Source organism: Neltuma alba, unplaced genomic scaffold, assembly GCF_004799145.2.
Source record: "Neltuma alba isolate B1F8T4 unplaced genomic scaffold, ASM479914v2 tig00011808_pilon, whole genome shotgun sequence".
NCBI classification, from domain to species: domain Eukaryota; kingdom Viridiplantae; phylum Streptophyta; class Magnoliopsida; order Fabales; family Fabaceae; genus Neltuma; species Neltuma alba.
Genome location: NW_021636426.1, coordinates 1 through 51,656, shown reverse-complemented (window position 1 = coordinate 51,656; position 51,656 = coordinate 1). Strand labels below are relative to the sequence as shown.

At 33.0% G+C, this 51,656-nt stretch overlaps 4 protein-coding genes and 1 pseudogene across 5 annotated transcripts; all 5 read right to left on the bottom strand.

Moving 5' to 3' along the window:
- Positions 1-518: 518 nt before the first annotated feature.
- LOC114718086 (cytochrome P450 81E8) lies at positions 519-2,702 on the bottom strand. Its single transcript, XM_028903327.1, has 2 exons — positions 1,809-2,702; positions 519-1,234 (listed from the first exon to the last, which is right to left on the bottom strand). Exons 1-2 carry the CDS (start codon positions 2,700-2,702, stop codon positions 626-628), a joined length of 1,503 nt encoding a protein of 500 aa, XP_028759160.1. The 3' UTR covers positions 519-625.
- Positions 2,703-5,140: 2,438 nt separating this feature from the next.
- Positions 5,141-26,790, bottom strand: LOC114718084 (exocyst complex component EXO70A1-like; annotated as a pseudogene).
- On the bottom strand, positions 12,154-14,328 carry LOC114718088 (cytochrome P450 81E8). Its single transcript, XM_028903329.1, has 2 exons — positions 13,435-14,328; positions 12,154-12,866 (listed from the first exon to the last, which is right to left on the bottom strand). Exons 1-2 carry the CDS (start codon positions 14,326-14,328, stop codon positions 12,258-12,260), a joined length of 1,503 nt encoding a protein of 500 aa, XP_028759162.1. The 3' UTR covers positions 12,154-12,257.
- Positions 26,791-27,518: 728 nt separating the features above from the next.
- Positions 27,519-29,587, bottom strand: LOC114718087 (cytochrome P450 81E8-like). The gene is made up of 2 exons (XM_028903328.1): positions 28,694-29,587; positions 27,519-28,127 (listed from the first exon to the last, which is right to left on the bottom strand). Exons 1-2 carry the CDS (start codon positions 29,585-29,587, stop codon positions 27,519-27,521), a joined length of 1,503 nt encoding a protein of 500 aa, XP_028759161.1.
- A 2,669-nt stretch (positions 29,588-32,256) lies between these two features.
- Positions 32,257-46,190, bottom strand: LOC114718085 (exocyst complex component EXO70A1). 2 transcript variants are annotated; one of them, XM_028903326.1, is made up of 14 exons: positions 46,110-46,190; positions 45,780-45,989; positions 45,425-45,520; positions 42,425-42,630; positions 40,842-41,099; positions 39,588-39,726; positions 38,692-38,904; positions 37,524-37,729; positions 35,043-35,240; positions 34,855-34,954; positions 33,280-33,374; positions 33,039-33,185; positions 32,609-32,742; positions 32,257-32,520 (listed from the first exon to the last, which is right to left on the bottom strand). In XM_028903326.1, the coding sequence occupies exons 2-13, from the start codon at positions 45,939-45,941 to the stop codon at positions 32,625-32,627; spliced, it is 1,938 nt and encodes a 645-aa protein (XP_028759159.1). In that variant the 5' UTR covers positions 45,942-45,989; positions 46,110-46,190; the 3' UTR covers positions 32,257-32,520; positions 32,609-32,624. The 2 variants fall into 2 exon arrangements, with proteins under 2 accessions (XP_028759159.1, XP_028759158.1); XM_028903325.1 differs by having other exon boundaries at positions 45,780-46,148.
- Positions 46,191-51,656: the final 5,466 nt, after the last annotated feature.

Here is a 51,656-nt window from a genome sequence, read left to right as displayed (position 1 = left end):
AAATTCAGCAACAGTTTAGTTACTATGCGAGAAAAAACCAGAAAAGAAAAAATAAAGTTATAAAGAGGATGACATTTTGTGTTTTGCCAATGATGGCATGAAGGTATCAAAATAAAAACACGACAGTACATTATAACAAGTACCAGCAAGGAAGATATCAGTTCATGACCGAAAAAAATGGACATCTCTGAATGTAAAATAATCTTTGCGATGTGTGCTTATCAAAGAATGGGATTTTTTTTTGGGCGGGGGGGGGGGGGAATCTACGTGCGATCTCACACTTGCTTAGCCAAACTCCTTGTGTAAATTTCTAAAGTCATAATTACAAGTCACATCAATAAATTTTTCATATAAATGTATAATTTTATCCTTCATTTATTATTAAGTAGTAGATTTTATTTTCATAGGGTATATATAATGTCTATTAAATAAGAATAAATTTCAGTTAAAAATTATTAAATTTTATGACATAGTTAATGAAGTTTAAGATTTTTTTTTTTATTCATGGTAAAAGTGACTAATAAATAAAACCAGAAGAACAATTAATAAGAAAACAAGGTACTATAATTTCAATGACAAGCCATAATGCAAAATTAATTAGGACTACAAACATCCACATATGCTTTCAAAAATAACCCTTGTTAATGATCCGTTGTTGTGCTTTACACATTGCTTGTAAAGGAATAACTTTTGACAAAGTCAATCCTGCTCCTTCTGTCATGTCAATTTCTTCCTCACTTGCTCGTTTCCATTCAAAGCATTGAATCAATAAACCCAAAGCCAAGCTTACTGTGCGTTGTGCCAAACCTGAACCTGGACATGCTCGTCTTCCCAATCCAAATTGCATTAACTTATTAGCTTCGCCTTCTTTCTGAAACCTTTCAGGCTTGAAACTCAACGGATCACTCCATAATATGGGATCTCTATGGATGGCCCAAGCATTAATCAACACAATAGTATCACGTGGTATGTTATAATCTCCTATAGTGCACTCGTCTGAAGACAGATGAGGTAACAATAATGGGGCTGCCGGATGCAATCGAAATGTTTCCGATACAATGTTTTGAAGATATGGTAGCTTCATAATGTCTTGTTCATCTATCAAGTGTTCTTCTCCTATTTGCATGCCTATTTCATGCCTTGCTTTTCTTAATACCTCTGGATGGTTCAATAAACTAGACATTGCCCACTCTAAAGTTACAGCCGATGTGTCAGTTCCCGCAAGAAGCATTTCCTGTATGTGAAGTCAAACCAAATCAAAAGTGAAAAACATGTCATTTAAAAGTCTTTATTAGGCAAAGATGCTTCTAATGCATCACTCTCTAATGTCCCTTGTTATGTCCTAAGTTTCCGAATATTTTTCTCTTTTGTCCATTGGTCATTCAATTCTATGTAAAATAAGTAACATTTTGATCTTAGAGGTATCAAATCGTGTAAATTTAAATTTTTTAAGAGAAAATAAATCAAAATTGTACCGTCTTAGACTATTCTTCTTTAAAAAAGCTTAAAAATTTAAACTACTATACCATTTCATACTTGTAATCTATCAAAATCAAAATGTTACTCATTTTACATAGAATCTATTATCAATAAACAAATGAACAAAAGAGAAAAGAATTTCAAAGGATGGGGCATTTCAAAGAGCATCAAAGTGTGGGACATTCCTTGGCCTTTAATTAAATCAATTTGCAAAAATCCGGATCCGGTAAAAAAGAAAAAAAATGAAAAAAAATGAAAATGATTAATAGAAACAACACAATGAAACCAACAACAAAAAAAGAAAATCCAAAACAATAGCGCCTGCTTACCAAAATAAGACCTTTGATAATTTGATCCGTATAATATTCTGGCTGTGATTTCTGCAAATTCAAGAGATGATTTATCATAGTATTTCCACTCGTATTCCTACTTCGATGCTCATCAACAAGTCCTTGCAAAAACCCATCAAATCTAACACTGATACTCTTCAACTTCTTCTCCAAATTATCCAAATCAAACCATCTCAGTATTGGCACGAACTCTCCCGGATTATTTGCCCCTCCTAGCTTCATCAATTCCTTTATCATCTCTCTGAACTTCCTTGCTTCTTCCACATCCCCAACTTCACTATCTTCTCCCCAATATCTCTTCCCACTAATCATTCTCATCATAGTGTTAAATGTCAGCTCACAAAATCTGGATCTTAGTTCTACCTTCGTAAAACCCTGACGAGAATCATAAGCCAGTTTTTGAACGAGCCGTTTCATCTCATCTCTTCTCATGTCCAGGAAATAATTGAGACGGTGGGTTGAGAGGACGTCGAGGAGCATGATTCGGCGGAGGTTGCGCCAGTGGTCGCCGTACGGGGCGGAGACGATGGTGGTGTAGTTGTAGCCGACGTGTTTTCCGGTGAGAAACGGAGGGCGGTTGGCGAGAACGACATCGTTTTTGGTGAAGCATTCTTGAACTAGGGATGGCGAAGAATTGACCACGACCAAACGAGAGCCGAACCAGAGAGAAAAGATTTGACCATAGTTTTGGGAAATACGATGAAAGTGATGGTGGAGTGGTTTCTCGAGCTGGTGGAGATTTCCGAGTATGGGAATAGAAGGAGGGCCAGGTGGGAGATCTGTGAATCTTCGTTTTCTGAGAAAGAGGTTGAAGATGAGGAAGAAGAAAGAAAGGAAAAAGAGAGAATAATTGAGGATGGAATTAGTGGACATGGTTTTGCTTGTTTGATTGCTTGATACTCTGACGATTCACGTGCGTGTATTTAAAGGGATAAGTGGGACCAAATGAATATTTATTAGGAAAAATAGCAAATAAAAACTCTCAACATATGAAATTGCAATTTGGGATTTTTAATTTGAAAAATGATAAATAAAGACCCAATCTCATATTGTAAATATGAAATCTTGATGAAATGTCTGAAATACTTCTCAGTTAAATGACAAGTTAACTATGGAAAATAACAAGTTCACTTAGCTAATGACAACTTTAGTAGAGCAAATCACAACTTCGCTGAGGATATGTCAAATGACAAGTTGATTATGAGAAATAACAAATTCACTTTAGCAAATGATAATTTCAGCAGACCAAATCACAATTTGACTGAGGGGCATTTCAAACATTTCAACAAGATTTCATACTTGTAATATGGGACCGGGTCTTTATATACTATTTTTCAAATTGAGGGTCTCAAATCCCAATTTCACATATTGAGAGTCTTTACTTGTAATTTTTCCTACTTCATAAGTAGATTAACATCTTAATTCTTATAAAATATTAACTAAATTTAACCAATTTTCTTATTTCTCATAAATTAGTTAAAAGTGGCGTATATATAAGGTTAAAAAGAATATACCGCATGTCACAAAAATACCAAAATATTGAACAAAATAATATGGCACGTAAAGAGCCATTGGTAGGCACCGTAAAATCACTGTACATTCCGGAATTTTTTTTGGGGTAGTTTTTTAAAAAAAATTTTGAACTTTATTGTTTTGGGCATTTAGAAAAGTGACGACGAAAAGGCTCTTCACACTTAATTCGACAGGCTGGAAAAGGAAGACGCATAAACGTCCACGCACGTCATTGAATGCGTCAATGGCTGAGTAAATCAAAGATAGTACAAGTGATATTCTCAATATAAAAATGAGTATGATATTTTATCTCTCATATTCATTTATTTTTTTAAAATACTTCTTATAATAGTTATACACATTAAAAATTTTATCTAATAGTAATTCTAGTTAACACACATACATAGTTATTATAAATAACTAATTTAATCAATTTTTTTAATCTATTCAAATTAATCAATTAGTTTTTATATAAATATCAGATATAATAATATCCAACTAACCATCCGTATTGCTCTGTTCCAGGCTGAGTAAATGCTAATACAGAGACATTGTCTACTACTACATCCCTTATTATAAGATCCTTTTAACTAAATTGTGAAATTTGAGAAAACAGTTAAAATTAGTTAAAAACAATTAATATGTAGCAAATACAATTTTTTTTCCAAATGTACTTGTATATATAAATGAGTAAATATGATAAAGTAATAGTGAGATAAATAAAGAAAGAGAATGTATTAAATTAGAGGTAAAATAAGTAATAATACATTAAATGCTCAGACAAATCCAAACAGGATCTTATAAAAAGAGACAAACCTATTCAAAAAATTAGATCTTATAATAAATAAAGGAGGGAGTATATCTCATCCTGGGGATTGAGGAATTGTATGGATAGGCTTTCTGTGATCCAATGGTATTATTGAGAGGCAGCTACAAATGGCCTATCTCGTTGTCATTAGTTCACAATCTAATGGATAATTCCTCCTGCACATAATATAAAATGTCATTTAATTCTTTTTTAAAATGTGTTCTCTTTTTGCCATCTATTAAATGTGTATTCAATTGATAGAAATTATACATATTTTATTCTTGACAAAAATGTGATTTTGGGTAATTCCTCCTCTACATAATATAAAACGTCATTTAACTCTTTTAAAATGTGTTTTCTTTCTGCCATCCATTAAATGTGTATTCAATTGATAGAAATTATATGTATTTTATTCTTGACAAAAATGTGATTGAAAAATTCTCTTATCTCCGCCTTGCATTCAAAACTCTATCTTTTTTGTAACAAGGGATATAAATGGAAAATTATCTTTAATTATCTTGCCAATCTCTTTATGTTTTGGAGGGAAGGAAGTATCCCTCAACAAAGGTTTAATTGAGGGAGCGCAACTGAGGGGATCAAATCCCAAGACCGTTCACAAAAACTTAGATGAAAAGGGGGGAAAGCTTGATAACAGATTGAACAAGATCGCCACAGCCCTTCAAAGCATGGTTTCTAGTTCAATAGTCACTTTTTGATTTTTTTTTTTTTTTTGGGTGTTTAGATGAGATTACATAAAATCATGGTCAAAGCCCGAGACGAGCTAGAACATTCATGAATTCTGACTTATACTTTTATGGATATATTTTGCATTATGTGCAAACAACTCTTTAATTGGGAAAAAAAAAAAAAGGAGTTTTGCATTGTCTGTGGACTCTTGGGACAATTATTATCGATTAGGACCAGAAGAATTTCTCCAGTGTTTATCTCAAACACCGATTGCTCTTGCAGTGAATCCATGGCTACACACGCATTTTCAGAAAGAAAAGAAAAATTTCATAGCTTAAACAACCATAGGCTTACTTTATAACGAAATAACTATACACGCAATCTTAAAAAGCAGCAAGGGACATTCTTACTCTTTAAAAGGATCAATGGGACATAGAGATACAAATGGTACCTCCTTTTTATTTGCTTCCCTCTGCCATGCAAGTGAGAAGATACATTCAGCCATTGAATATCACTGTTCTTTCATATGAATGATGAAGCACCAAAAAAAACAAGCCTACCTTATCAATTCTTCATTTACCGCTTCATTTCATTTATGCTTTTTCCTTCAAAAAATTCACCCAGCATTCTTTCTAGATCTTCCGGTGTGTATCTGATGATTCTCTGAGCATTCTTTACATTCTCTACAAGAGGCCTGTTACACGCCAGGTTTCACATATACATGAAAGAAAGCATTGGTTCATCAGGCGAAAAAGAAACCACAAAGATCAAATGCAAACAAAATCAACCATTGAGTACTTAAAATCAATAAACAAGTAGCCATAGAGAACTGGTAAAGATTGCTTAGACAAAGTTAGAGAATTAAACACTGGATAATGGAATGCTTTTGATAGGATAATCAAAATGCTTTCCATGTATTAGCGTTTACTATAGAGGCCGTTAGGTGCAAGATGTCTTGTGTATGTAGTGGTTAAGAATCAGAGAACGCACCCAAAACGTTTTACAAATGATCTATAAGCAGGCAACAAGACTTCAGCAACAGCAAGCCTATGTGATTTCTCGCAACTCTGTGTCGGGAACTGTCCACTGAGATTGTTTCTGATGTATTTCCTCGAACATCATATTGAAAGTCTTAAATCTGTGATAGAATGCCAATGAAATTGAGAAAAGACAGATGATGGAAACTTCACTTGGAAGAAAGTTGCCAAAGATGCAATGGATAGAAAATCCACCTGTCTTTAACAATTGCTCTTGAAGCACCACTGCTACTAGTTCCTCCATCACCACCTGATGAGGTAAGGCCTTGGATAGAGAGGCATTGAAGTACCAGCAAATGAAAGAATCAAAATTCAGCAACAGTTTAGTTCCTTTGCCAAAAAAACCAGAAAATAAAAGATAAAGTTATAAAGAGGATGACATTTTGTGTTTTGCCAATGACGGCATGAAGGGATCAAAGTAAAAACACGACAGTACATTATAACAAGTACCAGCAAGGAAGAGATCAGTTCATGACCCAAAAAAATGGACATCTCTGAATGTAAAATAATCTTTGCGATGTGTGCTTATCAAAGAATGGGATTTTGGACCCGCGGGCGGGGGGGGGGGGGACAAGAATCTACGTGCGATCTCACACTTGCTTAGCCAAACTCCTTGTGTACATTTCTAATCGTAAATTACATCATGTATGAGGACAGTACAACTACCACAAATCCAGCCCAATTGACTAGTCTATATTTGTGTGCGCATGACATGAACATGATATCAACTTATCAACAGTCAAGCAGCTTTTTATGATAACTAATTGACAGTTTAATTCCCTTCCAAAATTAAACGATGCCAGTTTATTCAGATTCAAACAAGAACTTCTCTCTTTAGAACAGATTCAGTTTAAACTAACTCTTCACACAATGAACACGTGAAATTCACCTTTAGAATGTGTTTCGATAGATGGATCTGGATTTTATAGTTAAAATTCTTTGTTTGAATAGTATAAAAAATTTCAAATTCTAATTCTGGAAAATCCATTGTTAGTGTTGCATTTGAAATCGTTATGTTAGAGTGAGTATTTAAAATAACTAGAAATGTTACCGATATAATATTTGTGTAGATGTCTATATATCTCCCATGTCACCTCAAATTTCTCAAAGGAATGTAACTCCCACAATTCTTGTAATTTATTACCCCCGCTTACATTGATGAAATTTATATCTTCTTTATGTTCCACTACTTCACATTTGACATGATGAAGCTTTTGAATTGCATAAATAAAATTTACTTGGATTTGGATCAAATCCAAATTCACGAATTGTTGTCTACCCAAATAATGGATTGGGCTCAAATCCAAACCCAAATACTCCCTAATCCAAACACAACATTACTGAGCCATTGCAGCAAAATTTCAAACAATTTATCCCCAGCATGCCAAATTCAGGAGCACCTTAAACGCAAGAACAACAGTTGTTTATTAACCTTCTCACAAATCTTGACAACCTGATATGTCATCCTTTCCAGTAATAGAATCTATGCTGAAAGATGAAGGGAAACTCATCTGTTGCTCTCATAGACATGAAACCAAAAAATGGGCTGTCATTTTTAACAATCCCAGAAGCAGCTCCCTACCTTTGGTGATACTATCATTGTCGATGTAAACAAGGACCAAATTAATACCAAAATAAACTCCAAGACGTTATGGCCAACTAAATCAAGAGAACAATACCTCTGCCCATGCATTTCTTTTGTAATGATTTTGCATGCTGCTGCACAATCCTCCCATGCTGCTGTACCCAATCATCCCCTAACAAACCCTTAGCTTCAGACCTAATAAATATTGGAAAAAAATAAGAATTAAAATCAACCAGAAATTAAAGGGAGAGAAAAATTAAATGCAAATAACTCTACAGATAATACAAGTAAGCGGTTTACCTACATACAAATCCGACAATATAATGAATATTATTCATGAGAAATAGATTAGTCAAAGCAAGATCTTTATACTGCTTTGATTTTCTCTCTAAATTGATTTGCAGAGCTTGCATTATTCGCATTGTTACCGAGGCCAGCTCTAAAGTTTCATCTCTCTCAGCAAATTCTTGGAAAAGCTGCTTCAATGCGGACCAGTAGCTATGAAGATCAAGTAGAAGCTGGTCAGATCAAATTTATGAAGACCTAAGACGCAAAGATATATGAAGTAGCAATATACTTAAGCCCTGTAGTCACCAAATAGGATAAAAAGTAGCAATTTCCACCAATAATGCATGGATTTAGGATGGCACAGCCCTCAGATCCTAACATGCCAAAAAAAATTTATTATCCATCCATAATGCTTGCTATCTAAACCAGACAAAGGATTCCACCAGATTTCAGTCTTGCTCACTTGACAGTCGGCTTCCTCTTAGGTATTCCATCGTGTCAACTGTACTGAACTGACTTAAATTTGAATGTGATGGGAACCTCTTCTAAACAAGCTGATAACAAGACTAACAACAGGAGTAGACAACAAGAGAGTGGCAACAACTTGTGATTGAAAGTACTGTTACAAGGAAAATGATGATTTATCCCAATGGTGAAGACTGCTACTACAATGACAATCCTTAATCTTGCTGCTTCTTTTGGCTGGAAATCTGACAACTTAACATGAGTAATGTATTCTGACATGGGGAGTTGGGGAGAATGTTTACCTGATGTAATCTTAAGGGTTTATTGCCTCTCTACGCCAAAACAATTTTAAAGAGGCCTCCAAACGTGCACCAGTTTTTTTTTGGGTTGTCCACCCAGTTCACCAGAGCTTTGCTCTGACTACATCTGGATCCGACTCGCGTCACGCACCTGGCTGTGGTGGGTAAGTCTCCCAACGAGAATTTCAAACATGCACCAGTTGAATAAGGCTCTCTATTGCCTTTAACAAGCCCTTTGGGCTTGGTCTGATAAACTTCACATGACTCTGTTGCTAGGGGATATTGTAAATTCAAAATGTGATAATTTCTTAATCATGTTAAGTAATAAATATGAAATCTTTTTCACTCTTGTTTGCATAGATGATAGAATTGTCAATGGAAGTGATTTTTCAAGTTTAGCTAGAATTGTTCATGAGAGGAACAAGTTGTTCATTAACCTTATGTTTAGTACGAGGGAAACAGAGAGAATGGAAAATTTTAATGAATTTGATTTTGAAAATTGGAAAAATGGGGTTGTAAAGTTTTAATATGAAGATGTAAGATAAATGAGTGAAAAAAATTAATTAGAAAATTTTGATCCCGCTTCTTTCATCTTTTTAAAATTGAATTAATTAAAATTTTCCCTCATCTCCCCTCTCTCCATTTCCCTCATACCAAACAGACAATAAAAGAATTGGAGGAATCACACTATCTCCTTGACATAGAAACTGTTGAGCATCATGGGCTGCATTTATGCAAGCAAAGGTACATTGAGAACCTTTTAGAGAAGTCAGAATGACTAATGCCACTTCTTCCACACCTATGGCTGCGAACCAGTTGAGGAAAATAGTGGGGCCCCTAATAACTGGTTGATAATAGACCAGATATCAATTTTGTGCCTCAGGGCTTGTTACATGTGGGAGCTTTAAAATTGCCAAATTTATCCTAATAGCTGGTTTCGTCAAACAAACTACAACTAATTTAATGAGTCACAATTTGACTTGCATGCGTAGCTTAATCTTTAGGACTAGTACTGTATGACAACTGGCAGCATCAAGTGGATGTTCCTTTGGGAAAAAGAAGGTAATCCTAACTAAATCTTCAATGCATGATATTAAGTAGTTGTCTGACCCTTCGTCAACTAGAATAAATAAATAACAAACAAATGACAATGGATATTAATATTTCCTCGTAACATGAGGAGGTCACTTTGTACTTAATATTTGTTCCATTATATAACATAAATTGTCAATAACATTATTTGCAAAAAGAAAAGAAAAGAATAAAATATATATATTTGTAGGATCTCACGATTCCCCATTTGGTTTGATGGATAGAATCTCAATTTGGAAAAGTCCAGATTTATCATGGCTCAAGACAGGAATGAAAGGTGCGAAATGTAGGGCATGATGTTAGGAACTAAGATCATGCTTGTCATATCAACAGAAGTAATTACAGGGACCATTTGATGCACAATTGAGCTCCTCAGAGCTTCCCCTGTTAGAAAACAAACAAAGCAATGATTTAAAATGCAGTAGGGGTTGCCATTTTCTTGGTCATTTAAACTTACAGCGGGAAAAAATTTTAAGACGACAAATTCAGATTCCTCAAATGTATATTTCAGTCCAGACAAAGAATGTTACTCCATTTCCAAGAAATGACCAGAAATATCATCTCAGAAGAATTTGCCTTCTAGTGTATCTATGTCCCACTCCACCGCAGCAAGCTCCAACATATAAGCACAAGTGAAATGCCCCATTATGGATATTGAAAGGAACAAAAAAATCATAATTACTGCCATGATCCAATTAAACTGAAGATATCTGAAAAGAAAAATGAATGGAAAAATTTGAAACAGAAAAAAAAACATAAAAATTTATTCTAATTAAGAAAAAAGAAAATATACTAATCAAATTAACAGGTTTATATACTACTACAATATAAACAAGGACTATGAGCTTTGTCATCTATGCAAACGCCCAAGAATAGTTGATACCATAGGATAATCTAGCAACAGAAATGCAATTAGACAAAAATAGATGAACTTACTGGAATAAAAGTTTAACATACTTAATCACGTAGCCGGTCAAAGGATGGACAGTTCCATCTGTCACAGCAGTTTTTGTAGCATCTTTCTCAACTGCTTCTTCAAAATTTTCAAAGGTCTCTTGGGCAGTTTGTGCAAGCTGTTTTGTCAAACCCAACGCAGCTTCTCTGATTTCAGTGCAAGCTTTGCCTTCAAAGAGTATCTCAATCTGCAAAACGTCAAAAGATTTGATAATAGACTTTGACACTATTGCAATATGCTTCTTGCCGGCGTGATAACACGTATAGCACATAACTCTGCCAAGCTAGCAACATCGCTGTTACCATGGCAATTCTAGTTGTCAGATGTTACAATGAAAACTGAAGTTTTCTAAGGAGAAACAGAGATTCACATGCACTGCCTGTCTTTGAAGGAAGAATACTCATATAGGATCGAAGATATTGAAGATCAATCCATCCAATTCAGTATGATGGCTAAATGGCTTTCAACCACATCTATCAGGATCAAAAAGCTTTAAACACCTTCACCCATGATTTCTTTAGTCAGATTTAAAACAGAGTTAACAATAAGACTATTTTATAAAAGCAAAAGAACACATTTAGTTATTTAAATGTTACTCCATTAAATTTATAAAGTGTCTCTTCAGTCCTCTAATCCATTAAATGTGATTTCTTCTTTATGTGGATCCACTGATATTTAATGAGAAGTTCAAGTTACTTTTTGTTATAATAATGTGTTTGATATTCAAGATGCATGTTAACAATGGTTTATAGGAAGGGCGTGAAACTCTATAACTATGTTAAATTAAGTTCATCCTTTCTAATATGGCTTTGCATGTGATGATTGTTTATAAATGATAACTTGTTTTCTCTCCAACCATCAGAGCCTCAAGATGGGTCTGTGCTTTCTTATCGTGATTTTAGCTCTTCTGTGTGATGATTGTTCTTAATTAACCAGGATAGGATGCCAATGATGGCATATTCCTTCTCTATCATGGTTAAGATTATCGTTAGTAGATGCGTTCTTACAGTAGATATGGGTTACGTTCGCGTGAACATCAATTTGCAAATGTCCCAACTATGTGCCGTATCTTCTAATAAGCTAGAATCACAATCTTCTTCTTGTCCTATTTATAAGGTAGTATGATGTTACTTTTATACTACTTATAAAACACATCAGTAAATTTTTCACACGAGGTTTAAGATTTTTTTTTATTCCTAACAAAAATGTTGAAAGTGACTAATAAATAAAACCAGAAGAATAATTAATAACAAAACAAGATAATAAATTTCAATGACAAACCATGATTAACAGAAAAGATAACACCTATTTATTATGAATAATTAACTTAACAAACTTCTTAATTTAATCAAATTAGTTAACTAACTCTTATATTAAAGATCAGAAGTAGTAATATTTACAAGTCACATCAATAAATTTTTCATATAAATGTATAATTTTATCCTTAATTTATTATTAAGTAATAGATTTTATTTTCATAGGGTATATATAATGTCTATTAAATAAGAATAAATTTCAGTTAAAAAATTATTAAATTTTATGACATAGTTAATAAAGTTTAAGATTTTTTTCTTTATTCAAGGTAAAAGTGACTAATAAATAAAACCAGAAGAACAATTAATAAGAAAACAAGGTACTATAATTTCAATGACAAGCCATAATGCAAAATTAATTAGGACTACAAACATCCACATATGCTTTCAAAAATAACCCTTGTTAATGATCCGTTGTTGTGCTTTACACATTGCTTGTAAAGGAATAACTTTTGACAAAGTCAATCCTGCTCCTTCTGTCATGTCAATTTCTTCCTCACTTGCTCGTTTCCATTCAAAGCATTGAATCAATAAACCCAAAGCCAAGCTTACTGTGCGTTGTGCCAAACCTGAACCTGGACATGCTCGTCTTCCCAATCCAAATTGCATTAACTTATTAGCTTCGCCTTCTTTCTGAAACCTTTCAGGCTTGAAACTCAACGGATCACTCCATAATTTGGGATCTCTATGGATGGCCCAAGCATTAATCAACACAATAGTATCACGCGGTATGTTATAATCTCCTATAGTGCACTCGTCTGAAGACAGATGAGGTAACAATAATGGGGCTGTTGGATGCAATCGAAATGTTTCCGATACAATGTTTTGAAGATATGGTAGCTTCATAATGTCTTGTTCATCTATCAAGTGTTCTTCTCCTATTTGCATGCCTATTTCATGCCTTGCTTTTCTTAATACCTCTGGATGGTTCAATAAACTAGACATTGCCCACTCTAAAGTTACAGCCGATGTGTCAGTTCCCGCAAGAAGCATTACCTGTATGTGAAGTCAAACCAAATCAAAAGTGAAAAACATGTCATTTAAAAGTCTTTATTGGGCAAAGATGCTTCTAATGCATCACTCTCTAATGTCCCTTGTTATGTCCTAAGTTTCCGAATATTTTTCTCTTGTCCATTGGTCATTCAATTCTATGTAAAATAAGTAATATTTTGATCTTAGAGGTATCAAATGGTGTAAATTTAAATTTTTTAAGAGAAAATAAATCAAAATTGTACCGTCTTAGACTATTTTTCTTTAAAAAAGCTTAAAAATTTAAACTACTATACCATTTCATACTTGTAATCTATCAAAATCAAAATGTTACTCATTTTACATAGAATCTATTATCAATAAACAAATGAACAAAAGAGAAAAGAATTTCAAAGGATGGGGCATTTCAAAGAGCATCAAAGTGTGGGACATTCCTTGGCCTTTAATTAAATCAATTTGCAAAAATCCGGATCCGGTAAAAAAGAAAAAAATGAAAAATGAAAATGATTAATAGAAACAACACAATGAAACCAACAACAAAAAAAGAAAATCCAAAACAATAGCGCCTGCTTACCAAAATAAGACCTTTGATAATTTGATCCGTATAATATTCTGGCTGTGATTTCTGCAAATTCAAGAGATGATTTATCATAGTATTTCCACTCGTATTCCTACTTCGATGCTCATCAACAAGTCCTTGCAAAAACCCATCAAATCTAACACTGATACTCTTCAACTTCTTCTCCAAATTATCCAAATCAAACCATCTCAGTATTGGCACGAACTCTCCCGGATTATTTGCCCCTCCTAGCTTCATCAATTCCTTTATCATCTCTCTGAACTTCCTTGCTTCTTCCACATCCCCAACTTCACTATCTTCTCCCCAATATCTCTTCCCACTAATCATTCTCATCATAGTGTTAAATGTCAGCTCACAAAATCTGGATCTTAGTTCTACCTTCGTAAAACCCTGACGAGAATCATAAGCCAGTTTTTGAACGAGCCGTTTCATCTCATCTCTTCTCATGTCCAGGAAATAATTGAGACGGTGGGTTGAGAGGACGTCGAGGAGCATGATTCGGCGGAGGTTGCGCCAGTGGTCGCCGTACGGGGCGGAGACGATGGTGGTGTAGTTGTAGCCGACGTGTTTTCCGGTGAGAAACGGAGGGCGGTTGGCGAGAACGACATCGTTTTTGGTGAAGCATTCTTGAGCTAGGGATGGCGAAGAATTGACCACGACCAAACGAGAGCCGAACCAGAGAGAAAAGATTTGACCATAGTTTTGGGAAATACGATGAAAGTGATGGTGGAGTGGTTTCTCGAGCTGGTGGAGATTTCCGAGTATGGGAATAGAAGGAGGGCCAGGTGGGAGATCTGTGAATCTTCGTTTTCTGAGAAAGAGGTTGAAGATGAGGAAGAAGAAAGAAAGGAAAAAGAGAGAATAATTGAGGATGGAATTAGTGGACATGGTTTTGCTTGTTGTTTGATTGCTTGATACTCTGACGATTCACGTGCGTGTATTTAAAGGGATAAGTGGGACCAAATGAATATTTATTAGGAAAAATAGCAAATAAAAACTCCCAACATATGGGATTCTTAATTTGAAAAACGATAAATAAAGACACAATCTCATATTGTAAATATAAAATCTTGATGAAATGTCTAAAATACTTTTCAGTCAAATGACAAGTTAATTATAAAAAATAACAAGTTCACTTAGCTAATGACAACTTTAGTAGACCAAATCACAACTTCGCTGAGGATATGCCAAATGACAAGTTGACTATGGGAAATGACAAATTTACTTTAGCAAATGACAATTTTAGCAGACCAAATCACAATTTAGCTGAGAGGCATTTCAAACATTTCAGCAAGATTTTATACTTGCAATATGGAACCGGGTCTTTATTTACTATTTTTTAAATTGAGGGTCTCAAATCCTAATTTCATATATTGAGAGTCTTTATTTGTAATTTTTCTTACTTCATAAATAGATTAACATCTTAATTCTTATAAAATATTAACTAAATTTAACCAATTTTCTTATTTCTCATAAATTAGTTAAAAGTGGTGTATATATAACGTTAAAAAGAATATACCGCATTTCACAAAAATACCAAAATATTGAATAAAATAATATGGCAGGTAAAGAGCCATTGGTAGGCACCGTAAAATCACTGTACATTCCGGAATTTTTTTTTTTTTGGGGTAGTTTTTTTTTAAAAAAATTTGAACTTTATTTTTTGGGCATTTAGAAAAGTGACGACGAAAAGGCTCTTCACATTTAATTCGACAGGCTGGAAAAGGAAGACGCATAAACGTCCACGCACGTCATTGAATGCGTCAATGGCTGAGTAAATCAAAGATAGTACAAGTCGTATTCTCAATATAAAAATGAGTTTGATATTTTATCCCTTATATTTATTTATTTTTTTTAAAAAAATACTTCTTATAATAGTTACACATATTAAAAATTTTATCTAATAGTAATTCTAATTAACACACATATATAGTTATTATAAATAACTAATTTAATCAATTTTTTTAATCTATTCAGATTAATCGATTAGTTTTTATATAAATATCAGATATAGTAATATCCAACTAACCATCCGTATTGCTCTGTTCCAGGCTGAGTAAATGCTAATACAGAGACATTGTCTGCTACTACATCCTTTATTATAAAATCCTTTTAACTAAATTGTGAAGTTTGAGAAAACAGTTAAAATTAGTTAAAAGCAATTAATATGTAGCAAATACAATTTTTTTTCCAAATGTACTCATTTATATAAATGAGTAAATATGATAAAGTAATAGTGAGACAAATAAAGAAAGAGAATGTATTAAATTAGAAGTAAAATAAGTAATAATACATTAAATGCTCAGACAAATCCAAACAGGATCTTATAAAAAGAAACAAACATATTCAAAAAATTAGATCTTATAATAAATAAAGGAGGGAGTATGAATTGTATGGATAGGCTTTCTGTGATCCAATGGTATTATTGAGAGGCAGCTACAAATGGCCTATCTCGTTGTCATTAGTTCACAATCTAATGGATAATTCCTCCTGCACATAATATAAAATGTCATTTAATTCTTTTTTAAAATGTGTTCTCTTTTTGCCATCTATTAAATGTGTATTCAATTGATAGAAATTATACATATTTTATTCTTGACAAAAATGTGATTTTGGGTAATTCCTCCTCTACATAATATAAAACTTCATTTAACTCTTTTAAAATATGTTTTCTTTCTTCCATCCATTAAATGTGTATTCAATTGATAGAAATTATATGTATTTTATTCTTGACAAAAATGTGATTGAAAATTCTCTTATCTCCGCCTTGCATTCAAAACTCTATCTTTTTTGTAACAAGGGATATAAATGGAAAATTATCTTTAATTATCTTGCTAATCTCTTTATGTTTTGGAGGGAAGGAAGTATCCCTCAACAAAGGTTTAATTGAGGGAGCGCAACTGAGGGGATCAAATCCCAAGACCATTCACAAAAACCTAGATGAAAAAGGAGGAAAGCTTGATAACAGACTGAACAAGGTCGCCACAGCCCTTCAAAGCATAGTTTCTAGTTCAATAGTCACTTTTTGATTTTTTTTGGGTGTTTAGATGAAATTACATAAAACCATGGTCAAAGCCCGAGACGAGCTAGAATATTCATGAATTCTGACTTATACTTTTATAGATATATTTTGCATTATGTGCAAACAACTCTTTAATTGAAAAAAAAAAAAAAGTAGTTTTGCACTGTCTGTGGTCTCTTGGGACAATTATTATCGATTAGGACCAGAAGAATTTCTCCAGTGTTTATCTCAAACACCTATTGCTCTTGCAGTGAATCCATGGCTACACACGCATTCTCAGAAAGAAAAGAAAAATTTCATAGCTTAAACAACCATAGGCTTACTTTATAACGAAATAACTATACACGCAATCTTAAAAAGCAGCAAGGGACATTCTTACTCTTTAAAAGGATCAATGGGACATAGAGATACAAATGGTACCTCCTTTTTATTTGCTTCCCTCTGCCATGCAAGTGAGAAGATACATTCAGCCATTGAATATCACTGTTCTTTCATATGAATGATGAAGCACCAAAAAACAAGCCTACGACCTTATCAATTCTTCATTTACCGCTTCATTTCATTTATGCTATTTCCTTCAAAAAATTCACCCAGCATTCTTTCTAGATCTTCCGGTGTGTATCTGATGATTCTCCGAGCATTCTTTACATTCTCTACAAGAGGCCTGTTACACGCCAGGTTTCACATATACACGAAAAAAAGCATTGGTTCATCAGGCGAAAAAGAAACCACAAAGATCAAATGCAAACAAGATCAACCGTTGAGTACTTAAAATCAATAAACAAGTAACCATACAGAACTGGTAAAGATTGCTTAGACAAAGTTGGAGAATTAAACACTGGATAATGGAATGCTTTTGATAGGATAATCAAAATGCTTTCCATGTATTAGCGTTTACTATAGAGGCCGTTAGGTGCAAGATCTCTTGTGTATGTAGTGGTTAAGAATCAGAGAACGCACCCAAAACGTTCTACAAATGATCTATAAGCAGGCAACAAGACTTTCAGCTACACCAAGCCTAAACGATTCTCGCAACTGTGTCGGGAACTGTCCACTGGGATTGTTTCTGATGTATTTCCTCGAACATCATATTGAAAGTCTTAAATCTGTGATAGAATGCCAATGAAATTGAGAAAAGACAGATGATGGAAACTTCACTTGGAAGAAAGTTTCCCAAGATGCAATGGATAGAAAATCCACCTGTCTTTAACAATTGCTCTTGAAGCACCACTGCTATTAGTTCCTCCATCACCACCTGATGAGGTCAGGCCTTGGATAGAGAGGCATTGAAGTACCAGCAAATGAAAGAATCAAAATTCAGCAACAGTTTAGTTCCTTTGCGAGAAAAAACCAGAAAAGAAAAAATAAAGTTATAAAGAGGATGACATTTTGTGTTTTGCCAATGATGGCATGAAGGGATCAAAATAAAAACACGACAGTACATTATAACAAGTACCAGCAAGGAAGAGATCAGTTCATGACCGAAAAAATGGACATCTCTGAATATAAAATAATCTTTGCGATGTGTGCTTATCGAAGAATGGGATTTTTTTTGGGGGGGGGGGGGGAATCTACGTGCGATCTCACACTTGCTTAGCCAAACTCCTTGTGTACATTTCTAATCGTAAATTACTTCATGTATGAGGAAAGTACAACTACTGCAAATCCAGCCCAATTGACTAGTCTATATTTGTGTGCGCATGTATGTGCGGTACCCGCACATGAACATGATATCAACTTATCAACAGTCAAGCAGCTTTTTTATGTAACTCCCACAATTCTTGTAATTTATTACCCCCGCTTACATTGATGAAATTTATATCCTCTTTATGTTCCACTACTTCACATTTAACATGATGAAGCTTTTGAATTGCATAAATAAAATTGACTTGGATTTGGATTTGAATTGTTATCTACCCAAATAATGGATTTGGCTCAAATCCCAACCCAAATACTCCCTAATCCAAACACAACATTACTGAGCCATTCCAGCACAATTTCAAACAATTTATCCCCAGCATGCCAAATTCAGTAGCAACTTAAACGCAAGAACTACAGCTGTTTATAAACCTTTTCACAAATTTTGACAACCTGATATGTCATCCTTTCCAGTAATAGAATCTATGCTGAAAGATGAAGGGAAACTCATCTGTTGCTCTCATGGACATGAAACCAAAAAATGGGCTGTCATTTTTTACAATCCCAGAAGCAGGTCCCTACCTTTGGTGGTACTATCATTGTCGATGTAAACAAGGACCAAATTAATACCCAAATAAACTCCAAGACGTTATGGCCAACTAAATCAAGAGAACAATACCTTTGCCCATGCATTTCTTTTGTAATGATTTGCATGCTGCTGCACAATCCTCCCATGCCGCTGCACCCAATCATCCCCTAACAAATCCTTGGCGTCAGACCTAATAAAGATGGGAAAAAAATAAGAATTAAAATCAACCAGAAATTAAAGGGAGAGAAAAATTAAATGCAAATAACTCTACAGATAATACAAGTAAGCGGTTTACCTACATACAAATCCGACAATATAATGAATATTATTCACGAGAAATAGATGAGTCAAAGCAAGATCTTCATACTGCTTTGATTTTCCCTCTAAATTGATTTGCAGAGCTTGCATTATTCGCATTGTTACCGAGGCCAGCTCTAAAGTTTCATCTCTCTCAGCAAATTCTTGGAAAAGCTGCTTCAATGCGGACCAGTAGCTATGAAGATCAAGTAGAAGCTGGTCAGATCAAGTTTATGAAGATCTAAGACGCAACGATATATGAAGTAGCAATATACTTAAGCCCTGTAGTCACCAAATAGGATAAAAAGTAGCAATTTCCACCAATAATGCATGGATTTAGGATGGCACAGCCCTCAGATCCTAACATGCCAAAAAAAAATTTATTATCCATCCATAATGCTTGCTATCTAAGCCAGACAAAGGATTCCACCAGATTTCAGTCTTATTCTTAGGTATTCCATCGTGTCAACTGTACTGAACTGACTTAAATTTGAATGTGATGGGAACCTCTTCTAAACAAGCTGATAACAAGAGAGTGGCAGCAACTTGAGATTGACAGTACTCTTACAAGGAAAATGATGATTTATCCCAATGGTGAAGACTACTACTACAATGATAATCCTTAATCTTGCTGCTTCTTTTGGCTGAAAATTTGACAACTCAACATGAGTAATGCATTCTGACATGGGGAGTTGGGGAGAATGTTTACCTGAGGTAATCTTAAGGGTTTATTGCCTCTCTACGCCAAAACAATTTTAAAGAGGCCTCCAAACGTGCACTAGTTGAATAAGGCTCTCTATTGCCTTTAACAAGCCCTTTGGGCTTGGTCTGATAAACTTCACATGACTCTGTTGCTAGGGGTATTGTAAATTCAAAATGTGATAATTTCTTAACCATGTTAAGTAATAAATATAAAATCTTTTTCACTCTTGTTTGCATAGATGATAGAATTGTCAATGGAAGTGATTTTTCAAGTTTAGCTAGAATTGTTCATGAGCACAGCAAGTTGTTCATCAACCTTATGTTTAGTACAAGGGAAATGGAGAGAATGAAAAATTCTAATGAGTTTGATTTTGAAAAGTGGAAAAATGGGGTTGTAAAGTTTGAATATGAAGATGTAAGATAAATAAGTGAAAAAAATTAATTAGAAACTTTTGATCCCACTTCTTTCATCTTTTTAAAATTGAATTAATTAAAAATTTTCCTCATCTCCCCTCTCTCCATTTCCCTCGTACCAAATAGACAATCAAAGAATTGGAGGAATCACACTATCTCCTTGACATAGAAACTGTTGAGCATCATGAGCTGCATTTATGCAAGCAAAGGTACATTGAGAACCTTTTAGAGAAGTTAGAATGACTAATGCCACTTCTTCCACACCTATGGTTGCGAACCACTTGAGGAAAATAGTGGAGCCCCTAATAACTGGTTGATAATAGACCAGATATCAATTTTGTGCCTCAGGGTTTGTTACATGTGGGAGCTTTAAAATTACTAAATTTATCCAAGTAGCTGGTTTCATCAAACAAACTACGGGGGTGTTTGGATGTAACCAAACTATAGTTTGGAGAATAGCTGCTGGAGAATAGATTCTGGGGAGAATAGATTTTTTGAAAAATAGATTTTGTGAAAAAGTGATTCTGAGAAGTGAGAGTGTTTGGATAGTTGTTACCAGAAGCACTTTTTACATATACAAATTACTAAAAAGGACATAAGTTAATATGATAGTTATATAAAAGATAGATTTTATAATATATTTTAATTTCAAAGAATAAAATTGTTAACAAAATAATTTTGACTAACATAATTAATAATATATAAGATAATATAATTAATAAATAATTAATATGTGTGTATATATTTATAAATTATGAGATTAAAATTTTTTTTGTAAAAAGCGAATAAATTTTACCAACACAAAAATATTATTTTATTTTAAAAACAACAAGATACATATCCCATAAGTTCTTACACCTTTCTTTTTCCTCCAAAAGCAAAAAATTTTTACTTCTACCAAAACCATGGTTTTAGTTTTTTCTATGGTGTTTGGGTAATTTTTTCCCAAACCATGGTTTGGGTAATCACCCAAACACCCCTACAACTAATTTGATGAGTCACAATTTGACTTGCATGCATAGCTTAATCTTTAGGACTAGTATATGACACTGGCAGCATCAAGTGGACGTTCCTTTAGGAAAAAGAAAGTAATCCTAACTAAATCTTCAATGCATGATATTAAGGGGGTGTTTGGGAAACCCAAAACCATGATTTCAGAAGTACTTTTCTGCAAAACGAGGTAATCTCCTCCACATATTTACTTCGTAATCCGTAAAAGTACTTCTGAAACCATGGTTTGGTTTCTATCCGTAAAAGTAGTTGTCTGACCCTTCGTCAACTAGAATAAATAAATAACAAACAAATGACAATGGACATTAATATTTCCTCGTAACATGAGGAGGTCACTTTGTACTTAATATTTGTTCCATTATATAACATAAATTGTCAATAACATTATTTGCAAAAAGAAAAGGAAAGAATAAAATATACTACCTCTGGTCCTAATTATAAGAGCTAGTTGACTAATTTGAAGAGATTAAGGAAGTAAGTTGAGTTAGTTATTTGTCATAAATAGGTGTTATTTTTCCTAAAATATTCTTGCTAATCAAGTGTATTGACTAGAACTATCATTGTTAGAATGACTTTGAAAAAAAAAATATAAATACGAGAGACAAAGTGGATTAGGGTCTTATATTTAAGACCAAAATAAAAGTCAAACAGGATTTTATATTAAGGACCGGAGGTGGTATATGTATATTTGTAGGATCTCACGATTCCCCATTTGGTTTGATGGATGGAATCTCAATTTGGAAAAGTCCAGATTCATCATGGCTCAAGACAGAAATGAAAGGTGCGAAATGTAGGGCATGATGTTAGGAACTAAGATCATGCTTGTCATATCAACAAAAGTAATTACAGCGACCATTTGATGCACAATTGAGCTCCTTAGAGCTTCCCTTGTTAGAAAATAAACAAAGCAATGATTTAAAATGCAGTAGGGGTTGCCATTTTTCTTGGTCATTTAAATTTACAGCAGGAAAAAATTTTAAGACGACAAATTCAGATTCCTCAAATGTATATTTCAGTCCAGACAAAGACAGTTACTCCATTTCCAAGAAATGACCAGAAATATCATCTCAGAAGAATTTGCCTTCTAGTGTATCCATGTCCCACAGCACCGCAGCAAGCTCCAACATATAAGCATAAGTTAAATGCCCCATTATGGATATTGAAAGGGAAAAAAAAAATCATAATTACTGCCATGATCCAATTAAACTGAAGATATCTGAAAAGAAAAATGAATGGAAAAATTTGAAACAGAAAAAAAAAAAAAGATAAAAATTTATTCTAATTAAGAAAAAAGAAAATATACTAATCAAATTAACAGGTTTATATACTACTACAAAATAAACAAGGACGATGAGCTTTGTCATCTATGCAAACGCCCAAGAATAGTTGATACCATAGGATGATCTAGCAACAGAAATGCAATTAGACAAAAATAGATGGACTTACTGGAATAAAAATTTCACATATTTAATCACGTAGCCGGTCAAAGGATGGACAGTTCCATCTGTCACAGCAGTTTTTGTAGCATCTTTCTCAACTGCTTCTTCAAAATTTTCAAAGGTCTCTTGGGCAGTTTGTGCAAGCTGTTTTGTCAAACCCAACGCAGCTTCTCTGATTTCAGTGCAAGGTTTGCCTTCAAACAGTATCTCAATCTGCAAAACGTCAAAAGATTTGATAATAGACTTTGATACTATTGCAATATGCTTCTTGCCGGCGTGATGACACGTATAGCACATAACTCTGCCAAGCTAGCAACATCGCTGTTACCATGGCAATTCTAGTTGTCAGATGTTACAGTGAAAACTGAAGTTTTCTAAGGAGAAACAGAGATTCACATGCACTGTCTGTCTTTTAAGGAAGAATACTCATATAGGATCGTAGATATGGAAGATCAATCCATCCAATTCAGTATGACGGCTAAATGGCTTTCAACCACATCTATCAGGATCAAAAAGCTTTAAACATCTATCAGGATCAAAAAGCTTTAAACACCTTCACCCATGATTTCTTTAGTCAGATTTAAAACAGAGTTAACAATACTACTATTTTATAAAAGCAAAAGAACACATTTAGTCATTTAATCATGTTACTCCATTAAATTTATAAAGTGTCTCTTCAGTCCTCTAAGCCTAACATTGTTGATAAAAGATGTTGAAATTGAAATTTTAAATGTTGGCAAAACATTCTTAAATATAGATATATTAAGTTTGATTGTCAATGATTGGCACCAAAAAATCATCATTTAAGATTAATGATTATAGAGCTAAAGGACTGAAAAGATACTTATGAAATTAAAGAACCAAATTGAGACCTTTTATAAAGTTAGAGGACCAAAGATATAGTTGCCTTTTGAATTCGTTATAAGTAAGTTAAATAACTAGCTTAAATTAATTATATAGCTCTTGTATTTAGTATTAGAAGTAGTATCATATTAATATCCATACCATATGCCTCCATTAGAGCTTACCAAACTCAAGAAACATTTAGAAGAGCTACTTGAAAAGGGGTTTATTGCTCCCAACGTATTCCCATGGATTATTTATTTAATTAAGGGTTAGTCTAAGCTAGATAAACCAAAGAATGGAGCCCTAAAGGATCATTTGCAAGTTCTTGCTTGGAATCTTAGACGAACTATATGGGTATGGATTTGAGTAACTTATTAGATAGTTTAGAGAGAGTCAAAAGCTCAAATTTGATAGATAGACTACATTTTGCACTGGTCCTGATTGTGCTTTGATTGAGTAGCTAGGAAGCCAAATAACTAATTGCCTATTTGTTGCATATTCTAGTATGAGGTTGGTGAATAATTTAATAAATAGTTTTGAGATTTTTAGACTGTATAAGCTAGGTGGTATATATCTTTCGTTTTATGAAAACTATCTTGTGGGATATTTGTTTTGAAAGAATTGGAATTGTACAAGTGTGCTTTTGAGCTCTTGGATACGGATATCTTGTGCGATGTTGAATTGGTTGACTTATGCTTGAGGTGGACCTGTGATATCTATTTTGGTTTTAGGCGCGGAGGTAAATTGGAGTTATATCATATATGTGCCACATGGTATTAGTTTTCATATGGAGCTCTATATTAGCTTCCATATGAAGTTCTATGATTGACCATTTTATTGTCCCCCTCATTTCTATAAGAGACTGTGACACCCCACAATTTTTTGAGAAGAAACCCATAGTCTATCATGTGCTCTGTAGTCATTGACTGATTGATATCACATGCATATGCATAGTGATCTTTTGGAGTAATTACATGGCGAGGTGTTTAGTCAACAAAAATAAGAATGATATAAGGATAAATTTGGGTTCTCTTGAGCTGCTTATGATGATATAGCTTATTATGTTATGTATTTGCTTGATTAATGATTTAAGCATGCTACAACTATGGAATTAAACCACAGATCGGATAGGCCAGTTCAAACCGAAAATCAGCAAACCAGCGTGACTCAAACATAACCCGAGTAACCCGATGGGTTGGACGGGTTACTTGGGTTACATTTTTTTGCTTTCTAATGAAGGCACCACTCCATCATACGAGAAAAAAGAAACCTTAAAAAAAACTGAGAGAAGTAGGTGAAGGAAGAATAAACTTAAAATTAAAAAGAAATATAAAAAAAAATACGAGCAATATGGTTCTTAATGGGGAGGAGAAGGTGAAACTAAATCGGTAATGAGAGGGGCCAAAAAAAAAAAAAGACGCGGACCAAACTTACAGAAGACGAAAAAAGACGAAGACGAAGAAAGGAGAAAGGAAAGGAAGGATGAAAGAAGAGAAGGCTAAGCGCTTGCGGGCGGAAAGATGAATGGTAATATCAATGTCAAGCATGTTGTCGTGGTAAGAGACAAAGCTGGAAAGTCACACGTAAAAATTAAATGCAAACAAGAAAAGTAAAATTTTAATCTCGTATTTCCATGCAGTTTTACTCACTTTATAATAATATCTAGGGAAAATTCCAGAAAAGGTCTCTTGAATATATGAAATCCCAGATTGGGTCCTGGAATTTCTAAAATGACAGAAAGGGTCAGTGACCCAATCTGTCATTTGTGAAATTAAGACCAATTGACAATTTTGCCCCTGACTAAGTGAGTAGTTATTCTCTACACAAATCTAGGTAACGCTTATACTGTTCTAGTGATTACAAAATTAGTTGTAGTTAATAATTACAAAATTAGTTGTAGTTAATAATAAGGTGCATGATTATGAAAAGTGAATAGTTATTCTCTACACGAATCTAGGTAATACTTACATTGTTATAGTGATTACAAAATTAGTTGTATTAATAACAAGACACCTGAATATGAAAAACGAGTAGTTATTCGCTACATGAATCTAGGTAATATTTAAACCCTTATAGTGATTTCTTAAATTATTGTAGTGAATGAATACAAATGAGAGCAAAATTGTCAATTCCTCTTGATTTGCCAAATGACAGATTGGGTCACTGACCCTTTCTGTCATTTTGAAAATTCCAGGACCCAATCTGAAATTTCATATATTTGAGGGACCTTTTCTGGAATTTTCTCTAATATCTAATGCATAGGTATACAAGTCTAATAGATATCGAAAACACAGATAGGTGATAGATCTAACACAAAAAGACTTAAATATTCTAATTCAATAGTTTATTTTTAGAAGCAAAAAAAATCAATCTATATATATGATAAATTTTTCGAAATCAAAAGATTGTAAGGATGTTCATTTTTATATTGCCTCTTATTTTTATTATTATTTAAACGTTTTTATATTATCATTTTGTTTTTATGTTATTATTTTATCTAAGATATGTACTATATAATTAAGAATTATATTATTTTAGTTATAACCGGTCTAACTCTGATTTGATTTTAATCTAACCCACTAACCCTTAACACAGTGTCTTGACCAGTTCGTTCACTGGTCCGGTTTTTAATACCTAGGCTACAACTAGATTGTTTAGACTGTTTGGTCCTATCTAACACCTCTTGGCTACAACTAGATTGTTTTGACTGTTTGGTCTTATCTAACACCTCATTAGCACATGTTGGCATATATAATAGATAATAATTTAGTTACTAAGATGTTTGTCTCACCTCGCTATCTTCATCTTTTTAGAGAATAACGCATTAGCAGGACCACTAGGGAAGGCTCTAGAAGCGTGACAGCTACAAATGCAAATATAATGTTCATTAGTCAAGAATTTAAGTTAATTTTGTACATTGCCATGCATAAGAACTTGCATTTTCTCATTTTCGAGTTAGTGTTATCCACCACCGTGAACATGTTAGTTTTGTGTTTATTACATTAATGACCTTTGTTATCTGGATTAGAGTGCTGGTAGTGAGTTAGCCTTGAGATTACATGTGATTTCTTCTTTATGTGGATCCACTGATATTTAATGAGAAGTTCAAGTTACTTTTTGTTATAATAATGTGTTTGATATTCAAGATGCATGTTAACAATGGTTTATAGGAAGGGCGTGAAACTCTATAACTATGTTAAATTAAGTTCATCCTTTCTAATATGGCTTTGCATGTGATGATTGTTTATAAATGATAACTTGTTTTCTCTCCAACCATCAGAGCCTCAAGATGGGTCTGTGCTTTTTTACCGTGATTTTAGCTCTTATGTGTGATGATTGTTCTTAGTTAACCAGGATAGGATGCCAATGATGGCATATTCCTTCTCTATCATGGTTAAGATTATCGTTAGTAGATGCGTTCTTACAATAGATATGGGTTACGTTCGCGTGAATATCGATTTGCAAATGTCCCAACTATGTGCTGTATCTTCTAATAAGCTAGAATCACAATCTTCTTCTTGCCCTATTTATAAGGTAGTATGAGGTTACTTTCATACTACTTATAAAACACATCAGTAAATTTTTCACACGAGGTTTAAGATTTTTTCTTGATTCCTGACAAAACATGTTGAAAGTGACTAATAAATAAAATCAGAAGAATAATTAATAACAAAACAAGATAATAAATTTCAATGACAAACCATGATTAACAGAAAAGATAACACCTATTTATTATAGATAATTAACTTAACAAACTTCTTAATTTAATCAAATTAATTAACTAACCCTTATATTAAAGATCAGAAGTAGTAATATTTACAAGTCACATCAATAAATTTTTCATATAAATGTATAATTTTATCCTTCATTTATTATTAAGTAGTAGATTTTATTTTCATAGGGTATATATAATGTCTATTAAATAAGAATAAATTAAAATTAAAAAATTATTAAATTTTATGGCATAGTTAATGAAGTTTAAGATTTTTTTCTTGATTCATGGTAAAAGTGACTAATAAATAAAACCAGAAGAACAATTAATAAGAAAACAAAGTAATATAATTTCAATGACAAGCCATAATGCAAAATTAATTAGGACTACAAACATCCACATATGCTTTCAAAAATAACTCTTGTTAATGATCCGTTGTTGTGCTTTACACATTGCTTGTAAAGGAATAACTTTTGACAAAGTCAATCCTGCTCCTTCTGTCATGTCAATTTCTTCCTCACTTGCTGGTTTCCATTCAAAGCATTGAATCAATAAACCCAATGCCAAGCTTACTGTGCGTTGTGCCAAACCTGAACCTGGACATGCTCGTCTTCCCAATCCAAATTGCATTAACTTATTAGCTTCGCCTTCTTTCTGAAACCTTTCAGGCTTGAAACTCAACGGATCACTCCATAATTTGGGATCTCTATGGATGGCCCAAGCATTAATCAACACAATAGTATCACGTGGTATGTTATAATCTCCTATAGTGCACTCGTCTGAAGACAGATGAGGTAACAATAATGGGGCTGCCGGATGCAATCGAAATGTTTCCGATACAATGTTTTGAAGATATGGTAGCTTCGTAATGTCTTGTTCATCTATCAAGTGTTCTTCTCCTATTTGCATGCCTATTTCATGCCTTGCTTTTCTTAATACCTCTGGATGGTTCAATAAACTAGACATTGCCCACTCTAAAGTTACAGCCGATGTGTCAGTTCCCGCAAGAAGCATTTCCTGTATGTGAAGTCAAACCAAATCAAAAGTGAAAAACATGTCATTTAAAAGTCTTTATTAGGCAAAGATGCTTCTAATGCATCACTCTCTAATGTCCCTTGTTATGTCCTAAGTTTCCGAATATTTTTCTCTTTTGTCCATTGGTCATTCAATTCTATGTAAAATAAGTAACATTTTGATCTTAGAGGTATCAAATGGTGTAAATTTAAATTTTTTAAGAGAAAATAAATCAAAATTGTACCGTCTTAGACTATTCTTCTTTAAAAAAGCTTAAAAATTTAAACTACTATACCATTTCATACTTGTAATCTATCAAAATCAAAATGTTACTCATTTTACATAGAATCTATTGATCAATAAACAAATGAACAAAAGAGAAAAGAATTTCAAAGGATGGGGCATTTCAAAGAGCATCAAAGTGTGGGACATTCCTTGGCCTTTAATTAAATCAATTTGCAAAAATCCGGATCCGGTAAAAAAGAAAAAAAATGAAAATGATTAATAGAAACAACACAATGAAACCAACAACAAAAAAAAGAAAATCCAAAACAATAGCGCCTGCTTACCAAAATAAGACCTTTGATAATTTGATCCGTATAATATTCTGGCTGTGATTTCTGCAAATTCAAGAGATGATTTATCATAGTATTTCCACTCGTATTCCTACTTCGATGCTCATCAACAAGTCCTTGCAAAAACCCATCAAATCTAACACTGATACTCTTCAACTTCTTCTCCAAATTATCCAAATCAAACCATCTCAGTATTGGCACGAACTCTCCCGGATTATTTGCCCCTCCTAGCTTCATCAATTCCTTTATCATCTCTCTGAACTTCCTTGCTTCTTCCACATCCCCAACTTCACTATCTTCTCCCCAATATCTCTTCCCACTAATCATTCTCATCATAGTGTTAAATGTCAGCTCACAAAATCTGGATCTTAGTTCTACCTTCGTAAAACCCTGACGAGAATCATAAGCCAGTTTTTGAACGAGCCGTTTCATCTCATCTCTTCTCATGTCCAGGAAATAATTGAGACGGTGGGTTGAGAGGACGTCGAGGAGCATGATTCGGCGGAGGTTGCGCCAGTGGTCGCCGTACGGGGCGGAGACGATGGTGGTGTAGTTGTAGCCGACGTGTTTTCCGGTGAGAAACAGAGGGCGGTTGGCGAGAACGACATCGTTTTTGGTGAAGCATTCTTGAACTAGGGATGGCGAAGAATTGACCACGACCAAACGAGAGCCGAACCAGAGAGAAAAGATTTGACCATAGTTTTGGGAAATACGATGAAAGTGATGGTGGAGTGGTTTCTTGAGCTGGTGGAGATTTCCGAGTATAGGAATAGAAGGAGGGCCAGGTGGGAGATCTGTGAATCTTCGTTTTCTGAGAAAGAGGTTGAAGATGAGGAAGAAGAAAGAAAGGAAAAAGAGAGAATAATTGAGGATGGAATTATTGGACATGGTTTTGCTTGTTGTTTGATTGCTTGATACTCTGACGATTCACGTGCGTGTATTTAAAGGAATAAGTGGGACCAAATGAATATTTATTAGGAAAAATAGCAAATAAAAACTCCCAATATATGGGATTCTTAATTTGGAAAACGATAAATAAAGACACAGTCTCATATTGTAAATATAAAATCTTGGTGAAATGTCTAAAATATTTTTCAATCAAATGACAAGTTAACTATGAAAAATAATAAGTTCACTTAACTAATGACAACTTCAGTAGACCAAATTACAATTTCGCTGAGGATATGCTTAATGACAAGTTGACTATGGGAAATGACAAATTTACTTTAGCAAATGACAATTTCAGCAGACCAAATCACAATTTAGCTGAGAGGCATTTCAAACATTTCAGCAAGATTTCATACTTGCAATATGAGACCGGGTCTTTATTTACTACTCCCTCCGTTCCTTATTATAAGAGACGAATAACCGAATTACGTTGATCAAAAAAACAGTTAAAATTAGTTAAGAACAATGAATGTATAAAAAGTATAATTTTTTTTTCCAAAAATACCCTCATTAATAAGGAGAGAGAGCATGAGAGAGAACAATAGTAAATTCTTAAAAGAAAGAGAAGTGGGAAGGAGAAAGAGTGTGAGTTGGAAACAATAAATATGGGTAAAATAGTAAATCAACACAAAAAAGTAAAGACAACTTTTAAGTGTCTCTTATATTTAGGAACATGCTATAAACATCAAATGTCTCTTATAATAAGGAACGGAGGGAGTATTTTTTAAATTAAGGGTCTCAAATTCCAATTTCATATATTGGGAGTCTTTATTTGTAATTTTTCCTACTTCATAAGTAGATTAACATCTTAATTCTTATAAAATATTAACTAAATTTAACCAATTTTCTTATTGCTCATAAATTAGTTAAAAGTGGCGTATATATAAGGTTAAAGAGAATATACCGCATGTCACAAAAATACCAAAATATTGAATAAAATAATATGGCACGTAAAGAGCCATTGGTAGGAACCGTAAAATCACTGTACATTCCGGAATTTTTTTTGGGGTAGTTTTTTTAAAAAAAAATTTGAACTTTATTGTTTTGGGCATTTAGAAAAGTGACGACGAAAAGGCTCTTCACACTTAATTCGACAGGCTGGAAAAGGAAGACGCATAAACGTCCACGCACGTCATTGAATGCGTCAATGGCTGAGTAAATCAAAGATACTACAAGTGATATTCTCAATATAAAAATGAGTTTGATATTTTATCTCTCATATTCATTTATTTTTTTAAAATACTTCTTATAATAGTTACACAATTAAAAATTTTATCTAATAGTAATTCTAGTTAACACACATACATAGTTATTATAAATAATTAATTTAATCAATTTTTTTAATCTATTCAAATTAATCAATTAGTTTTTATATAAATATCAGATATAATAATATCCAACTAACCATCCGTATTGCTCTGTTCCAGGCTGAGTAAATGCTAATACAGAGACATTGTCTACTACTACATCCCTTATTATAAGATCCTTTTAACTAAATTGTGAAGTTTGAGAAAACAGTTAAAATTAGTTAAAAACAATTAATATGTAACAAATACAATTTTTTTTCCAAATATACTCGTATATATAAATGAGTAAATATGATAAAGTAATAGTGAGATAAATAAAGAAAAAGAATGTATTAAATGTATTAAATTAGAGGTAAAATAAATAATAATACATTAAATCTCAGACAAATCCAAACAATATCTTATAAAAAGAGACAAACCTATTCAAAAATTAGATCTTATAATAAATGAAGGAGGGAGTATATCTCATCCCGGGGATTGAGGAATTGTATGGATAGGCTTTCTGTGATCCAATGGTATTATTGAGAGGCAGCTACAAATGGCCTATCTCGTTGTCATTAGTTCACAATCTAATGGATAATTCCTCCTGCACATAATATAAAATGTCATTTAATTCTTTTTTAAAATGTGTTCTCTTTTTGCCATCTATTAAATGTGTATTCAATTGATAGAAATTATACATATTTTATTCTTGACAAAAATGTAATTTTGGGTAATTCCTCCTGTACATAATATAAAACGTCATTTAACTCTTTTAAAATGTGTTTTCTTTCTGCCATCCATTAAATGTGTATTCAATTGATAGAAATTATATGTATTTTATTCTTGACAAAATGTGATTGAAAAATTCTCTTATCTCCGCCTTGCGTTCAAAACTATCTTTTTTGTAACAAGGGATATAAATGGAAAATTATCTTTAATTATCTTGCTAATCTCTTTATGTTTTGGAGGGAAGGAAGTATCCCTCAACAAAGGTTTAATTGAGGGAGCGCAACTGAGGGGATCAAATCCCAAGACCATTCACAAAAACCTAGATGAAAAAGGGGGAAAGCTTGATAACAGACTGAACAAGGTCGCCACAGCCCTTCAAAACATAGTTTCTAGTTCAATAGTCACTTTTTGATTTTTTTTTTTTTTTTTTGGGTGTTTAGATGAAATTACATAAAACCATGGTCAAAGCCCGAGACGAGCTAGAATATTCATGAATTCTGACTTATACTTTTATAGATATATTTTGCATTATGTGCAAACAACTCTTTAATTGAAAAAAAAAAAAAGTAGTTTTGCACTGTCTGTGGTCTCTTGGGACAATTATTATCGATTAGGACCAGAAGAATTTCTCCAGTGTTTATCTCAAACACCTATTGCTCTTGCAGTGAATCCATGGCTACACACGCATTCTCAGAAAGAAAAGAAAAATTTCATAGCTTAAACAACCATAGGCTTACTTTATAACGAAATAACTATACACGCAATCTTAAAAAGCAGCAAGGGACATTCTTACTCTTTAAAAGGATCAATGGGACATAGAGATACAAATGGTACCTCCTTTTTATTTGCTTCCCTCTGCCATGCAAGTGAGAAGATACATTCAGCCATTGAATATCACTGTTCTTTCATATGAATGATGAAGCACCAAAAAAAACAAGCCTACCTTATCAATTCTTCATTTACCGCTTCATTTCATTTATGCTTTTTCCTTCAAAAAATTCACCCAGCATTCTTTCTAGATCTTCCGGTGTGTATCTGATGATTCTCTGAGCATTCTTTACATTCTCTACAAGAGGCCTGTTACACGCCAGGTTTCACATATACATGAAAGAAAGCATTAGTTCATCAGGCGAAAAAGAAACCACAAAGATCAAATGCAAACAAAATCAACCATTGAGTACTTAAAATCAATAAACAAGTAGCCATAGAGAACTGGTAAAGATTGCTTAGACAAAGTTAGAGAATTAAACACTGGATAATGGAATGCTTTTGATAGGATAATCAAAATGCTTTCCATGTATTAGCGTTTACTATAGAGGCCGTTAGGTGCAAGATGCCTTGTGTATGTAGTGGTTAAGAATCAGAGAACGCACCCAAAACGTTTTACAAATGATCTATAAGCAGGCAACAAGACTTCAGCAACAGCAAGCCTAAGTGATTCTCGCAACTCCGTGTCGGGAACTGTCCATTGAGATTGTTTCTGATGTATTTCCTCAAACATCATATTGAAAGTTTTAAATCTGTGATAGAATGCCAATGAAATTGTGAAAAGACAGATAATGGAAACTTCACTTGGAAGAAAGTTGCCAAAGATGCAATGGATAGAAAATCCACCTGTCTTTAACAATTGCTCTTGAAGCACCACTGCTACTAGTTCCTCCATCACCACCTGATGAGGTGAGGCCTTGGATGGAGAGGCATTGAAGTACCTGCAAGTGAAAGAATCAAAAGTCAGCAACAGTTTAGTTCTTTTGCCCAAAAAAACAGAAAATAAAAAGTAAAGAGGATGACATTTTGTGTTTTGCCAATGATGGCATGAAGGGATCAAAATAAAAACACGACAGTACATTATAACAAGTACCAGCAAGGAAGAGATCAGTTCATGACCAAAAGGAAGAAAATGGACATCTCTCTGTATGTAAAATAATTTTTGAGATGTATGCTTATCAAAGAATGGGATTTTGAAAAATAAAAAAAATAGAAGAATCAACGTGCAATCTCACACTTGCTTAGCCAAACTCCTTGTGTCCATTTCTAATCGTAAATTACATCATGTATGAGGAAAGTACAACTATTACAAATCCAGCCCAATCGAGTAGTCTATATTTGTGTGCGCATGTATGCGGGATACCCACACATGAGCATGATATCAAGTTATCAACACTCAATCAGCTTTTTACGATGACTAATTGAAAGTTCAATTCCCTTCCACTTTATTGGAAACAAGACTATCAACAAAATTAAATTATGCCAGTCTTTTGTTCAGATTCAACAAGAACTTCTCTCTTCGTCTCAGCTACTTATACTCACTGACCAGATCCCCATTGCTTTACGCTATAGCTATAACAATTCTCTTTCGAATAGATTCAGTTTAAACTAACTCCTCACACAATTAACAGGTGAAATTTAACTTTAGAATGCGTTTTGATAGATGGATTTGAATTTTATATTTAAAATTCTTTATTTGAATAGCATAAAAAATTTCAAATTTTAATTCTGGAAAATCCTTTGTTAGTGTCGCGTCTGGAATCATTATGTTAGAGTGAGTATTTAAAACAACCAGGAATGTTATGAATATAATATTTGTGTAGATGCCCATATATCTCCCATGTCACTTCAAATTTCTCAAAGTAATGTAACTCCCACAATTAATATATTACCCCCGCTTACATTGATGAAATTTATATCTTCTTTACATTCCACTACTTCACATTTAACATGATGAAGCTTTTGAATTGCAATAATAAAATTGACTTGGATTTGGATCAAATCCAAATCCACGAATTGTTATCTACCCAAATAATGGATTTGGCTCAAATCCAAATACTCCCTAATCCAAACACAACATTGCTGAGCCATTCCAGCAAAATTTCAACAATTTATTCCCAGTATGCCAAATTCAATAGCAGCTTAAACTCAAGAACTACAGTTGTTCATAAACCTTTTCACAAATCTTAACAACCTGATATGTCATTTTTTCCAGTAATAGAATCTATACTGAAAGAGGAAGGGAAACAAATCTGTTGCTCTCATAGACATGAAACCAAAAAAATGGGCTGTCATTTTTTACGCTACCAGAAGCAGGTCCCTACCTTTAGTAATACTATCATCATCGACCTAAACAAGGACCAAATTAATATCCAAATAAACTCCAAGACGCTATGGCCAACTAAATCAAGAGAACAATACCTTTGCCCATGCATTTCTTTTGTAATGATTTGCGTGCTGCTGCACAATCCTCCTATGTCGTTGTACCCAATCATCCCCTAATAAATCCTTGGCTTCAGACCTAATAAAGATGGGGAAAAAATAAGAATTAAAATCAACCAGAAATCAAATGCAAATAACGCTACAGCTAACACAATTAAGTGGTTTACCTCCGTACCGATCTGACAATATAATGAATATTATTCATGAGAAATAGATGAGTCAAAGCAAGATCTTTATACTGCTTTGATTTTCCCTCTAAATTGGTTTGCAGAGCTTGCATTATTCGCATTGTTACAGAGGCCAGCTCTGAAATTTCATCTCTCTCAGCAAATTCTTGGAAAAGGTGCTTCAGTGTGGACCGGTAGCTATGAAGATTAAGTAGAAGCTAGTCAGATCAAATTTATCAAGATCTAAGAAGCAAAGATATATAAAGTAGCAATATACTTAAGCCCTGTAGTCACCATATAGGATAAAAAATAGCAATTTCCATCAATAATGTATGGATTTAGGATCGCACGACCCTCAGATCCTAACATGCCAAAACAATCTATTATCCATAATCTTTGCTATCTAAACCAGACAAAGGATTCCATCAGATTTCACTCTTATTCACTTGACAGTCAGCTTCCTCTTAGGTATTCCATTATGTCAACTATCCTGGACTGACTTAAATTTGAATGTGATGGGACCCTCTTCTAAACAAGCTGATAATAAGACTAACAACAGGAATAGACAACAAGAGAGTGGCAATAACTTGACGTTGACAGTACTGTTACTGGGAAATTGATGATTTAGCCCAATGGTAAAGACTACTACTACAATGACCATCCTTACTCTTGCTGCTTCTTTTGGTTGGAAAATTTGACAACTTAACACAAGTAATGTATTCGGACATGGGGAGTTGGGGAGAATGTTTACCTAATGTAATCTTAAGGGTTTATTATAAAAGAGGCCTCCATAAGTGCACTAGTTGAATAAGGCTCTATATTGCCTTTAACAAGCACTTCAGGATTGGTCTGATAAACTTCAAATGACTCTGTTGCTAGGGGATATTTTAAATTCAAAATGTGGTAATTTCTTGATCATGTTAAGTAATAAATATGAAATAATTTTCCTCTTGTTTGTGTAGATGACACAATTGTCAATGGAAGTGATTTTTCAAGTTTAACTATAATTGTTCATGAGCTAAACAAGTTGTTTTCATTAACCTTATGTTTGGTATGAGGAAAATAGAGGGGATGAAAAATTTTAATGAGTTTGATTTGGAAAATTAGAGAACTGGGGTTGTAAAGTTTTAACAAGAAGATGTAAGATAAAAGAGTGAAAAAAATTAATTAGAAACATTTGATCCCGCTTCTTTGATTTTTTAAATTGAATTCATTAAAATTTTCTCTCATCTCCCATCCACTTTGTTTCCCCCATACCAAACGGACAATAAAATTGGGGTAATCACAATATCTCCTTGACATAGAAACTATTAAGCATCATGGGCTGCATTTATGCAAGCAAAGGTACATTGAGAATCTTTTAGAGAAGTTTGAATGACTGATGCCTCTTCTTCGACGCCTATGGCTGCAAGAAAACTAGAAATTATGATGAACCAGTTGAGGGAAATAGTGGGGCCTTATAATAACTGGTTCACAATAGACTAGATATTAATTTTGTGCCTCAGGGTTTGTTACATGTGGTAGCTTTAAAATTACTAAATTTATCCCAGTAGTTGGTTCTGTCAAACAAACCATAACTAATCTAATGAGCCACAATTTGACTTGCATGCATAGCTTAATCTTTAGAACAAGTATATGACAACTCGCAGGATCAAGTAGGTGTTCCTTTAGGAAAAAGGAAATATTCCGAACTAAATCTTCCATGCACGATATTAATTAGTTGACTGACCCTTCGTCAAAAATAAATAAGTAACAAATAACAATGAATATTAATATTTGGAAAAGTCCAGATTTGTCATGGCTCAAGACAGGAATGAAAGGTGCGAAATGTAGGCACGATGTTAGGAACTAATATCATACTCGTCATACCAACAGAAGTAATTACAGGGACCATTTGATGCAAAATTGAGCTCCTTAGAGCTTCCCTTATCAAAAAATAAGCAAAGTAATGATTTACAATACAGTAGGGGCTGCCATTTTTCTTGGTCATTTAAATTTACAGCTGTAAAAAATTTTAAGATGACAAATTTAGATTCCTCAAATTTATATTTTAGTCCAGACAAAGACAATTACTCCATTTCCAAGAAATGACCAGAAATATCATCCCAGAAAAATTTGCCTTCTAGTGTATCTATGTTCCACACTACCACAGCAAGCTAAACATACAAGCACAAGTGAAATGCCCCATTATGGATATCGGGGAAAAAAAAAAAATCATAATTACCGCCGTGATCCAATTAAACTGAAGATATCTGAAAAGAAAAATGAATGGAAAAATTTGAAACAGAAAAAAAACAAGAAGATAAAAATTTATTCTAATTAAGAAAAAAAAAAGAAAATATATTAATCAAACTAACAGGTTAATATACAAAACAAACAAGGACTATCAGCTTTGTCATCTGTGCAAGCACCCAAGAATAGTTGATGCCATAGGATAATTTAGAAACAGAAATGCAATTAGATAAAAATAGATGAACTTACTCAAATAAAAATTTCACATAGTTAATCACGTAGCTGGTCAAAGGATGAACAGTTCCATCTGTCACAGCAGTTTTTGTAGCATCCTTCTCAACTGCTTCTTCAAAATCTCCAAATGTCTCTTGGGCAGTTTGTGCAAGCTGTTTTGTCAAACCCAACGCAGCTTCCCTGATTTCAGTGCAAGCTCTCCCTTCAAACAGTGTCTCCATCTGCAAAACGTCAAAAGATTTTGATAATATAATTTAACACCATCGCAATATGCTTCTTGCTGGCGTGATAACACATATAACACAACTTTGCCAAGCTAGCAACGTCACAATTACCATGGCAATTCTAATTGTCAGATATTACAATGAAAACTGTAGTTTTCTAAGGAGAAACAGAGATTCACATGCACTGTCTGCCTTTGAAGGAAGAATACTCATATAGGATGGTGGATATAGAAGATCAATCCATCCAATTCAGTATGATGGCTAAATAGCTCTCAACCACATCCATCAGGATCAAAAAGCTTTAGACACCTTCACCAATGATTTCTTTTGTCAGACTTAAAACAGAGTTAACAATACGACTATTTTATATAAGCAAAAGAACACACTTAGTCATTTAACTTCACACAATGTATCATTTTACTCCCTTAATTTTATAGTGTCTTTTCAGTCCTCTAAGCCTAACGTCATTGATAAAAGATGTTGAAATTGAAATTTTAAATGTTGACAAAACATTCTAAAATATAGATATATTAAGTTTAATTGTCAATGATTGGCACCAAAAAATCATCATTTAAGACTAATAATTGTAGAGTTAAAGGACTAAAAATATACTTATAAAATTAAGGGACCAAATTGAGACCTTCTACAAAATTAGAGCACCAAAGATATAGTTGTCTTTTAAAAATTTTATTTACATAAAAGTCTTATCAACTATAAATAATGTTGCTTTACTTCTAACTAACAATATTAAGTTCAGAGGATTATTAAATCTTGAATCTGTTAAATAAGTATAGTATTTTTGGGGGGGGGGGGGGCGGAGTTCTACATAATATGATTAGCTCTCTGTCAAATGTAGAACACAATATAACTTGGTGGACCAGATTACGCCAGAGGCCACTTAGAATCCGTATGCAGCAGTGCGGAGAAACCAAAATTCATGATGGCATCAAAGCCCATACCTCTGAACGAAGCTCTTGCATTATTTCATACATGTCCAAAAGGACAAATAACTTTTCTGGTGATCTCTTGCTTTTGGCAATGGCTTCTCCAAAACTAAGTAGCATGGAGACACTATTTTTAGTCACCTCAGCAAAGCACTGATCGCTGAGTAAATCAAATCCTTCAAATATTTGATTGCAAACTTTCTGCTCACCAGCAAATAATAATTTGACCTGTTATAGTATGATCACATGTTCGAATGAAAATTTATTTCAAGAAAAATATACAAATAATAATATATTTATTTTAAATACTCAGTGTAAGTAGGACACTCCCACCTAACAGTTATCCAAGGGATCATGAGCTGACTAGGAGTTCATCATGGGAATCACATCTGGATTGTAGCCCTAATAGTTTTCCTAATTTTTCACCTGTATAAGTTTTTGAGGTAAATATCAATAGTAAATATTATTATTTTTCTAATGTTGTTCTGGTCCTGCTCTGCTTGTTATCAATAAGCAACATGATATCAAAAAAAGAAACACCCAAGTGCTATAAGATTAGAGACCGATGAAAAAAAAGAGGTTGGACCAGAGACATCTGAGGTTCAGTGGCACAGGCTTAGGAAAGCAAACGAAGGTTGTGACTTGAGGCCTCTGAGACTCAAAAAAGCATAAGCCCTGGGCAAATAAAGTGGGGCCCAGATGATTACTGGAATCAGAAGAAGGGGGGAAAATAAAGAGCGAGCTAGGTCCAGTTACATTTGAGAGGGAGTCTTGGAGATAAGCTTTAATAGAAGCCCACATAAACAAAAAAATAAAAAATGAATAAAAACGATTACAGAAATTAATGGCATATAAACTTACAAGCACATACAGAACAATCAACATAAACACTTTGGAAAATCATTGCTTACAGCTATACGCATGAAGTGAATCCAATTTCCAATTTTGGCCTCCAAAACCTCCCATTGTAGCCTTTGTACATCATCTTTGCTAAGCTTCTCAACTCCCAGTTTGTGCAGGCTTTCTTCCAATACATCAGAACGGGCATCTCTGCTCAGCAATAATCATGATCAAAATAATTGCGTAAGTAGTAATATAAACTATTACGGTAAAACTCCAAATGCTATTGGGAAGGGAAGATATATGGCAAGCAATTCAAAATATTGTTTATACAATACAGCAAACATATTGTTTACTCAATAAATGTCTCCTGTGGATGCTGCAGGAATATAAGCGAGGTAATGATTCTTCTGTTTCTCTATTGTGTTTCTTGGTTATTGTGAAAACTGAGTAATGAGACAGGAACAAGGCTGTGAAATTGTAGTGAGAGATATATTTCATAATCACTAACCAATTATTTATTTACAATCTCATAAAATCTAACATGCAGAAATATTTGCTAGGTATCAGATATTGGATAAATATTAAATAAAACGTTTAAATTTTAACAAATAACATATTCTAGTCCCAAAAAAAAAAAAAATATTCATCTCATATTAACTACTTTGAACATTTATTCATAAAAGTTAGCAACAATAAAATCTTGATCACTTTATAAGTCACATTTATCCAACACTCCTTCCTTGACTTTGCAGCTGTATATTCCAAGCATTCAACTCTGGAATTCAACTATACCCTTTGGAAGTTCTATTTCTATATGCATAGCCAACCATTTCAGTGAACCAAAGCTTGCTTTTCTTTCCTACTCTTTTCATTGTGATTTGCTATAGCATAATTCTCTTGCTTTAAACATCACAGATATTCTTCATGGCTCCCCTTGACTTTAGCATCAAAATGCACAGCATGATGAGAACAACAAGACTGACAATTTTCTGTTTGTTTAAAATATTGTGTCTCTTAAACAAGACTACATTAGAGATTAATGAAATTCAAAAACGATGAGAAAAAATACTCAACCAAAAACGTGAAGAATTTACATATAAAAAAAGCGTAACTTGACTTAAACGTGAAGAATTTACATATAAAAAAAGCGTAACTTGACTTAAACGTGAAGAATTTAGATATAAAAAAAGCGTAACTTGACTTTTTTTTATAGCTCAATCCCCGAACTTGATAGTTCTTCACATGGTAATTTATAATTGCAACTTTCAAATGTAGACTGCCACATAGGCATATACTTTCATTCTGTAATCCAAAGAGCTTACCTGTATATTTTGAGTAACTTTTTCTGTTGACCAGCTTGAACCATTTGCTCTGCTAAATCATGGAGCAGTGCCAAAATTTTCGGAGGTACAAGAGCAGGAGGTGTGTATACAAAAGCATCCATGTTATTATTTTGTGAATCAGAATGATTATTGGAAGGATTCTTGCCAATAGAATCCCCCTCGTGGCCAGGTGAACTTGAGGATGGCCGCATCGTGTTTGGAAGGCAATCAAAAAGGCGCTCAGGTTCCACAGCTTGGCTGTAATCACACAGACGAAAAGATGAATCAGACAAAAAGGCTTGACCAGAACTTTGGAAATAGCTAAAAAAATCAACCATATTTTCTATCATATAACTGAACCAGAGATGCCATGAAGAAATAATTATGCTTTGACCAAAGCAACCATCTTTCTGAATAACTGGAAGATATCTTACGTGACAATAATTATTGAGTCAAGCCATTATGCTTTTTCCCATGCAGGAACCATAGAAAAGATAAAGACAATATGCACTACAAATTATAAGACTGTTCAAAGTAGAAAATACGGAAACCAATTAAGTACACTTGATTGGTACATGAAAACAATGTCAACAAAATCTTCAGAATAGAAGGATCTAAGTTTTAAATGTTATAACATTATCATTTCTCACAGAAAGGAATATTGTTCGTAATAACTATTAAGTTTCATATATAAATAATTAATAAGTTATTAAAAACTTTTAGAAGAAGTATACTTTTAGTCTCTTAAAATTTACGTTGAACTTCACATTGAATTTCCTTTTAAAACACCGTCAAAAGTTTCCTTTTACTTAAAGCCATCAACTAACTTAAAGGGAAAAATAGATATGTAATTTTTTGAAGCCAATTCAACAAAATAAAAGAAATAAAATCTAATTTACTATTAGCATTATTAATTAATTTTATCATTAAAATTTTTTAAAATATTAAAATTAATTATCACAATCCATAAAAATTTATTTTTAAAAAAAAAAAAAAGTTAGGTTCACTGTAAATTGATAAACATTTAAATTTAAATCTTTTTAGGGTTGTATATCTATACAATGTGAGTTGTTACGTTTTTTTGTTAGTCTGGATCTGGATATCTTTTTTTAGGCTGATTAAATTGAAGGTTTTAGAAAACACTTCAAAGCTAAGGTATCATTAATAAATTAATAATGACAATACTGAGCATATTTTTTTCCTTTAATTGGCTTGAAAAATTGCACATAAGCATTTTCATCAAGTTAATTAATGGTTTTAGAAAGAATTTTCTTTGACTGTGTTTTAAAATTATAAGGACAAAAAAGATACTTTATAAATTTGTTTCACCATAAACACCACTGTGTCACATAAAGACAACAGAAATCCTTTGACAATGATATTAAATGTTAATAGCAAGAAGTTGGAATAAGCAACCATTCCAGATTGCTGCTTTTCTTTTACATTTTTGGTTACTTTATCAGGTGAGATTTAATTTTTCCTTTACAAAGAACAACTGAAGGTTATTGAGTTTACAAAAACCAATTAACTTTTAGTCCAACATACAGAAATAAGAGAACAAAATCAAGGAATGACCAACAAACCTGTTAGATAATAACAGCTGTTTAAACTCATCTTCTAACTTAGAAATGGCTTTAGCTACTAAATTATTGGCTTGGCTGACAACATCATCACCACTCTTAAAGCCCTTCTTATTGCCAAAAAATTGAATGCTGCCTCTTAGCTGATCAATTGCATTAAGATAATTCTCCAGGTCTTCATGTGGCCCTTTCAGTACCCTTGTTTCCGACTGCATATTGTGTCAATGGGAACATTAACAAAAGAACACATTATTTGAGTTGAATATTGCATTTGTCAAGCTGATATCATCACTTTGACCACAGTCATTTTATTTTGACAAAAAGTGCATCTATGGTCCTTCAACTTCACATAAAGTTTTGTTTGGGTCCCTTAATTTTATTAATTGTTTTTTCAATACTCTAACCATAATACCGTTAGTTTTATTAGCAAAAAAAAAAAAAAATGCCGACATTAAAATTTTAAATGTTGACAAAATATTCTCAATGTTGACATATTAAGTTTAATCTACATAACTTCAATATCTACATCATACTTAAGCTGAGCTAGCCGCAAATGCTGTCCAGCTCTCCTCTCATTGTTACTGTTCATGCGAACAGTAAGCTCTTATACTACAATGTTAAGCCTGTTTGGCTCATTTCTTGGCTCTGTGTATTGGCAATATATTTCCACCACACGTGCTCTATTGTACCAATGCTAGTTAGTTTAAATTGAGAGGAGGCGGAATAGCATGAGTTGTGCTTGTTATATATGCGCCTCTGGTCTGTGTTCTATACTGCCCACTCTATTCTCATCGTACTCATTTTTTAGGGGGTCTTTGGTTGCAATGTTTTTATGTAATTTGGTTAAGCTAGATGATCGCAATGGATGCTTCCTGCACATCATGCGGGGAGTGATTGCTTGTTTTTTAAAATAATAATGATTGGAACAAAAAATTATCATTTGAAACTAACAGTTTTAGGGTTAGAGGACTCAAGGATACTCTATAAAATTAAGCAACTAAACTGAAATCTTATATGAAGTTAGAGAACCAAAGATACATTTTTGCCTATTATTTTTCAATTAATTTATAAGCTTTATCTTATGAGGATTATCTCTTGGGCTCAATATAAAGCCTGCTGTACTTTGGGATTAAAGTCATATTTCATGGATTAGTAATAAAATTCTCTTGCCTTGCTTGCTGAAACTCTACCTCCCTTCTTCCCCTTATCGCTTTATTTCTCACTATAATCGCCCTCCCCGTTTTCTACTATATGACCCTTCTCTCTCCCCTTTTCTAGTATTCTTTGCCATTGATTCTCCATCAGACGGTACCATTGCAAGGTCACAACCCTTTTTGGAATATACAAGGGCAAGCTAAATAGCTTGAAAACAATTGGGATCAAATCCGCAACCTCTTACAAGTGGGAAAAGCTTGGTGCCACTAGGCTAAAGGGCCACTAGACAAGGCTACAACTCTAACCACTCCTTCCACTACCTTTCATCCACCCAAAACTTCTTGTTGTCTTGCGTTGCTGAAATCTGACACATCCCCAAAGAATATGCTGCCACAAGCTACTACTCTTACTGTAACGTATTGACAAGACTTCCTTTATGTGGGCCTAAATTTTCCAGTGCCTCAAGTGAATTTTAAGCCTCTTTGACCTTGTTTTCTACCCAATTAATAGGCTAATCTAAATTGCAGTTATTCAGCACTTGGGAGTAATTTAGGGTATTTCTACTAAACTCTCCATGGACAAAGCACCCAAATTATGCACAATGCTTGGACAATCTCAAGGAAAGGTACAAGTCTGATGTAGAATAGTAGGCTGCTGTCTTGAGGAAATCATGAATGCTAATAAACTGTTCAGCACACAAATCACTGGCCAAAACTTGAAAGATCTAATTAAAGTTCAGGATAACCAAGGTCAAGGAAAGGTAGAAAATGAATGCCCTCAAGATCAGAATGCAGTAAAGGAAGCTACCCTGGAAGAGACCAATGATGTCATGATGAAAAACCCTAAAATATAAATGATAAAAGTAGCACCATTGGTTTTGAAAAGCAATTGGAAGTAAATTTAGAATGTGAAAATCATTAGGCATATCAAGAAAAGCATTCAGAGAGAACAACACATTCAGATCCAACCAACTAAAGTTTTATATCCACTAATGCTATTCCTGATACATTTCACAGCTGCATCCTTTGATCTTCCAAACAGTTCAATATAGATTCTTTCCGGATTTCAATTCTCACAGCAGATTTTTATTCAACACGGAGAGAGTAATGGAGAATGGGAAGAGAATAGAAGAGGCGTCATTTAGTAAAGTCGTTGTAAATTGGAGATTAAAGATAAACATAGGAATTATGAATTACTTCCTCTGTTCTCAAATATAAGACATTTGTTGAAGTGTCCTGTAGGTCTAAGATGAAAGACAATCTTTAGGTAATTAAATACCCTCTTTTCCTGAAATGCCGCTTATTAAATAAAGTATGAGAGAGAAATTTAAGACACAGGGAAGAATGCCAATAATTAACTAAGGGTAGATCTGGAAAGAAAGTATATGTTGCTAAAAAATTAAGTAGCTTAACTAACTTTACTAATTTTATCGGTAGTATTAGTCTCTTATATTTGAGACAAGAAAAAGTATTTATTTAGTTCATTTAGAATTAGAATTTAATAATTATTTTATTATGTTCCAAATATCATTTTGATGACTATCTCTTTTTATTTTCGAAGTAATTCATTTTGCATTATCTCTTGGTAGGATCAAACTTTATTACATGACAACTCAATTACAATAATCAGTTGAGTAGACCAATGGGAAGGGCGAGGTCCTAGACATCTCACCAAATAAATCACTTGTTTTCAAACCAAACAAAGAAAACCGGATTTTGATTTTTGAACATTCATTCACCAAATAATACATGTAAGTAAAATATTACTAGAAGACTATCACTTGAACATATTTGCCTTTCAAACAATTACAATCGAGATACAAATATAACCAGTAAACACGCAACCAACCTGACGATATAGGTCGAATTGAACCAAAATGACCTCTGCAGCCTTCAACGTCTTGTCAATATTCTCATGAGCCTTCCGAATAGAATGCGTTCTAATCTGAAAATCCAAATGAAGGATCCTACGGTGAACAATCAAGTTTCCTGAAATCAAAGCTCTAAATTCACACTTTTAAACCTCGAAAAAGGATCCAAGAAAGGAAAAAACTAAGAAATCCTAAGTAAATTATAAGTCAATACAACAGCCCCAGATCCAAAAACTCAAATTGGGCTCAATTCAAATAAAAACGCATCGACTTCCCGAAATGCTTCTTCAGAAGCAGAGAGACAGTAGTGACAAAAGGGAAATGAACAAGAACCTGAGTAGGACGCATGGCAGTTTCAAGGGCGGAGAGCCGATGGTCAAAGGAACTCATAATTGCAACAACGTCGTCTGTTATGATCTGGCTTTTCTGGAGCGACTCTCTCATATTAACAGCTTTTTCACCGAGGGGATCAACTCCAGCCATCGTCATTCCCATTTTGCTTATGCGGTCTGATCCGTTCTTCAGGCCAGTACGAAGACAAAACTACGCAAAATACGGATACTTAATTGATTGAAGTAGCTGAAACGAATTTGAATTATTGTATTGAAATGCGACGACACGATTTGAGAGTAAGGTCGAATCTGCGGGTTTGGTAGGAATTACCGTTGACAGGATGTCCTCGGTCTCTCGCTTTCGTCGGATTTCAATTTCATTTGGCTATGGCTATTTTCCGGTCAAAAAAAAAGTATTTGGCTATTTTGACCAAAATCATTCTTTAGCTCAAAAAGCAGCCCAAACTCGCGGTTTGTGCCCTTATGGGGAATGGGGGCGCGCATTATTGTGTTTTTCAATGGGATGCTATTTTATATGGATATCAGAGTACGGTTCCATTCCGAAATTACTTAACTAATTTGAGTGATTAAAAAAAATTAGTTATTTGTGATAAATAGATATTTTTTTTAAAAATAATTATGTATACTAGTTAAAACTATCGTTTAATGAAATATTTAACATATATAACTACTGTAAAGATTACTTTTTAAAAAATAAATAAATATAAAAGTAAAGTATATTAAGATCTTATTTTTAAGACCAAATTAAATATCAAATTAAATATTATATTAAAGAGTAAAGGTAGTAAGATACTACCTCCCTTTCTTAGAGCCTGTTTAGTTAAGCGGTAGGATTTTAAATAAGCCCGTTTAAATTCAAATAAGTGCTTATGAAGCATGTTTAGAATGTTTGAATAATTTTTATAAAATCTCGATGAATCGTGATTTTAACCTTCTACTGCACTTTTAGGATAAGCAACAAGAAGTAGCTTATGCGTTTGAAAAATTCCGATGAATCTTCATTAACTAAATTTTCTCCAATCTACCCCTCATTCTAATGGTAATTATTTTAATTTTTTTAAAAAAAAACATGCAATATGAAAGTGTTTTTCTTTTAATTTTATCTAAAAGACATTTTTAAAAAAATCAGATAACAGATGGCATATGATTGAAACAACACAATCAAATATTCAAGTAATATTCTAATTCGTGAAGCACCGTTAAATTAGGAAAATAATGATGACAAATAATTTTTCAGCTTATTTTTATATATATTATTGTTATTTTATCTAAAATGATATCTCTGCATTTACTCTTCCAAAAATCTCTTTTCAAATATTATCTCCATATATTTTGTCGACAATTTTTCAACCTAAACGGCTAAACCACTTCACATTTTTTCTTAAAAGGCCGTCATCTCACCTTTTTGGATCAATCAAGCAATCAAAAGGTATGTCTCCTTTTTTATTTGTTCACTTTCTTTATGCAAGTCGGAATTCACTCATCTTATTCTCACAAATTTACAATCCTCAATCCTCATGATGCCTCTTACTAATAACCGCCTTGAATACTTGTGATTGCTTTTTCTTATATGGGGTCATTTATTTAATATTTGTACTACACATAAACTTTGCAAGTGATTTTAAATAATAATAATTTTAAAATAAAAAATATTTAAATATTCATGTCATTTATTAAATTATATTTAATAAAATTTATTATTAAATATAATAATTATGAAAATGTAAACAACTTTATTACCTTTATGTCTTTTTTAGTAATTATATACCCATAAGTGATTTTAATAAATGAAAACCAAACATAATCACAATTCTTAAAATCACTTATAAAAAAAATATCCAAACAGAAATCATGATTAGCTAATGTCACTTATAGTCAGTCTCACTTATAAAATTTATGATTATCTAAAATCACAGTTGTTCACCACTAATCCAAACGGACACTTAATATAAGTGCTAGTTAACTAATTTTATTAGATTAAGAAAACTAATTAAGTTAGTTATTTGTAATAAATAAGTGTTGTCTTTCCTAAAATATCCTTACTCATCAAGTGTATTACAAAACTATCTTGAAAAAAATAGATAAATATGAGAGATAAAGTGGATTGGGGTTTTATATTTAGAATCAAAATAAAAATCAAATCAACTCTTACATTAAAGATTGAAGGTTGTATTATATGGAGGGTATAAAACAAGTTGTTTCCAGGGTACCTTCAAGGATGTATTATGTTTCTTTTATATAAGCTGCAAATAACTACCTCAATTAAAATTAATTAAAAACAATAAATATGAAAATAAATATATTTTTAAATGTATATTTATTTAAAGAGATAGTGAGTGAAAAAGATCATGGGTGGGGAAAAAAATAAAAGAAAATAAATAGAGAAACTCAAAAAAAAAGAAGATAAAAAGGCATTTAATTAAAGATAAAAACAAAAGAAAGCGTATTAAATGTTTAGAAATCTCAAAGCGTAGTTTAGAAAAATGATCAAAGCTGTTCAGAAAATTATAGCTTATAAAATTGATAAGATGAAGCATAAACTGTCCTTTACTCCCCATACTTATTCCTGAACATGAATATATTTAAAGTTGGGTTAAAATTTATGGAGTACGTTTAAGCATTTTTTTGTCAAGTATTTCCAATAGTATTTTATCGTGTAATTTTGCTTTTAAATTACTACCTTCATTTCTTAATATAAAAACTAGTTAACTAATTTTAATAAATTATAAAAATTAGTTAAGTTAGTTATTTGTAACAAATAGGTCTTATTTTTCCTAAAATATCTTTGCTAATCATGTATATCAGCTAGAACAATCATTTGATAAAACCTTTAATATGTGCAATTACTATAAAAGACTATTTTAAAAAAAATAGATAAATATGAGAGATAAAATGAAATGTGATATTATATTTACAACTAAATTGAATGTCAAACTAGTTCTTATATTAAGAATCAGAGATAGTATTTATGTTTCAAGCTTTCAATATGTTGTGTCATGGTATTAGATAATTCCAGTCATCAGCTTGAATTATATTTTTTTAGAACGAGTAACTTTCCATCTACCTCTGAAAAGTATTCTCTTCACCTGGAAGTTACTCAATGAAGCCATTCTAAAGTGATGCTCTTACACAGCAACATCATTTGAATTCCACTTTTATGTGTCCGTTCAGATGTGATAGCCCATAAACTTTGGAGCTTGTCTGTTTTTTTATCTATTGGCAAGATCTACCTGTGTGGGAGCTTTTTCTGTTAAACTTGAGGTGAATAATTTTCAGGATTCCAAAACCTGCCCAGGACACTCTTATCAATCTTGGAAGAGCTTCATTGCTTAATCAATGGCATTATCATCTTGATTAATGTCATTTGGAGGGCAAGAAATAATACTACGTCCAATCCATAATATAAAATTAATTTGTGAAGATTAAGAAAGTTAAATAATGATTTAATTAAAGCATACTATCTTCGGTCTTTATATAAGAGTTAGTTGACTAATTTGAGTATATTCAGAAAATTAGTTAAATTAATTATTTGTAATAAATAAGTGTTTTCTCCCTTAAAATATCCAATCTAATCATGTGTATTAGTTAGTGTTAGATTTAAGGTTTTGATGATGACAAAGTAAAAAGTTAAATCTTTCTGCATTTCATTATTGATAGCTGTTTATCGATCACCTGTTGGATAAATGCATTTTCGGATCACCTTCTGGATAAATAGCTAAGTTTCTTTGCGTATAGTTACTGTTAAGTCATTATTAATAACCTATCGGATAAATGGAGTTTCGGATCACCTTTTGGATGCATGGCAAGTTTCTTTGCATTTAAGGTTTATTGATAAGCATTTATTGATGACCTTATCGATAAATAAGGTTTTTGATCATCTTTCGGATAAATGAGCAAGTCTCAATAAACTATATCTTATTAGAACACTTCATGAGTTATCGAAGCTTTTATCAATTTCTATAATTCTCGATAATCTAATCTGAAACTGAATAAGTATTGCTTCTTATGTTGTTCAGTAAGTTGTTCGATAAATCCTTTCCTGGTTTCTAAAACTTTCAAGTCCTGTTCAAAAGTTAATCGATAAATGCATTTATTGATCACTTTATCTATAAATACACTTATCGATCACGTTATCAATCAATGTCATGTATTTCCTGTCTTGCTCTATCTCTATCCAAGTTTGTTTTTCAGAAAACCTTTCAAATAAATTCAATTATCGATAACCTTTCAGATAAAACTGTTCAAATTAGTTTTCTAAGGCTTCAATTATCAATAACCTTTTGGATAAAGTGAATTATCAATAACATGTTCTGAAAAGCTCAGTTACGTTGCTTTGAAGTGTTCTACACTCTATCTTTCAGAAAATATGATATTATTTTATCTTTAAGCTTTTCTCAGCTTCATTAATCATCTTATATTTTCTATCAAAAATAAAGATGGCCCTTGATCCAAGAAACTAATATTTTCAATTAACTCCAGAAGGATTCTCATGATGAATCACTTTGTTTAACTTTCACTCTTTATCGATCAGCTTTCCCATAATGTTTTTGATTCATAATGACTTCGATAAATGAGTTTGATTTTCAAGTTCTCTCATTTCCAATTAATCAATAACTTTATCGATCAAGCTACTTATCGATAAGATCTTTGATAAATTGATTCTATGATTCTCTGATCCTTAACTTATGATTTTCACTTTATGTATTAAACTCCAAGGATAATCATCTCTTCTATTATTCATTTATATTCTCTTGTGAAGTAAATTGTTGCATTTTTTTCTGAGACGTTTCTGCGGGTTACGAGGCTCAACGAATATGTTATAGGCTTAAGCTACCTGTCAAAAGTGCATTTAATGCGAAACAACTGTTGCAATTACCAATCTACGCAAACGATACTTCAATTATTACAAGCTCTTGTATCTAACGGAAATTAGAATTCTCTAACTACAAAACTTGAAGAGCATTAGATGAAGTAGTAAATGAACTTGAGCTACCAACTGTTAAATTAATTTCTGCATTCAATACTCTGTTCCTTATTCTGAGTGTCAGTGTTTATCATATATACTCTTAAAAGAGAGTTTGTGAAATCTTACTTCTTTCAATGAGTGATTCAAGAGTTTGGGACTTTCGAGGGAATTGTATCTTTATGGGAAGTAAGGGGAAGGGATTGAGAGAGAGAAAACCAATTAGTGTACTGTGGCACTAAGAGCCCATTGAATCTTGGAGTATAGTAAAAAAACTCAGAGGTATCCTAAGAACTGGACGTAGGTCAACTGGTTGGAACTGAACTAGTATAAATTCCGCGTGTTCTTCTTCTTAGACACTCTTTCTATAACACCCAATTTTCTAAGCTACTTAAAACACCATGTAAAAACTAGTTTGATCTTAAGGTCTCAATAATAAAGTTTACACTAAAGGACTCAGCCTTTTAATCACCACAAGTAAACATGAGCAATTAAACCCATAAAATAATTCAAGCATAAATATCCAAGCTTGCAGTCTCAAAGTCTAACATAACATAACCCGTGGATAAAACTTGAAATGAAACGCTAAAATCTATCCATTCAACGAATTAATAAAATACTGATTTGATGTTCTAGGGTCATGGCAAATAGTAAAGAATCAAATTAATTCAGCATGTACTTGAGAAGTGTAAGAGCTACTAGCTCACTCCTCTGCTACCTTCCCTTGCTCCCTATAAGGATTGTCACCTGGAAAAATGTTAAATAATTGGGGTGAGCACTAACGTCTCAGTAACCCAGAGTTCAACCATATAATATAACAAACCATTACCCAAACATTTTCATATTGGCTAATCGAAAGATATTGCGTAGCTTAAATAATCATTAGCAAAATAT

Coding starts and splice junctions, on each gene's coding strand:
- LOC114718087 (XM_028903328.1), bottom strand. CDS start 29,587: ATGTCCAATAATTCCATCCTCAATTATTCTCTCTTTTTCCTTTCTTTC. Junction 28,128..28,693: donor TTATCAAAGGTCTTATTTTG/GTAAGCAGGCGC, acceptor CTTCACATACAG/GAAATGCTTCTTGCGGGAAC.
- LOC114718085 (XM_028903326.1), bottom strand. CDS start 45,941: ATGGGAATGACGATGGCTGGAGTTGATCCCCTCGGTGAAAAAGCTGTT. Junction 41,100..42,424: donor CAGCTGTTATTATCTAACAG/GTTTGTTGGTCA, acceptor GTGTGATTACAG/CCAAGCTGTGGAACCTGAGC. Junction 33,375..34,854: donor AAAGAAATGCATGGGCAAAG/GTATTGTTCTCT, acceptor TTTCACTTGCAG/GTACTTCAATGCCTCTCCAT.
- LOC114718086 (XM_028903327.1), bottom strand. CDS start 2,702: ATGTCCACTAATTCCATCCTCAATTATTCTCTCTTTTTCCTTTCTTTC. Junction 1,235..1,808: donor TTATCAAAGGTCTTATTTTG/GTAAGCAGGCGC, acceptor CTTCACATACAG/GAAATGCTTCTTGCGGGAAC.
- LOC114718088 (XM_028903329.1), bottom strand. CDS start 14,328: ATGTCCACTAATTCCATCCTCAATTATTCTCTCTTTTTCCTTTCTTTC. Junction 12,867..13,434: donor TTATCAAAGGTCTTATTTTG/GTAAGCAGGCGC, acceptor CTTCACATACAG/GTAATGCTTCTTGCGGGAAC.